This window comes from Lactuca serriola, chromosome 7, assembly GCF_051521515.1.
Source record: "Lactuca serriola cultivar US96UC23 chromosome 7, Lser_US96UC23_V15, whole genome shotgun sequence".
Taxonomy (NCBI): Eukaryota; Viridiplantae; Streptophyta; class Magnoliopsida; order Asterales; family Asteraceae; genus Lactuca; species Lactuca serriola.
Genome location: NC_136414.1, coordinates 183,863,342 through 183,935,430, shown reverse-complemented (window position 1 = coordinate 183,935,430; position 72,089 = coordinate 183,863,342).

Sequence of the window (72,089 nt, the reverse complement as noted above, 5' to 3'; positions counted from 1 at the left end):
CACATGGATAGACAAAATGGGAAAAAGGACACTTAAGGTTTATTAATATATTATACGTTCTAATATATTAATAATATTATTTAATTAGTATTGGTCAAGAATTAATTTAGATCAAAAGGAGACTAATTAAATATATGTGGTTGATTATGTAAATCATCCATTCTTATATAGTGGGCTAATAATCCATGGTTTATGGAGTTGGGCTAAAACCCATAAGGTGCTCCATGGATAGTCCATGGGGGTTATAAACCCATGGATCATGGGAAATGAAAAGCCATGTCAATTAGGGTTTACATGTAGTAACCCTACTTTTGACACAACTATAAAACCCCATAGGCTTCCAAAATCGGTACATAATATAAGAAGAAGAAGGCAAGTCGGTTTTGTGTCATAGTGAACTTCTCTCAAGTTATTCCAAGTGTTGTGGTGTTATGTGAAGCATTTGAGGCGTCACATTTGGGGTGCTAGGCTCACAAAGTCATCAAGGAATCCAAGCTACTAAAAGGTATGTTATTCTACTTGTTTTTTGTATTACAAGTTCCCCATAACATGCTAGTTAGGATGTAAACCTTGGAAAATCAAATTTGCATGTATATTAGAGAAAACAAAGATCCAAGGTTTCAAGGGTTGCATGTGCACCATAGGAGTGCTAGAATGCTCAAAACCCTTTAGTGGTATCAGAGCCTAGGCTTGTTTTCTGTATACTTGATGCAAACTACTTGAAAAAGTCGAAAACTGTTCATTGTTCGTATGAACTCGCCAAGTCCATGAGTAAATTCATCCTACTTGTCGAGTAGGATCATGCACTCCACGAGTAGAAGGCCTAGTGAGTAGATTTTCGAGTTTTGCTGCTGGAAATGGACTAGAATCATTACCCTAAACTGTTTTGGAGTTATAAAATCTGTTTTGTTTGAAGTGGTAATGATTATGCCAATCCATATTCAATGGTTATTATCAAATTTCAAGTTTTATATGTGTTAATATAAATCTTAAAATTGTTTGATATGAAAGTTTATACTTATGAGTTTTAGAAGATCATAGGAATTATGTGTAAGTTGCTTGTTAGTATGATTCTTGATTTTAATGCCTAGTGATGGAGTCCATAACTTGTCCTCACGTTATGGATAACCAAAAGTCACTTCTTTAAAAGTGTTATTAAATAATAAGAGGTTACATAAATTAAGAGTCTTCATTTTAATGGACTATTAAACTCATAAGTTATGAAATGAAAAGTCTTGAATAGTTTCAATACTTGCCCTCAACTTTTGGAATTTGTAAAGTCTTACACCCTAATACTTTAATTCCAAATTGAACCTTAGGATTTTAAAAGTTTAAAATTCAACCCTTATACTAATATTATATTAAAAGTTTAAATATATAGATATGTATAAGAATAAGTCAGTCTTACCGTTAGATGTTTGTGTACTAGACACCCTAGAAGTAGTGTCTCTAGAGCTTAAGACAAACACTATTGTCACCAAGGTTAATGTTGTGTGTGGTGCAGCTGGCCTTATGAATCTTAGGCTGTCTTGGGAGTTTCTTCCTACGAAATTCTGAGCTGGTGGTATGTCGAACCTTTTGTTACACCCCGAAAACCGAAGGCGGAAACATTTCCGGGGTTGACTCCAAGTTGAGTATCAAATCCAATGTACATAGTATGTAAAGTAGAACAACCATTACATTACATATAAAAAGTTTTACAATTGTTACAAAAGTAAAGTTGTACAGTTTGTGATACATAGTATATATATAGAAACAAAACGAACGGGTCTTGTACGCACTCCAACCTGGATTAAGTGGATCTTCGGGTACCTGTTCTATCAATGACCTGAGAACACAAGCAGTTTGAAAATCAGCATAACGCTGGTGAGTTCATAAGTGGTTTTTGTTTTGTGAAAATGTTCATGTTTCCTTTCTGTTTCTGAAAATGTAACACACGCCAAGAAAATCTCACATTTTCTTAAAAAGGTTGGTTGTTGTTTCACTTTATGTAAAGTAAAGTTGTACACTGAAAACATGTTTACCTTTGTGAAAATGTAAATCTAGGTTATCTGTTTTGTTATTCTGTTCTGGTTATGTACCAATGGATCCCCAGGAAAGTCCCATACTTTCCTGATTGATATTACCAATTGTAAAAGATGTAAGGTTATCCAGTTTGTTACACTTTTCTAGTTATGTAAATGTTTTCCCCAGGAAAACCCCATGCTTTCCTTAATGTTGGTTACCATTTGTAAAAGATGTAAAAGATGTATTCTGGTTAGACCTGGTTATGTACAAGGTTTCCCAGGAAAGTCCCATACTTTCCTGAATGTTGGTTATCAATGTAAAAGATGTATTCCGAAACCTGGTTATCTTGTGAAATGTATAAAGTTATTCATTATTACTATAAGTAAATCTCTGTTATCCTAATTGCGAGTTCCATAACCATACTATAGACTGAACCTGTGGCAATAAGTAGTCCACATCCTTATGACTTTCGTCACCCTTGAACCATTTCGGTTCGGCTGTAGCTAGCAGCCAGGTGTGGGGTAGTCAGCCCCGTATAGATCTATACACTCAAGTCACGCTCTCTAAATCCCAGAGATTCTGGTTACGGGTGTAGTCCTCCACTCGCGTATCTCTGTGGAGTGTTCGCCGAGGACGTGTCTCCAATCATACAGGAATAAAAAATTTACTAGTAATAATATGATAGTCCTCCACTCGCGTATCTCTGTGGAGTGTTACCGAGGACAAACAGTGTACAAGTTTCATGTTCATATGTTCTAAAGTCATGCTTTTAACTGATAAAATGTGGAAAAACCATTTGTGAAATATATAAAATATAACAGTTTATAAAACCCATTTCACAAATAATATGTTACGTGATCTGCATGTTCATACGGTTATCAGTTGTGTATATCAGTGTTAAAAGCATATGAAATGTGAAACACACACACTAAAATAAGTTTTGAGTACAAGAAACCCTTGTACTTTGCTTGTGTTCCCCCCTAAAAACAGTTAAAAACAGTGAAAACGGGTAGGGGTATGAACTCACCTGACTCGGAAATGCGACGGTTTCGGACACTAGACGTTGGTTCGGGGCTTGATTACTCGCGATGTCCCTATGTAAAATGTAATAATGTCCATAAACTCTCCTATGGCCAAGAAAAAATTGATTTGAGGCACTTAGAGCAATCACATGTGATTCTAGTAATTTTTCCAAGCCTTTGGGTGATTTAAGGGCATTATCTAACATACTTTTATGAGTTTACGGCCTAAGAGTATGTGCCAAGGCCGTAAAATCCTATATGTGGCATTTTGATATGTTTAAGGCCCCCAAACTAATTTTAGATGGTTCTATGATTTATTCCAAGGCTATTGGTTAAGTTTCAAAGCAATCTAACATGTAAAAAGGTGTTTACTCCCCATGTTTGAGGAGTTTACGGCCCAAGCACATGCCTTGGCCGTAAACTCTCTTTTTTCCCATAAAATTCATGTTTTAAGTGTTTCAAGTCCCGATTTGTAAGCCTCAAAGTCATATCTAAGTCCCAACAATGATTTGGAAGGGTTAATTGGCTTAAAAACCCCATTTTTAAGTGTTCATGGCCCAAGCTTGATCCTTGGCCGTAAACACATGTTCTAGGTCCTAAAACTCAAATTAAACATCAATTTGAAGGCTAAAGAGGCTAGATAACAAGTTAGGGATGTTACCTCTTTGATTTGGAGCCTTAAATATTTGTTTTTGGACCTTTGATTATGGATGAGGAGAGAGGTTGGAGAGTGATTAAGGAAAGATGGCCAAAAGCTTCAAATGAAAGCTTTGAGTCCTTTATATAGTGCTTGGGAATTGGACACGACGGAATTCTACCCGATACCGGCGTTAGGCGGGGCTTTTGGTTGCACCCGACCAAGTTGCCATAACCCGATATGGTCGATTCTAGAATTATTTCGATAACTATTATGGGGTGTTAGAATGATTTCAAATGGCATTAAGACACCCATTAAGTCATTTTAGATTAATACAAGTTAATGACTTAATGAAATGGCGAAACCGGAAACGGATTTGGAAACGGCGTTTGGTTGATCGAATTGGATTACAATTTGAGTTACAAGAAGTGATATGAAATTTCGGGTTGTTACACCTTTCTAGTTCATTGAATTTAGTCGAATATGTCATTGATTTGGAATAAGGGATACTGATCTTTGACGATGGGTTGGTTTGACTTTTGGGAGTCAATGGTCCCACGGACAATTTGCCCTTCCTCTTTACAAGTCAGAAGGGTGCTCTCTGAGGTTAGAGGCTTGGTATGATAATTTCTTTACTTATTAGGTCGTTCCATTGATCGGACAATATCTGTTTTATTGTTGGTGCTAAGTGGTATTGGGGGTTTGGCTAAAGGGATGGCTCCAAGGGTCGAGTCGATTCCAAAATCAACGTGGCACATGGGTGGTATCTCTAAAAGAACTTATGGGAACCTCGGGGAGGTTATAAACCTATGGGATACCCTTGATGTCTTTTTCTTTTTGTTTCTTATTTCTATTGTGGACTAGGTAAGAGCATGGTACCTCTTACATAGGTACTTATGAGTCTAGATACAAGGGCCGATTTCAGAGGTTCATCATTATAGATTGAAAGGCTTTCGTTAATCGGTTAGAATGATAGTGTATTCTATATGAACGTTTTTAGTGCTTTCAGTTTTTATCCTTTTTATTACTACTACAAATATTTTGTATCGGGATTGGTGGGTTCTAGCAGCACGAGTGCTTGGATAATTAATGATGAGATCTAGTAGTATGTTTCCTACTAGGTCTCTCTATAATAGTTTGGTGTAACCTAGTTGTATATAATTAAGATTGAAAAGACAGTCGACTGAGTGACCCTGCCCTAAGTCCACAACCAGACAAGGAACAGGAAATAAGGCAGAATCACGCACTCTAGGCCTGTAGAATCTTAATTATATATGACCATGCGTTTACACTAAGCCGTCATAGCTCACCTACATGGATCTTTAGTTTTTCTATGAATGATATGATTTGTTCGTATGTGGGAGCAATTTAGTGAAAATTCGATGCTTAATTAATGTCATTTGGAAACGTACCGAAAATCCCAGTAGGGTTCCTTGTTGCTTCTTCATGTCCAATTGTTAAAATCCTTCCGCTCCTCTGTCATTCCTCTCTGTTGGACAATCTCTCTTGAAATGTCTCGTTTCGCCGCATGTGTGGCATAATGGACTTACTCCAACATTGGGGGTTGGAGTGATGTATCGGGTCAGGTTCCTATAATGGTGGGTGGTGTACCCCTTCTTGTTGCACCTATTGTAATGCAACTCCCGGCAGACTCCATTATAATGGAAGCTGCACTTGTTGCATTTTGAGAGGTTTCCGACATATGTTTTTCTCGGTGTTGAGGTAATAGGTTCAGTTGGGGGTATGGACTGCTACAACTTGTTGCCTTTTGGTAGGTCCTTGAGTCGAACTGCCCCCTTTCCCATTCCAGGAGTTTCGTTTCATGTTCTTGGGTTTGTGGTTTAGGGTGTCCTTGTAGGCAACCAGTCGTTGGTGCCCTTGGTTATTACTATGATTAAAATTGTCGACACCGATTCCATTTTCGTTTGTTTTGTTAGCGTTGAGTTGTGCCATGGTGGCTATCACAGCAGCTATGACCGCGACTTGAAAAGTAGTGGAGTCTATCTGTAGGATTGGTGTCTCGCCGGTTGGCTGGCTACGTCATGGTGAAGGCATGATTCTGTTGCATGGAGAGAAACGAGCTTGTAAGTAACTATGGCCATTGCTAATTGTATCTCATCTATATTTATAGATATACATTTATGTGTACACGTGTACAAGTTATATCTTTTTTTTATGCATGATTCCCAAAAGCTTCGACCACATTCTCAAAATGTACTTATGGTGATAAGTAGTAGTAAGTATTGTACGAACGTTAAGTCTATGAAAATAGAATATAGCTATCAATACAATTAGTTGATTTGGATTAGATGGGTTCTTGGAGGGCATACCTCTCTTGATTTACTACTACTAGTTGTGATGAAAGACATAATAAACCTAGGACATAGTGTGAGTAGTGTAGTCACTAGCTCACTTGGCTATCATAGTCTAATATATGACAAAATGGCGCGCAAGGTGTGACAACCCAAAATTTCCATTTTGAAGAAACCACATCAAGCAAATAGAAGTAGAACAGTTACAGTGAAAATCCAGACTTCGAGTATAAGTTTGGCAGTTTTCAGGGTTTACACTTAAGGAGATATCAGGAGAGTGGATGCACTAGGGTTTAGTGCAACACTATTATTCCAATACTCTAGGACATTAGAGTTCATTCCAGGAATAAAATATTTTCTGCCAAAAATCCCAGGACTATATATAGAAAGCTGAACCAAATAATTCATTAGTTACATTTCCATTTAGAGAAAAGCCAAATTCTCTCTCGCGGATCTTCGGGTTTTTATCCCAAATCGTGAGTACTTCGATCTAGTTATATTACATAGCTTAGATTGTGTATTATAACATCAAAATCGGACCAAAACCCCAAGATTTGGGAGTTTACTGCCCAAGAACAATTGGGGAGTAAACTCCATTTTAAGGGCTAAAAGTGTCCCAATGTCCCTCAAAGCCTTGGAACTCGAACTAGAACCCACCATTGCATGTTTAGGACACCAAAATCATTTAAAAACATGGATGAAAGTGAGTTCACGGCCAATGATGTTCCAGGGCCGTGAACTCCATGTTTAAGGGTCAAAATGCCTTGAAAACCTTCCGTAAGCCAAGAGACAAATTAGGACAAGTACCCTAGTGTGTTTGGGGCTAGCAAACACCACTAAAACACCAAGAAAAGGGTGGTTACGGCCCAAGATATTTTAGGGCCGTGAACTCCATTTTTGGTTGCCAAAGTGCCCTAAATGACTTCATTGAACCAAGAGACTAGCATAGCACATTACCTTGATGTGTCTAAGACCCAAAACAATCAAAATACCAACACCTAGGGGTGTTCACGGCCTTAAACTCACGGCCAAATGGTTCATGGGCCGAAAACTCTAATTAGGGGTGTTTTGATGCCACAAACACTTTCTAAGGCTTAGGCTTGAATTTAGACATGTACTCTATAGTTTTTATAGCCTAGAAAACATAAGGAATCACACGTATTAAGGAGTTTACCGCCAAGACAAGCTCTTGGGCCGTAAACCCCTATAAAGGGGTCAAATGACACCGAAACACTTGTTTAACCCTTGAATCAATTCACCAAACTAGTTGTATAATTGATACGCTTCATTTAGAGACCTTGTTGAGAGTTTATGGCCAGGAGTTTACTCCCCTGGGCCGTAAACTCCAAAGAATATGGTCATTAGACCATAAACTCCCATTTGAGGTATTGCACGCCTTTGTTGCAACCCATTAGCCTCCTAGCACTTGGCCAAAAGTGTTTTCCTCGCGTGAAAATGTTAATACTTGTATAATTAGTGTTTTAGTCACTAATTATTCATATACATATATCTTCATATGTAATTACGATCATCGTGTGTGTCTAAAGTCTTCACTTGACACCAAGCACTTGTCCGATCCTTCCTTACGATAACAGTCCGTTCAATTCCAGTCACTTACTACAGGTGAGTTCATACCCCTTAAATAATGTTTTAAACTACTTTTAAATGTTTTAGGGGGGGGATACAAGTAGAATCCTGCTAGTTATTATATCAATCACATGTGATTAATAAGTAGAATTATGCTAGTTATTATATCAATCACATGTGATTAATATGCAGCATTCAAATGATTTACTACACAGTAACCGCTTTACCAAACAGGTTCTTCAAATGATTTTATTAAATGTTTTATATGTTTAAAAATCTTTATTAAAACGTTCATTACACACTGTATGACCCTTTTCAAACCATTTTACTCCGATCCATTTTTACTCCAAGCTCTTACCAAATCATTTTACTTCAAACTGTTTTCACTTCAAACTGTTTTATTGATTGACATCAATTCGATTTTCTCTTAAGATAATAATTATGTTTAAAGGTTTTACAAAACTTATTTATGCTTTTATATTATAAATTGCATGCCTCTATATGTATAGTTATATAAGAAATGTTTAAAAGACTTAGGAAGGCTATCCACCCTATTTCCTTTTCGCGCTTGAGATGTGGTCTGGTGGGATATCGGGTACTCGTCCGAAGGTCGTTTCAATATTAGTTATATAACATATGTACATATATAGTCATAAAGGCCCTTCCAGTTCATCCCATGCCCTTGGGTAGCAAGGGTATACATCCATGTTCATACGTACCAGTTAGATTACTAGTAAACTACCATATGGGTAGTATAGGAAGATACGAGAACTATTACTAGAACGTGATATCATACTATGAGTCAGTTCATTCAGGAGTCAATACTTACTACTAGAAGAACATATACAACTATTCTAGAGAAGAACATATACAACTATACTAGAGAAGAACATATACAACTATACTAGAGAAGAACATATACAACTATACTAGAAAGAGAACATATACAACGATACTAGAACGAGTACATTACTATACTTGCTAGGTAGAGAGCCCGTACATTACAGCTAGAACAGTTCATTACATTACATATATATGAATACGTTAATTATTGTGATATGTATCGGAGCATGCCTTAAATGTCATGGCCCGAGTTGTAGCCAGAGTCTCTTGAAGGGAGAACGTGAGTTTGCGTATAGATCTATACTGGATTGACTATCCTACACCTTGCTGCTAGCTACAGCCGGACCTGCAAGTCTGCGGGTGCCAAACGTCATTCCGTTTTACGACCATTCGTATGTGGTTGTTACCAGTCGATAGTATGGTACAATTAATCACATGATGCCTTAATATAAATCCGGTTAAAGGTAGTTAGTACAGCAGTAGTTCCTATAATACAACACTACAGTACTACATTTATTTTTCCCTTTCCTTATATTTAGTGATCATTTCACTTAAACATATAATGTAAAAACTATATTTTTATAATGATAGTTACACTTGGGAAAATCACACACTTTTACAAGAAACGAACATTTAGAACAGTTAAGTCTTGGTAGAAGACTACATTTAGAACAGTTAGGTCTTGGTAGAAGACACACTTGTTTAATAGTAGGAATCATAGGGATTTCTAGGATTTTTCAAACGTTTACAGTTCATTTACAAACATTTTCATACTTGCAGTTCATTTACAAACATTTTTATACTTACAGTTCATTTACATTTTCCATACTTACAGTTCATAAACTTACAAATTCTTACATACAAATTAAGACACTAAAATACTTATGATCTCACCAGCTTCAAAGCTGATACTCGCTTTCAAAATTACTTGTATACTCTGGTCATCATAGACAGGTACCGATGCAAGGATTAGGGAAGATGGAGCTCGTTGAAGACTCATCTTTCATTTTGATTTATGCTTTAGTGTTTATCAAAATTTGACAGAACACACTCGTATAATAATTCTATTATTAATGCAATGGATGATGTTGTTGCTTGTTTACTACTTTACATTGTTGTGATACTGTACATGACGTCCTCCGCCCCAGAACGTTTCCGCCGTTCTTGGTTTTGGGGTGTGACACAAGGTGCCTGGGCATTTCACTCATTTCATGAGTGGCCTCTTCTACTCTATGATTTGCTAAGGCTTCCCTAGCGTCAACTGCAATGATCTGTTGTCTCATGGTGGCCACTTCCTCCTCTAAGGAGTGTAGATGGTATGTAAGGTCCTCTTGCTCTGATTGCTTGTTCAATATTTCTCCCGAATGGTGTTCTTGTTCTTTGTGGAGGTGTCAGATTCGCATTGTCACATTCCAGGCTTCGCCTCGAAATTCCATTACCTCATGGTGGAGAGCCTGAACCTGAGTGTCTAGATGGGCCACATGTGGTACATTTGGAGGTAGTGCTTGATTCCTGAGGGTGTTGGAGCCAGGAGTATGGTGTAGTGGGTGCATGTCTAATGCGGATCGTCGACCGTCTCCTCTAGTCTAGGCATGTTGTTGGGATGTCCGTTGTGGAAGTGTTTCCTGGACAAGGTAAATGTTAGCAACAAACCTTGTCCTTGCATGGGCAGTACTTTCTTACTAGGTATGTTTATCCAGAGAGGACGTCTATTGGGTGTTTTACATACATGGGAGGAGAGATATTAAAGTCTCTCTTGCATGCTCTTGATAAGGTAAGGGTCGCTAATGATCTCTCCGATGCCTTCATCCTCGTCTGACTCCTCATCAGAATCCTCCCCCTCGTAGTCCACGTCTTGACATTCCTCAGGACCCACTTCTGGGTTCTCCTCATGAACCTCTTCAGGCTCCTCCTCGATCCATCCGTTGGCTACTACGGTAGGGTAGTGAGGGTCTTCGTTGTGAAATCCAGCCATGTTATCTGTGCGAGAATCGAGGTATGAGAATTACATAGAAGGTTTAAGTGTGTGGTTCTATGGTATCCTAAAATACTCCTACAATATTTTAAATGTTGCATTTGGTTCTGTGTATCTTAATGTTGGTAAGTGTTTAGACTTGTCATTTACTATGACAATTTCCCATCATATGCTAGTTATACCATGGATAAATATAGTTGATCAGGCTATATTTATTCAAGGTCTAATTACATATCCCAAGGCCTACCCGTAGTTTTCAACTCATCATACAACATTTATTATGCCCTCGTAATGACATTGTCATAACTTATATGTACTTATACTTTACTTAAAATATTATTATATTTTTAAAAGTATATTTCTAGTCAGAGTGTTTTAGCCCCATTGTATTTATAGTTGTATATCTTGTATGGTTTGATATACTAGTTCATTATAAACAATGCTCTGATACCAATCTATCACACCCCCAAACCAAAACGGAAGAAACGTCTGGGGGCAGATGGAGTGACTTCATGTACGATATCATAACAATTGAATAGTAATGAAACATAGACACCCAAACATTCATACATTGATAATACAAGTTTACATCATCTACAACACTTTGTTCAAAAGTTCAATACAAATAATTGAAAAGTGGAATACATGAAATGATGACACCAACTCTCAAGAAGGGTTGAATACCTGTCTACTGTTTTCCTGAGAATACAAGTGATTTTGAAAAGTATCAACTATAAAGTTGGTGAATTCATAAGCATTTTGTATGAAAAGGTGTTGTAACTGTTTTGTGAAAAATGGTTTCGTATACTTCCAGAAAATCCGGTATTTTCTTTAATATGAACAGTAATTTTATGTAATTCCTTTATATCTTTTCCTTGTAAAGTAATAATGTATGTTTCTAGAAAATCCAATATTTTCTTAAATATGAAATGTAATTGTTTGTAATTCCTTTGTATCTTTTCCGTGTAAAGTAATAATGTATGTTTCCAGAAAATCCAATATTTTCTTCAAGGTGAATTGTAATTGTATGTTATTCCTTTGTATCTTTTCCTTGTAAAGTAATAATGTATGTTTCCAGAAAATCCAATATTTTATTCAAGGTGAATTGTAATTGTATGTAATTCCTTTGTTTCTTTTCCTTGTAAAGTAATAATGTATGTTACTGGAAAATCCAATATTTTCTTAAAGGTGAATTATAGTCTTAAACCCTAAGACCAAGATGTAAGTGAATGTTCTACTGAATGTAGTATGTAGATTTAAATCGTTTTATAAAAATAATGCATTATAAGCTTCCCGTAAACCAAGTAGTTTCGATAATCCCTATGTGAGTTCTTATAACCATGGTTGATATGACGGTTATGCCTGAACGACGTTCTTCAGGCGTAGGAATTGGTAGACTTTTGTCACCCTAAACTTGTCGCTCTAACTGTAGCAAATAGCTGATGTGTGGGGTTGTCAATCCCGTATAGATCTATACACAACGGTCTCGCTCTTCCTCCAGGAGACTCTGGTTATAATGCAAGACTTAAGTTGTACGCTACGTAGGTACAGTGAAGGAAAGTCTCACAAGAGCATTAACAGATTTACGTGAACCATGACTCGCTTTTTCTCGTAATATTAAATATTATACTTTTGAGTAATTATATGTATCTTCTGAAAATGATCGTATGGTTGTGTAGCCGTCAAAATATACTGTTTACAAATTAGCTTATTTTGTTTGAAAATATTCCTATAATCCTTTATATAAATGTGTATGTGTATTCATATCTTATATCAAAGTATGACATTCAAAACGTAATGTTTTTGGGTTGTAACTCACCAAATTTGTAAAAAACTATAATGCAACCATTTTTTCTAGAAAAGCTAACTTTTAGTAAAAGTTTCCAAAAACCATGTAGTTTTACAACCATAAATTTTCTTATGATTTTATAACATAGGTTATGTTTGTTTTAACAATATGTATATCACAAATAGTTATACCAAAACTAGTATAAACCATAACTTGCGCAACTAATATTTTATCTTTAACATAATGATGAAAAACATGTAATTAGTTGTGCGATAAGCAAAGTTTTAATTGTATCCCCCCCCTCCTAAAACGTGGAAAAAGCTTGAAAATATGGGGGTATGAACTCACCTTGGTTTGGTTTGGTGGATGATTTGAAGTGATGAAGTGAAGATTTCAAGCCTAAAACACTTGAAGTGTTTGATGAGCTCTTTGAAGATTATGATACCCTAAGGATGTTAACACATAATATTATGTGTAAATAGGATGAAATGAACATAATAAGGTGTAGGATCACTAGTAAATCTCGAAAATACTTACCAAGATTTAGGGATGATACATGAAGAATGTTGATCTTGAGAGATTCTAGGTTTGTTTTAGAGAGTGTTTGGAATTTATAGCTAAGTGAAATGGGATTTGTGATATGGGAGGGGATCATCTCGTCCTTAATAAAAAAAATGGAGATTGATATGATGTGTTCTTGGTTAACTGGAGGTTAAGGCATTGTTATTTGGTGGTTATTACGTACATGGTTTATTGTGATTGTCTTGGAAATGGGTGAGCTTTCAACTCGTAAAGTCAACCATTTTTGTCAATTCCCTCCTCTAGACCGCAAACCTCATGGAAACACTTAAGTGTGACCAAAATCACCCCATCCCTTTGGGATTTCAGTCCTAATGGTTCTAGGATGGTGTTTACGGTCGAACTATAGTTCACTAAGCGTGTTTACGGCCAAACTATGGCCCATTAAGGTAGTTTTCGGTTCATGTATCACCCATTAGGGTGATTTCGTTCCTCATGGTTTGGATATTAGGTGTGTTTTCAACCTTTTTGTCTTCTAGAATGGTGATTTCGGCCTGGGCAAACCAAAATCACTTGGTGAGTGGGGTCCTTGGCCTAAAACTATAAAGTAGTGTCCTTAGTTCTATAATTGGTACCAATTAATTTGTTGGCTAGTCTCTTATGTTTTTACTACTAGCATTGATTTTTTAAGTATGCATAACACGCCTATATGTATATAAAATCATCTCATGGAGCCTTATTGGTTTCCAAAAAACCTATTGCATCAAGTTACATAGGTATACATTGTGGGTACACTTATACACAAGACCCCTTGGACTTGGTTTTACCCAAAATTTTCTAGTTGTCATATGACAAGCTCAAATCCGAGAATGACTCCATTTTTCACCAAAAATGACCATATACTTCCATAAGAGGAGATCTAAGGAACAAGAGATTAAGGTATCAACTTTATACCTCAAGATGGTTGCCAAAACAGAGTAGATGTCAGATCTAAAGCCTCCTCCTCACTCCAATCTCTCCAATCTTCGAGTTTCCTTCGAAAATAGCACCAAAAGTCACCTTCCAAGCTTTCAAATAGTCAAGAACATAATAAAGCACATCTAGGGTGTCTCTCCGGACAATAAGATGATAAGGGAGGCCGGTGAGGGACTTAATGTCCTTTAAATAGGGTGCAAACCCTAAAAACTAGGGTTTTCATGCACATCCTTAATTCGTCGAGTTGGGGTCCTCTAACTCGACGAATAGATTCCATAAACCACACGGCCTCAATAGTTTCTACACGACGAGTTGGGGCCTTCAACTCGTCGAGTAGGTCTTAAGTGATGTATAAAAATTCTTGAAATTCTTACTTGCCAGTCGGGATGTTACACAAGGGAAGGTATTTATAGCTAGGGGACCTCCAGGATAAACCCTGATTTGAATAATAAAATATCCATCTTTTATCTATTCAAATCATCTATCCTTACAGCTCTAGGAGGTTTCCAGAAACCCAAAAAGCTCCATAAAAGTCATCCACCCTATAGAAACATTTCAAATTGCCTTCCTTGCTCAACAAATACAATTCAACCCTTGCATCTTTAATTAATTCCAATTAAACCACAAATTAATTCTAAATAATTATGATTAATAATTAAGTCTTATTGATTTCATATTAATTTATTGACCACATAAATTAACAAATCATTTCCTTTCTCCCCTATAATCATTTTTTGCTAATTATAAGAATATACTAGTTTAGTTATGAGCTTGGACACCTTCATCCAATAGTCTCACACTTAGATAAATCTATAACTACAATTGCAAGTATAACCATGAACCAAACAACAAAGTGTGTTTTCCAAAGCCACTATAGAACTCTGCTTCTAATCAAACGTTGGACCTAAGATAAGTAGTCAACTATTCATTTGTTCTACAAGATAGCGAATGAACAAAGTCATGGATTAAATGATCAACCTCATGTTTATTTGTTTTTTCTCTCAGTTTCCGCTTTTATGATCAAATTCATACTATAAAATCAAATGCATCAATTTAGTCCAGACCAAGCCTGGTTCTTATAGATCAACTCAAATCACCGATGGGCCCAAAGATATCACTTTTCTTGTTAGGGAAAAAGGAACGAATAAACTTTGACTACATAATTATAACATTTACTTGTCAAATAGGACATGACACTACATTTTATAACATCAAGTTACTAATGCGTTTACGTAATACCAATGTACAACCAACTCACAAATTACAACTTATGTATATCTGTTTGAAGAATAGTAGATATTATCATCTTAGAATTACTTATGGTTGAACCCATAAAGTAATCTTTAAGTGTGAGTTTATTCAATACTTAAATTCCTATTTCCATGTACTCGTGAATATTACAGTAATCCTTATGCAGTGTCCAATCCCTATGGACAATCCACAAAGAATTCATGATAGTCTTAATTCAATACTTACTTCCAAAAGCATGAATGCTTTTGGAATTTTAAATATTATTTAAATTACTCTGGGAAGTAAACATGAAAAGTGAAACATAACAATAAAGTATTCAATTATAGTATCATACCCCTTGAATATAAGAAAATCCTAATCATCTACTCACCGTGAAAATTACAAATTATTCATTGTATATTGTTTCATGTAAACAACTAACCACTTGAATTAAACAACATCAATCATGCCATGTTATAAACAGGCATACTATGCCTTTCTATGGTCCTTCATTTGTGAAATATAGAATGGAAATTACTCCAATAATGATCATTTCACAATTCCTAATTCTTATCGTTATCTAAGATATATTGTAATTCCAACTTTACATGCATTAACCTTCTGTGATGTCGACGTTCTAAACTCACGGAGACTGGACCTTCAATATTGCAGAATGTTCCACTAGAACTTGCTACGTGTAATAATTCCATGGTTATGAAGTCTCAATTTCAAGGTACACTCCTTGAACACATCTCTTAAATTAAAGTTCCCAACTCACATTTAGACTTTATAATCATCTCCTATTATGGAAACATTTACATATTCCTATATGACCATCAATTCTTACTAAGAATCATCTCAATCCAAAACGTGTCACCATAGTCCAATCTAATAATATCATACTTCCAATTGTCCACAAGAAACTAGTCTTTGGTTAAATCTCATGATGTTATTTATAGTTGTTTAACAACTTTAGTCACATAAAATTTTAATCCTTTTCCCACAATGGTTAAGGCACTTGAAAAATCAGCATATGAAAATGTTATAGCATATATGATCGATCCTATATCTGAAGCATATGGAACTCGATTCATTATTACATGTTAAGGATTTAGTATTTGTTCATTTTATTACTATAATGCTTCTATATATCAGATATCCTATGTTAAAACATTTAAACAAGATACTTGTATATATATATATATATATATATATATATATATATATATATATCTATTTCTTTGACGAAGTTCTATTAAACTATATAATCTAAACCTTTAGATTCAAAATGAAGTATGAGTTTCCTCTTCCTTAAGTCCACTATAGCTACATAGTTTTGAACTTTCCAATTTGCCATTTGGAGAGATTGTTTCCAATGAAAAATATTATCATCCTGCAATTCCAGCAAAAGACTTTTGCTCCCACTAGCTATGACATTTTCCCAGAAATCAAGTAGACTTCCAAAAATCAATACCCTTTGACTTTCTTACAGAAGTGCATATTTCTGTTACGAAATGTTTCGTTAAATCTCTAATTATACTTCACAACCTTATACACCTTAGTTGGATAATGTATGTGTGTGTTAGAACTATTCATGAGTTGATAAATATATCTCATGAAAGTTTAAAGAATTCCTTTCCATTCCTCACAATTCGAAATATCAAGAGGGATGTCATAATCATATTATGAATTTGGTAATGCAACTAACACAACCAATCTCCATAGATCTTTATCAGATCATAAGAATCTATCAGCGAAAGTATTTCCTCATAAGCATATTCATGAATTAGAGCGAAATCTTTTGTCACTTAGATTTGAAGGTGCATAGGTTTCCCTCCTTATGAATCTATCTTTTAACCTACATTCATAACACAAGGTTTAGGACAAACCAAGTTCAAACTTAGTTTTCCTTCAAGGACTGAACTTCGCTATACTTAATTTCTTTCCATCTGGCAGCACAAGGGCCTACTAGTTCTTCTATGTCGTTTGCAACTTACCCATATTTATCAAAGAACCTTAACTAACTAACAAGCTTTATTTTGAATTAAAATGAAAAAACATAGAAATCAAAAGCATTGACAACTTAACTGAAGGTTGATAGAAATAACAATATGTCAATTAAACACAATAGGTTATCAACCTTAGGCCCCATGCTAGTGATAACTAAGAGGATTATTGTCGGTTGTCACTTACAACTTACAAGATCAATACAATTCCCACTGACTTCTTGTTATATGAGTTTTCTCTCAAGGAACATTCCTTGATGAGCTAAAACAAATATTCGAAAGTCTATGCGGATTCCCGACATGAAAACACTTCATAGAATTGATCTCAATTTATCTTTTGTTTTTTTCTATCAATGAAAATCATCACAACACCAATTATAAATGTGCTAGAGTAAGGATAACATTAATCCTCCACATATTATGAGGTGTTATCAACCTTATTAGTTTGAAATAAGTTTCAAGATATGATTTAGAGTTACTAGAGAATAGCTCTAAAACTTGATTGGAACAAAGTATGACTCATCTATGATCGGACCATTTCCAACAATGTTTGATTCCTCTTCTTATTCATACAATTGCACTAAGATGTTCTTGAAGTAATTGATTATGATACAAGTCCATAATTACTATGATGATCATAAAGCATGATATTACAGTACTCTCATTTCCTTTCAGATTGGAGAATCTTTTATCTTTTTGCCTAATAGATTCTTCTCTTCGTTCTTCTACTCTTTGAACCCATTCAAAAGTATCAGAATTCTGCTTCGTCTTATAAACACAATCATATTTTCTGAAGCATCAGTAAATCATGACGAATAGATTTATCGTCCCTTGTGGTGGATTGATGAGTCTATATCAACATGTACTACATCCATCAATCCTTCACTTGTCTCACATAAACAGGTGAACATTGATTTAGTCATAAGTTTCCAATGAACAAGATTTTCATGCATCATGCAATTCGAATTGTGTGACTCCAAGTATCTATCCAAATAGTGATGAAATTCCTTTTCACTTGGTCAATTACGACAATACCACAAGCACGATATCATAAGAATCAAAACCAAAATTAATATTTCTATTATTAGAAACATGATCATCAGATTCATTTATGCCATTTCAAGGAAATATAAAATTAAGGCAACCAAAACTTCACTTTGATTGATTAAAGAGAAAATTGGAACTTGTCCTTACAATTCATAAAGGAAACTATGCTTCTAGACATTCCCGAAGGGTAATAGAAAACTTTTAAAATTATCCTAACTCCTTAGTAGTAGCTCCAACTTCTGACCATTGAACCATGCAACTAAAACCCACTTCTCACGATCATATTTAGCTCATTTTGCTCAAGCTTCCTTCTTTATTTTAGATCATACAATACCATCAAAATGTGATCATCACATTATGTATTAAGAATCTATGAATTGGAACTTATTAAGGTAATGGAGTTAGAAAATGGATGTACCTGAAGTAGAGTCACATGATTTGAATTTTCCATCTTTAAGATCCTTCAGATATTCTGGGTAGCTTCGCTTCCAATATCCCTTAAATTGGTAGTCGAAACAAATGAACTCGTTGGGGTCAACATAGGGAACACTCTTAGAATTATCTTTCTCTTTACCATAGGATCAAATTCTTTGACCTTGGTCGATCCCTTTCAATTGGGATGAGAAACATTTTCTAGGTCACCAATGTTACCATTGTCAATGTCGATGGAACTCTTGGGATCAGATCCTTTAAGCATTTCTGCTTTAGCTGTGTTCTTAAGCATTTCTGCTTTCACAACTACCAATATTTGCGTCATATCAATTAGGGTCGCATAAAGATTCCGCATATGAAAGTTCTCAATGAACTGACCATACGACTTTGGAATCGACAGAAAACTAAATTATTGGCTTGCTCCTTCGGGAATACGACACCCATTCTTCCCAACTTGTCAATGTACAATTTCATTTTTTGACCATGGGCACACACATAATTTCCATTTTGTGTTTGCATGTTAATAGGGTTTGAGTAGTGTAAATCTTTAAACTTGAGGAAAACATGACCATGGGAGAGTCATGGGAGGAGGAGGTGGAAGACTTGTAGAAGGACGATGTGTAGTTTCACAATTACCTAAGGAAAATAAGACAATTTTACCTTGACTCGAATGTGGAAGACCATCTCTAAATAATTGAGGAAAAGTATTTTCATAAGAACAAGGAAGTCCATTTCTATATTGATTAGACATCTAGAATTGGGAGAAGAGAGAATTCTAGTTAGTTGATTTTAGTCCTTAATTATTAACCTAAATTTAAATTAAGGATAGGATGCATATTTTCACTTCATAATATGAAGAGGGATTACATATCCATATCACGAAACTATTTTAGGTAAGTAGAAACATTTCACCAATTTAAATCACATGAAACTCCTAGATCTTTTGAGATTTTCATTGAAACATCAATGGCACGTTTAATATCAAATTATGCTCTTATTAACTGGGACTGGGATGTTGAGGATCACAATTAAGATGTGAATAGCATGCAAAATCACTCAAACAAACCCAATCGATTTATAATCTTCGGTTGATGTGTCGGTTAACCACTCACACTCCATCAACAATTATAAACATGAGTTCTTTCATTATTTCATATTTATAGTCCCAAATTAGTATGTTGATTAACCGCACATTCTCCACTAACGACTCATAAAGAAATCATGTGGATTTTCATGGATTAGCATACCTCTTCATATTTTTCCTAAAGTAAATACAGTATGATTTCAGAAGGTTCTAGTACTTTATAACATTATTCTTTTAACGCAATTATGTCTTATCGAACCCGTTCGGTTAACGACACTCCACCACACAACGAAGTCGTGGTAGATAAAGACACTCATTTAGTGGTCATTTTATTGGCTATTTCCCTATACATGTCTTATAGTATGGCTTCTTGAATGAGACGTACAAGATATTCGACTGACTTTTCTTATACATATAGTATTAAATGTTTAATATATATATATATATATATATATATATATATATATATATATATATATATATATATAAGGTGTATTTTTAAACTTTTTAAAACACAAGGTTTAAATATTAACTATATAAATTAATCATATAATTAATTAATCAATTTAAATCTAACCTAGATTTTATAATTATCCTTTAATTAATCTTATAATTAAACGTATTATTAAATCCATAAGGATGATTCAACTTAATTAATCTTATAATTAAAAATTATCTATTCCATGGTTATCTCCTAATTTCCGGGTTTTATATTTAATCATATAAGGCACTAAAAATTCGGATATCACCAAAATCAAAACCAGATGATCACTAAAAATAACCCTACTAATTAGATTAGGCAAAAAGATCTCGAAAACGGGATTCAGACTTGTGTCACGTTGTGACAGACCAAAATTTTGAAATTTTGTTTGCTTATTTCATCTCATGTACAATCAACATTAGACACACCAAGGCTCTGATACCATTAACTGAATTTTAAAGTTTATAAAATGCAGGTACATGCGGAAAATCTGTTAACTTTTAAGGGCACATGCAACCTATAAGGATCTATGTCATAACACTTTGAATTGTTGTACTAAACTATTCTTTGAATCCCTTCCTTTGTAGATCTTGGAAATCAAGCACCAAAAGTTTGACATCTCTAATGGCTCACACCCAAAATCCTAAAAACCCTAGAATGAAGAGAGAGAGAGAGAGAGAGAGAGAGAGAGAGGGAGGGAGGAGGAGGAATTTCGTGTTTAAACCTTTAGGAGGTGAGAACCTCGAAATTTTATGTCTAAGGGAAGGTATTTATAGCTAAGGGGTCTCCATGATAAATCCTGGTTTAAATAATAAAATATTCAGATTTTATCTAATTAAAGTAGTTATCCTTATCGGCTCTAAGAGGCTTTTGGAAACCCTAAATGCTCCATAAAAACCGTCCGCCATATAGAACCATCTATAATTGCCTTTCTTGCTTAACAATGAAAAGCTAGAATTCAGCCCTTACACATTTAATTAATTCCAATTAATCTCAAATTAATTCTAGACTAATTTTGATTAATAATTACCTAATTCTTATTAATTTCATATTAATTTATTAACCATATAAATTAACAAATCAACTATTTAACTATTGATCTCATATTAATTCATTAATCGCTGAATAAATTAACAAATCAATTTTATATTTCTAATTAACGTATTGATCATATAGTATATTTACAAATCATTTCCTTTCTCTCCTGATATCATTTTTAGCTATTCCTGGTTATGAGGGCAACCCCAATAGGACTTTGCTTCTAATTATAAGAACATACCAATTAGTTATGATCTTAGACACCTTAATCCAACACATCTTAGAAGCTGTGGAATAGTTTCACAACTGGCTACGCCAAGAACACCATAGTGCAACGGTGTGTCTAAGAGGATAAATTGAACTTTGTTAGACATGGTCTGATCTATGATGACTTGTGCTACTATTCCAATAAGTGTTTAAGGTTATTCCCTATAAACAATCGCTTACATTCTAAACCTTGTACCAACTAATAAGGTATCTAAAACACCATTCAAGATATGGAAAGGGACTCGTCCATATCTTGCATGAATTAAGGTACGATGTTGTGAAGTTTTTGTTTGTCACAAAGCACTCGACAAACTTGAACACATATCTGAAAGGTGTTACTTCATTGGCTATCCCAAAGACTCATTCTGATACTTGTTTTACAAGCTTAATGAGAAAAAAACTATTTGTTGCTCGAAGGGGAGTCTTTCGAGAGAGGGAGCTAATATCTCAAGGAGCTAGCAGGAGAAATATTAATCTTGATGATATTCAAGAGTCAACCATTGAGGAACCCGAAGTTGGCACTAACTGTAACCAAGAGGTAGAAGAACCTGTTGAGGAATCTAACATCCTTCCACCTCCACCTCGTAGATCTAATAGTGAGTGTGCCAGCCTGAGTTTAATAGTTTCCATATTATTGAGGATGATAACAATATGTTAGGTGATAATGATCCGCACATCTATAAGGAAGCCATGACGATCCAAGGGGATTCAAAGTGGAAAGAGGCAATAAAGAGCGAGATTCAATCCATGTACGATAACCAAGTTTGGAATTTTTTTATCTTACGCGTAGCCTTAGAACCGCTAGGTGAAAATTAGGTCTTTAAGAAAAAGATTGGCATAAATGGGAATATACATACATTCAAAGCTCGACCGGTTGTGATAGGTTAAGTAACACCCCGACTCTCAGGTATAAAATTTTAAAGCTTTTTATATTCTTAAATATAGACCTACTCACCAAGTTGGTGCCCCAACTCGTCATGTAGAGACTGATCAGGTCGCGTGGTTTATGGAACCTACTCGACGAGTTGGAGGACCCAACTCGATGAGTAGAGGTTGTGGATGAAAACCCTAATTTTTAGGGTTTGCACCCTATTTAAAGGACCTTAAGTCCTCCTTCCATCCTCCTTACCACCTTTTCATGTCGAGAAGCAAACCCTAATCGAGCTAACCCCTATTTTGAGTGTGTGTGAGGCTAAAAGTTTTTGTTTGGTGCATTTCTTGAAGAGACTTGAAGATTTAGAAGGTTGGAACGAGAAGGGGTTTGTAGATCCAACATCTACATCGTTTTAGCATTGATTTGAAGGTAAAAAGTCATTATCTTGATCATTTTCGTGTTAGATCTCTTTATTCAAGACTTTAGGGTCATTTCTGACTTATTCTTAAAGCAATTACGGTTTTGAGAATGATTTGAAGTTGTTACTTCAAATCTGGACTCCTCTAGGCCCTCTTGGATATAAAGCCTCAAGCTTTATGAAGCTTTGGCCCTTCTCCATGCCCTAAACGTCTTTCTAAAGCTAGTTTTGAGTGTTTTAGCTTCTTAAAGCCTTGCATGCATGTAAAGTTAGCAACTTTACGTGGTAACTACACCCTAGGAGTCTAGATCTACAATTTAGAGCCTTGGTTTGGCTTAAAAGTGTCTGAATGAGACAAGGACTAAAGGAACTCGACGAGTTACATAGTCCACTTGACACGTTGGATGAGGGTTTCCCGCTTTTTGGATTCTGCATGAACTCAGTAATTTTGCGAGATGACTAGACGAGTTGGTTAGGGGTTTACCTGATATTCTGGATGTTGCAAGGAATCGACGAGTTACTTGGTAACTCGGCGAGTTGACGAGGGTTTTCACGACTTTTTGGGTTTTGAAGGAACTCGACGAGTCTATAAGTTGAACTCAACGAGTTGGGTCAATATGTACTCTTGACCTTGACTGTTGACTTTGACTTTGACCAAGGGTTGACCAAGTTTGATTTCTGAGGGTATTTTGGTAATTTGGGAATTTATGGAAATGGATAAATGGTGTTTGTAGGTATTAGTGTTTGGAGTTGTGTTTTGGGAGTTTGATCTTTTCAGTTCCGTTCGACATTGTGAGGTGAGTTGTCATCAATATATTAACAAGGTCGAAGGCACCAATGCCAGCCCTTTTTAGATTGTTATCCTGGTTATTGCATGATGATATGCTTAGTGACCTGTTAGGTTGGTATCCTGGTATATAGTACGATGTTATGTCGGTGACCTGTTAGTTCGGTATCTTGGTATATAAGATGATGCTATGATTAGTGATCTGTTAGATCGATTTGACTGTTTGTACATGCTAGCGAGCGTTTGATATATATATATATATATATATATATATATATATATATATATATATATATATAATATGTTTGGGGATGGGTTGAGGCGGACCTGCTTTGTGATGAAGGCTAACATACCCCAGGTGGCCTACTAAACTACAGGCCCAATGGGGTATATCAGTTAGGCCAAAGGCCCAAAGAATGGTCCAGACATGATGAAGGCCCGGTAGGGCGGACCATACATGCTGAAGGTTCTGAGAGTGGGCCAAATAGACTGAAGGCCCGTGAGGGCGGTCCAGTCATACTGCAGACTCTATATGCATGTTGTTTGTTATGATATTGTTATGGTTTGTATGGCGTTGGTATTCTGGGGGACTCACTAAGCTTCGGGCTTACAGTTTTGGAATTTGATCAGGTACTTCGGATGATCGCGGGAAGGCGAATGCGTGATTGTGCACCTCCTCACATTTTTATAATTTGATTTCTAGGATACTCTTATATGAAACTATTTTGAAAACATTTTGTAATAAATAATTTTTTTTGAATGCTTAAAAATATTTTAAATTATTATGAATTTTATGGATGTTACAAATTGGTATCAGATCCTTAGTTTGAATGAATTGGAGGAACACACGTTTGAATTGAGTCACAAATTAAGTAAAAAGGATTTCAAAATGATTTTGAAATGGTTTTCAAAATACTAAAGGAGGATGCAGAGTGTACGATCAGTCGGAGCCATTAAGTAGACCCTAAAATACCATACAGATATTTGATATTACGATATGTTAGAACTACATGCTAGTTATAGGCTAGAGATCTTCAGGAATTGCAAGATAGAATTGTCGGATTATATGATGCTTGATAGCCTAGGATTTCCTTATATGAGATTGACATCGTTACTGTAATTGCTTAGTGTACGCATCATAGTTGTACATCATTAAGATCTTATAGCCTGAGAATGTTTGGTTTGGCCTTATTTCCTATTCTTGTTTGATGAAGGCATAGGGTATGATCGGATATTCAAAAGTCTATAGGGTCCAGCGTTATGTATGACTAGCATACACGAGTGTTGCAGGGTTGGTGGAAGTTTCATGGGTGAGTTGTGTGGGGTGAGTCAGTCGGTTATGAGATATTTAGCCTACCTTTAGGACTGAGGATTGACTGCTCGCAATGCTTATGTATATTGTTAGGGCGTTGTGATGATACTTGGGACAAATATGGGTAGGTGTGGAAGGTAGTATGGGCTCGTACTACTGAAAGCGCAGGACCCATATGCGTAGCAAAGAAGTCACAACCCCTAGGGCTTTATTGGGAGTTGGTTCCCCATTATTATATGTAACGTCTGATGTCTTCCTAGTATATTCTCAGCATGGTGGTTACGAGGTAATTTGTGACTGGATCCGAATCAGGATCAAGAGATGGCGGTCAAGATGGACCAACAATGCCCGAGGCTATTGGTCAGATGAGGTCGGATGAGGTGGACACCAAGATTCGGGAGATCCTGCATGATGAGGTTGCTACTCTGTTCCACTTATAGTTGATGGAGATGTTAGGGTCTATCAAGACTGCTATGGTGGAGTATTATGATGAGTGATATGCAGCTCTTGCTGAGACAGTTTCTGCTGCAGCCTACGCAGTTGTAGCAGCTGTTGGTAGTGGGACCAGTCAGGCTTTTCAGTATCGGGACATTGATAACACGAAGCCTCTGACTTTTTATAGGATTTAGGACCTGATCATTGCCATGAGTTGGCTATCTGAAATGGAGGGATGTTTCTTCACATACTCATGTCCTGCTGACCAGAAGGTCAGGTGTGCTCTGAACCTGCTGAGGTCCGGAGCCAAGGACTGGTGGAAGTTGATGACAGGGTCGTATACTAATGACCAGAGACCTATGGTTACTTGGAATTAGTTTAGGGAGATGTTTCGCGCTTGCTACATTGCACGAGTTAAGCGCAAGCGGCTGGCACAGGAGTTCTTGGATTTGAAACAGGGTGTGGAGTCGGTGACATAGATCACCCACATTTTAATGAGAGGGCAATGTTTTGCTAGAGGTTGCTTCTGAGCTGGCTTAGACGACACGCTATCTGAGAATGCTCAAGACTGACATCCGTCAATTTGTTCTAACCCAGCATTGAGATCCATTGCTGGAGTTACAAGAGGCTACTAGGTGGCGTGAGGTTGAGATTGAGTTACAGCTGCGGGAGCAGAGGCAGGCTCCAGCGCAATCGCAAACTGCGCCGAAGCGGTCCAATACTGCTGATTCTAGGTATGGGGGCTAGTGCGGCCGCACTTTTGGGAAGTGCAGGAAGGGTCATTCAGGAGTGTGTCGATCTGGTAGTGCGTGCCGCAAATGCGGAAAGGAGGGGCACTTTGCGAGGGATTGCTGCCAGCCAGTCCCAGTTTAGGATATGACGATCTGCAATCACTTTGATCAGGTTGGTCACATGAAGACCATGTATCTATTACTCACTGCCAGGCCGGTGCAGGCTCCAATGCCGGCTACACTGAGGATTATTAACAGGAGTCAGGGTAGAGCAAAGCCTCCGAAGACTCGGGGACGCGCCTTTCAGCTTACAACCGAGGAGGCCAGAACAACACCAGATGTGGTTGGTGGTATTTTTTTATCGCTTATCTTGTTGATTATATTTTTATGCTTATATGTGTTTGTAATTCTGATTAGGTACATTTTTAGCGAACTCCTTACCTGCTTTGGTATTATTCGACTCGGGAGTGAGTCGGTCGTTTATCTCGAAAGTGTTTAGTAGGGAGTTCAGTTTGCCTGTAGGAGAGCTAGAGTGTCCGTTGTGAGTCTCTATCGCCAACGAACACAAGATTTCTGCTTCTTCAGTCTATCGGGGTTGCGTTCTGGAGATCTTTGGGGTATCCTTCCCGATAGACTTGATTCTGATTCCCATGGTGGATGTATGTGTGATTGTGGGTATGGACTGGTTGAGTCGCTTCGGTGCCATGATTGACTGCGAGGGTCAGCGGGTGGTAGTTCGAACCCCAAGTGGGGGAGATCTGGTTATCTACGACGAGGGCACCAGATAGGGTTTAGGGTTTTGCTCAGCTGCCAGGGCTCAACAATATATTCAACATGGGTGTGCGGGTTAGTTAGCGTATATGGTGGATACGCGGGTTAGGGATCAGGCTTCGGTTTCGGATGTTCCGGTTCTCAAAGAGTTCGTTGATGTGTTTCCGGAGGATTTACGTGGAGTTCCTCCGGAGAGGCATGTCAAGTTTAGGATCGACCTAGTGCCAGGTGCGGGCGCTATCGCGAAGGAGCCGTACTGATTGGCACCACTCGAGATGCAGGAGTTGTCATCTCAGCTGTAGGAACTGTTGGGCAAGCAGTTCATCCACCCGAGTAGTTCTCCGTGGGGAGCACCGATACTCTTTGTCAGGAAGAAGGATGGTTCACACCAGATGTGCATTGATTACCGGGAGTTGAACAAGTTAACGGTGAAGAATCATAATCCACTCCCGAGGATACATGATCTTTTCGATCAGTTACAGGGATCATCTTGGTTCTCCAAGTTAGACCTGAGGTCCGGATACCATCATGTCAGGGTTAGGGAGGAGGACATGGAGAAGACTGCGTTCCAGACTCGTTATGGATATTATGAGTTCATGGTGATGCCGTTTAGGCTCACCAACGCACCAATAGTGTTTATGGACCTGATGAATCGGATGTGCGGACCGATGCTCGACCGTTCAGTCATTGTGTTTATAGACGACATTTTGGTGTACTCCAAAACTAGGGAGCAGCACGAGGAGCATCTTCGTGAGCTATTGGGAGTTTTGAGGCGAGAAAGGCTGTATGACAAGTTCTCGAAGTGCAAGTTTTGGTTACGAGAGTTCCAGTTGCTTGGACACCTTATTAACCAGGATGGGATCTTGGTCGTCCCGGACAAGATTGAGGCGGTTATGCAGTGGGAGGTTCCGAAATCTCCATTGGGATTGGCAGGGTTCTACCTGAGATTCATACAGGATTTCACCAAGATCACGGTACCCCTCACTCGTCTGATGAGGAAGGGGTGGATTTCCGATGGGTCCCTGAGCATCAGACTGCATTCGAGACTCTAAGACGACGACTCTGTGAGGTGCCAGTGTTGAAACTGATGGGTTTTGGTCATAAGACATCCTATGTGCTCATACAAACCCTAATGCTTGGATCTAGGTTTCTCTATTGAACATGCAAGTTATCCAAGACTATAAACCCTAATTCTAGCATTCAAGTAATCATGTTAACATGAGAATAGGTTTAAGATGTTACCTTGATTGTTATGTAGTAATAACAATCCCAAATCTCCTTGTATTGACTTTAGAAAGTTTAGAGTCACAATTGTCAGTCCTCTAATGGTTCATAAACACCATAATCAAGAGGATGAAGAAGAGAGAGGATGGAGGCTGCCCAAAAACGTCTACAAACCCTAGAGGAGTTTTAGCCACGTTTTTGGTCCTTTAGGGATCTAGATATAGTGAGGCTATTAGGGTTATCTAACAAGGAAACCCTAATTTGGATGCTTAAGCCCTAAGCAACCCATAAACTCCTTTAATTAAGGCCTTGGACGATTTCCTTATAGGTTTCCCCATAGAATTCGTCCACCCCTTAATACAAGGCAATCCATGGCCCAAATTGCAATTATCTTATAATTACAATTCCAGTCCCTTAAGTTTAATTAATCTCTTTTAGTCACAAAACTAATTACCAATTAATTCTTGACTAATATTAATTAAACAATATGATTTCTCCTTTAATATATTATTCTCATAATATATTAATAAATCATATTTAATCCTTTCTCTCCATAATTCATCCTATCAAGTTGCTTTGGTGAAGGCAACCCAAAAGGACCATGCACCATCGGGTCAAGTACATACCAAAATAGTTATGGACTTAGACGCTAATCCAACAGTCTCCCACTTGGATAAGTCTAATAACTATTATGCGTATGACTTCAGATCCTGATCTGCAATCATAGCTTTCCAAAGCCGCTGTCAACTCTGATCATATCAGATACGCGTGTCCTTAGATAAGGGATCATATATTCCTCCATTCTAGATATCGTATGAGACATGATTTCAAATCATTCTCTTTGTACTATATCTCGATTTCCGATTTATGACGACTGACTAATTGAACAAATCAAATTAGCCCTAGCCCGGCTGAGCATTTACGTTTGTCATCACTAAATCATCGAGGGGCCCAAAGATATCGCTTTTATCCTACCTTGGATAAAAGGAACGGATAAAATTTGATACAATGCTTGCTTGCACTTACTCACCGAATCACACACAACAATATGTTTTATAACACTAAGTTACTAGTGCGTTTACATATTATCAATGTGCAACCGATTTGCAAGATACAACTCACACATCTCGGTTTCAAGAATATAAGATGTTATCGTCTCACCAATCACTCGTGATCCAATTCATGGAGTGATCCAAGTGAGCGTGGGTTTAATCCAATGCTCAAATTCATATTCATAAGCACTCATGAACGTTGCAGCAAACATTTGCTTATGTCTAATACTCTTTTAGACATTCCACACACCAAATCATGACAGTCTTCATTCATACTTACTTCCAACATATGAATAACTGTGGCTCGTTCGAATAATTCAATTATTCTTAATAAACTCAATTATTCTGGAAGTCAAAACATGCAAAGTGAAACACAAGAATAATCTAATCCCATATGGCCTCAAACCTTTGAGTATAAATAAAACTCCTTTTATTTATCACCAGATCGATTACTCATTATTTGTCGTTTCGGGTAATCAACTTCTTACTTGAATTATTACACTTGTCCCATGCTCCTAGCATGCACACAATGTTTACCTATAGTTCTTACTTTGTGAAATAGTTCACATTGAACACATTTCCAATCATTCTCATTTCACAACTCCAAATCCTATTTCATAAGTGAAAGAATATCAAATTCTTGCTACTTATAGAATATGATAGATTCTAACATTTTATGCAATAACCCTTTCATAATATCACTGCACCAAAGTCACAAAGAATATTGCCAATGATATTACAAAGTCCTCTATCGGAGATTGTTACAAGACAATTCCTTAGATACGATGTCTCTCACTCAAAGTACATTCCTTTGAATATCCTTTTGCATAAAAGTTTCTAATCTAGTCATAGATTTTTCAATATTCAATTCCCAATATGGACACGTTTCCATAATTTCCATATGACAACTCATTCTTAATAGAATCTTATCTATTCGTAATGATGTCGATATGGTCCATCCAATATGGAAACATTTCCATAATTTCCATATGACAACTCATTCTTAATAGAATCTTTTCTATTCATAATAATGTCGATATGGTCCATTCAATACCATGCTTCCAACTACTCATAAGCAACCAATCCTCGTCGAACTTTGGATTGTCCTTTGATAGTTGTTTAATTATTTTAGTCAAAACCGATTCTAGTCCCTTTTCCCTCTAAATGTGCTAGACATTTTGAAAATCTTAGAATGGTCAAACATTAAAGCATTTGCAATCGATCCTATACCCGAAGCGTATGGGACACGACGCATAATGTTTTATTTGCTATGTTCTCAAAATTCGAATTTTAAAAAGGAATGTTGTAATCATAATCGAAATTTTAAGAACACACTATGTACCTTTGTCTAAATTTATTGACATTTCTCAACCTAAGCCTTTAGATTTGAAAAGAAACATAATATTATCTCCCTTAATTATAGCAAAACAACTATTCCATCCTTACGACTTTGTAAAGAATGACTCTTGTTTTCTATAATTAATATTGCCAACTTGCAATACTTTCCATAATAATCATACAATCATAACTTTTATGCTCCCACTATCATGATGATTACTATAAAACATAACACTTATGCTCTCACTAGCTTCGACATGTATTCATAAACATCTTAACTTTCAGAAAAACAATACCTATTGAATTTCTTAAGTCCATGTTTCTAATACTTAATATGTATGTCTAAACAATTAAGACTAATTTCCAAACCTCACAATTCAAATCATGGAAAGGGATACCGTAACCATAATCGAATTCGAGAATACAATTTTACAATCACTATCTTCTTAAAATCTTTCTTAGTGAAAGCATTTCTTCATAATCATTTTCATGAAGGAGGAAATCTTATGACACTTAGATTTAAACGGTGTATGTGTTCCTATCCATGTGAATTTGTTAAAACCAAAGTTTACGACAAATTCAAACTCATATGGACCGAACTTTCTAAATATTGATTTCTTGCCTTATAGTAGCACAACTGCCCACCATGTCTTCCAAGTAGTTAAGCAACTCACCTTTTCCTATCAATGTACTTTTCATTGATTAAGGTCCTTGCCTTTTATACATTCAAATGAGAACTCATAGGGCTCACACGCATAATTAACTCAATTGGAACAGCACAAAAACAAAATAGTGTCAACACGATAGGTTGTAAACCTCAACTTGTGTGCTAGTGATGATCAATAAGGTCTATTTTGATTTGTTCTTGAAACTTTTCAAGACCATTAAGACTCCCACTGACTCCTTGACATATAAGATTCTCTTGTCAATAACCATTTCTTGACAAAAAAATATTCAAGAGTAAGTGTAGTTTTTTATCAAAACACTTCATAAATTGGTCCTAGTTGGTCTTTGTCTTATCTAAGACATCACAACTTTCTACATTTGATGAATGTTATAAACCTTCTTAATACTTTTCACTTAATGTCACAATCTTAACTTTAAGACTTGTTGTGGAACGAAGTATGATTGACTTCTTGATTTAACAATTTCTTCAATTCTTGATTCCTCTTCTTAAACATACAATTGTACTAAGACTCGCTTAGAGGATCAATTGAGATATGGTTCTTAATCATTAAGACCTATCATAAAGTATAAAAGCTACTCTCCCTTCTTCTTAGAATGGAGAAACTTTTATCTTTCTGCCTACTTGATTCTTCTTATTTGTTTTGCTATTGATTTAAACCTTTTTAACCAATTCCGAATTACACTTAATCTTATAAGTATAATCATATTTACTAAACTTTTAGTAAACCATGACGAATATCTTTGTTACTCTTATGGTGGACTTTGACCAACACACAACTTTGTGTACTCGATCTCCTAGTCCTTCACTTGACACTTTGTCAACAAATTAGTCTAATTTCCAAATATGAAATTTCTCATTCATCGTGCAACCAAGTTGCATGATTCCAAATTTCTGTCCAATTCAAACTTGGGCGATGAGAAACTCTCCCAATTTGGTAAATTCTCGACATTTCCATAATTAACATAAATAAGAACTAAATCCATTATTGCTAATAATAGAAACATTCAAACATCAATTTTTCATATATGCCATTGCAAGGATAAATAAATAAATCAAAATTTATTTTATTGCGGAAAAATTTGTCCTTACAATGCAATTCAGTGAAAAATATGCAAATACATCTTTCTTAGCAATCTAATTCTAACTCTAAGTAGTAGCTCAAGAATCTAATCTTCGAGAAATGCAATCGAAATCCATTCTTTCATGGTTAGATTCTGCTCACTTCTTCCCTTAAGCTTCCTTTCTTTTCTTCGATCCTACAAAACATCCATTGTAATCTTATCACATTATGTATTAAGAATCTATAATAGAAGCTTAGAAGAGTTAGTTAATGGATTTTACCTATATTAGAGCCATACGTTTCGACTCTCCCATCTCTTAGATCTCTTAGGTAAATGGGGCAGCTTCGTCTCCAATGCCCTTTCTCTTGGCAATAAAAGCAAATTGACTCTTTTGGAACATGACATGGAACTACTTCAGACATTGCCTTTCTCTTATGATCAAACTTTTCGATCATAGCATGTCTTTCGTTGCCATTGGCTATATCCATAGAGATCTTGAAGGCAGATTCACCAATCAACTTTGCTTTTCTATTGCACCAAACCATTGCTGATTCAGCAGCAATAAACATATAGGTGAGATCTATAAGGGTCACGTCGCGGTTCATCATATAGTACTCTCTTACGAACTCACTATATGAGTTAGGAAGTGACTGAAGAACCCAATCAACAACCATTTCCTCACAGACAACGGATCCTAGCATTCTTGACCTATCAATGTGTGACTTCATCCCTAGGACGTGTGCACACACCGACTTTCCTTCTTTATGTTTACTTGCCAAAAGGGCTTGAGTGATTTTGAACTTTTCAAGCCTTTGAACTTGTGGGTTAGGGAGAATAATTGGAGGAGGTGGAGGAAGTGAAGCATGATTTCTTGTTCCTCGATCGAATCGTGGAATATCATCTTCATGTGGAATGCTTGTTCCACGGGATTTGGGAAGACCATAGTTGTCGAACTTTGACATCCACAAAACGGGAGAAAACGAATTCAAGCTAGTTGATTGATTGATTGAGTCCTTAGTAAATCACTCAAATGAGATACTAAGGCTAGGATCCAACATAATATGCTACAACCTAGAAAAGGGATGTCGTAATCTAGTTGCAGAATATTTGAAGGTAAGTGAATGACGATTTACTAATTTCCACCATGAAAAACGAAAAAGAAATTTAAGTTTTAAATCTATGAAAACTCCCAGACCCTTTTAGATTCATTGAACATATCAATGGCATGTTTAAATCTCGATATGCCCCTCTTGTTTGTGACTGGGATGCCGAGGATGACAAAGCGGGTGTGAATAACCATGCAAACTTACATGGTGCCCTCACATGTTACAGTCACCTATTCGATGTGCCGGTAAACCACACACGCTCCATCGAACTATGACAAACATTGAGTCACCCTTTGCTACCTTTTCTTAGAACCATTTAGTGTGCCGGTAAACCACACACGCTCCACTAACGTCTACGCAAGGGCACAAAGTGTAATTTCATGGAATTGCATCAATTCACTTTTGCCTAAGTAACTAAGATTGGGAATTTGAAAAACATTTAGTTACTTTGTATTTCATTATACTTATAATGGAAGGTTTCGTCCCATCCTACCCGTTCGGCTAACGACCCTCCACTAGTCAAGAGTGCGGTGGGTAAGAGTGGATACCCATTCAATCGCTATTTTATAGGCAATTTCCTTAAACACCCCTTATAGACCAGCTTCGTGAATGAGGCCTACTAACGGTAAGATTTACTTTTACTTATACATATATATAATGTTAGACTTTTAATGTTATATGTAGTATAGTTTGTATTTTACACTTTTAAAATACTAGGTGGTTAAATTTAACAATTATACTTTTAATTCAATTAAATTGTAAACCAAAACTTTTATGGATTTATTAAACCTCTTTTAATTATACACCTTAATTAATTAATAAAACCATAAGAGTGTGATTTGAACTTTTCAAAACAATACTAGGGTTTTAGAATTTAACATTCCTAATTAAACTTTTAATCACCTTTTAAATTCCAAAACTTGAGGGCAAGTTTTGAAACATTTCAATACATTAGGGTTTAGAATTTAAATATACATCAAAATTAAACTATTAATTAAAATTTAAATTCTAAAACTTGAGGGCAAGTTTTGAAACCTTTTTCAAAACATTAGGGTTTCAACTATTTAAATTTCAAAACAACAAAAATTTTGAGTTCAAATTTAAACTATAAAACCTAAAGGGGAAAATATGAAACTTTTCATAACAACGAGGATCAAATAACAAATAATCTAAATTAACATTTAATCACATAATTATCCATATTTGATTTATTTAATGATTTCTTGCAAAACAATTTACCAATTTTAATCAAAATAATCAATCAATTATCACATAAGGAAACAAATATTTTATTAATTGATAAATATCTTCAATTAGATCAAGAATATAGTCAAATATATCATAAAATCGGATTTATATTGATCTAATATGATAAGGAAACTATCCTTAAGCAAAAACAGCAAGAAATCCCGAAGTTTGCTCCATCTGACGAGTTGACTCGTTAAGTCAAGCACGGACTCGTCGAGTCAGCATGGACTCGGCGAGTTCAGCTATGGACTCGGCGAGTCCAGCCTCCAGAACCACAAAAAAATGAATTTTTCAATCATATAATGCATTAATACAATACAAACCAATCTAGGCTCTGATACCACTGATGGGTTTTGGTCATAAGACATCCTATGTGCTCATATAAACCCTAATGCTTGGATCTAGGTTTCTCTATTGAACATGCAAGTTATCCAAGACTATAAACCCTAATTCTATCATTCAAGTAATCATATTAACATGAGAATAGGTTTTAGATGTTACCTTGATTGTTATGTAGTAATAACAATCCCAAATCTCCTTGTATTGACTTTAGAAAGTTTAGAGTCACAATTGTCACTCCTCTAATGGTTCACAAACACCATAAGCAAGAGGATGAAGAGGAGAGAGGATGGAGGCTGCCCAAAAACGTCTACAAACCCTAGAGGAGTCTTAGCCACGTTTTTGGTCCTTTAGGGATCTATATATAGTGAGGCTATTAGGGTTATCTAACAAGGAAACCCTAATTTGGATGCTTAAGCCCTAAGCAACCCATAGACTCCTTTAATTATGGCCCTGGACGATTTCCTTATGGGTTTCCTGTTGGGTTTTAGCCATAAGAACTTTCCTATGTGCGCATGCAAAACCCTATTGCTTGGATCTAGGCTTTCTATCAAACATGCTTTTGAATCCAAGACTTCTAATGGCTAATTAGGTTAAACAATAACATTAATACAGATCTAGAATCATACCTTTGAGTTCCTTGTTGATCTTCTTGTCTTGGAGCTTCTAGAGTCACAATTGTCACTCCTCTGATGGTTCACAAACACCAATAGCAAGCAAGATGATTTAGGAGAGAGGAGAGGGGATGGAATTCGGCCAGAGGTTCCTTTCTTTAGGTTCTGAAAGCTTGTCCACGAATTCCACACCCCAAGGGCCTATTTATACCTTTAGACTCCTTAAGGGTTTCACCCTAAACCCTAATTGGATAATCTTCACTTAAGGCTATCCAAATCCACTCCATAGATATCCTTATGGACTATTTTGAGCTATCCTAAAGCTCTTAGAAACCGTCCAAAGTCCATCCTAATGGATTTATAGTCTAAAGTCTAACTATCAAACAATTGACAGTTTATACCCTCTTATTTAATTAATCTCTTTAAGTCACCAAATTAATACCAATTAATCTATGACTTATATTAATCAAATAGCTAAATATTATTCCTTATAATATTTACTCTCTCTTAACAAATCATCCTTCAAGTTGCTATGGTGAAGGCAACCCAAAAGGACCATGCACCACCGAATATAGTTATAGCCTTAGACACTATTCCAACAGTCTCCCACTTGGATAAGTCTAGTAACTATACAAGTATAATACGGTTTGCAATCGTAGCTCTCAAAGACGCTGTCAACTCTGATCTAATCAATCTTGTCCTTTAGATAAGGGATCGTACAATCCTCTGTTAGATATCATGCTGACAATCCTATGGAATGGTTAGTCTAGCATTTAGATTTCTCGATCTTCGATTTATTTGACATAGAACTTAATCGAACACATCAATTCAGTTCTGACCGGGCCCGGCACATAAGTCAAATCAAATCATCGAGTGGCCAAGATATCTCTTCTACCCTCTTAGGATAAAATTTACAGATAAACTTCGACTTATATGCATTTACTTATTCATTAACCAACTATACACAACAATGCGTTTTATAACATCAAGTTACTGATGCGTTTTCGCATTATCAATGCACAATCAAATAACAAATAATAAACCATATATCTAGGTTTTAAGACCATATGATATTATCGTCTTGCGATCACCTTTTATATCGTATTCCATAAAGTGATTCCAGCAAGCGCGGGTTTATTCCAATGCTCAAAACCAGTTCGTAAGCACTCATGAACGTTGCAGCAACTCTTGCTATGTCTAACACTATTTAGACACTCTACACACCAATTCACGACAATCTTCATTCATATCTACTCCCAACATATGAACGATTGTGGACCATTTGAATAATTCGATTATTCCTAATAAACTCAATTATTCTGGAAGTCAAAACATGCAAAGTGAAACAATAGTTAAACAACTAACATGTGATAGTAACTTTACTCATAAATAAAACTTCTTTATTTAATCATCAAATGTTAATTACATTTATCTATTATACGTTTCTAATACAATCTAATCTATGCTAATATCATCCTTCAGCCCAATACTCCTAGCATGCTGTAAGTGCTTAACCCTACTCAGTCCCTTCGTAAGCGGATCTGCTGGGTTATCTTCTGATGATATCCTCTTCACTACGAGTTGTCCTTCTTCTACACGATGTCTAATGAAGTGATATTTTCTGTCGATATGTCGAGATCTACCATGATCCCTCGGTTCCTTGGTCAAGGCAACCGCACCTTCGTTATCACAGAAAATCTCCATGGGCTCCTTTATGGCCGGTACAACTCCAATATCACCGATGAAGTTCTTCAGCCATATCGCCTCCTTCGACGCTTCGCTCGCTGCGATGTACTCTGATTCGCACGTTGAATCAGCTACGGTTTCCTGCTTGGAACTTTTCCATGTCACTGCTCCTCCATTTAGGGTAAAGACCCAGCCCGACTGCGAACGGTAGTTATCCCTGTCGGTTTGAAAGCTGGCGTCACTATACCCTCGCACCTTCAAGTCATCACTCCCTCCAAGGACTAAGAACCATTCTTTCGTTCTCCGAAGGTACTTAAGGATGTTCTTCACCGCAATCCAATGTGCTTTGCCAGGGTTCCCTTGATATCTGCTAACCATGCTCAAAGCGAAGGCTACATCAGGGCGAGTACAAGTCATAGCGTACATGATTGAGCCAACTGCGGAAGCGTATGGTACTTGGCTCATTTCTGCTATCTCGGCTTCGGTACTCGGACTTTGAGTCTTACTCAACTTGGCATTTCCTTGTATCGGTAGTTCTCCCTTCTTTGAGTTTTCCATACTAAAACGTTTTAGTACCTTCTCCAAGTAAGTATTCTGACTAAGTCCAATTAGTCTCTTACTTCTTTCTCTTACTATCCTTATTCCCAATATGTAAGAAGCCTCTCCGAGGTCCTTCATAGCGAAGCACTTCCTGAGCCAGGACTTAACCTCCTACAGAGTCGGGATGTCGTTTCCTATGAGTAATATGTCATCGACATATAGAACGAGGAAGCTTACTATACTCCCACTGGCTTTGACATACACACAAGATTCGTCTTCGCTTCGTACAAATCCAAACTCTTTGACTTTCTCATCGAAGCAAAGATTCCATCTGCGAGACGCTTGCTTAAGTCCATAAATGGACTTCTCAAGCTTACACACTCTATTCGGATGCTTCGGATCCACAAACCCCTCTGGCTGAGCCATGTAAACATCCTCAGCCAACTTTCCGTTAAGGAAAGCGGTCTTGACATCCATTTGCCAAATCTCATAATCATGAAATGCGGCAATTGCTAGCATCACTCTAATAGATTTAATCTTCGCAACTGGCGAGAAGGTCTCATCATAGTCAACTCCGGGAGTTTGAGTAAAGCCCTTCGCAACCAATCGCGCTTTGTATGTGTGTACGTTCCCATCCACGTCGGTCTTCTTCTTGAAGATCCACTTGCACCCTACGGTCTTACGTTCGGGCACGTAATCAACCAAATTCCAAACTTGGTTATCGTACATGGATTGGATCTCGCTATCCATCGCCTCTTTCCATTTCGCAGACTCCGGGCCTGCCATGGCTTCCTTATAGCTATTAGGTTCATCAAGATTTATTAGTGTACCATCACTAATATACGTGTCCCCTTCGGTAGTAATATGAAAACCATAAAACTGGGGTTGAACTCTAAATCTATCGGAACGTCTAAGAGGTAAGGATTCGTCAATCGGTTCAACCAGAGTTTCCTCCTCGGGTTGAACGCCAGCGGTAGAGGTTCCTTCATCTATCGATTCTTGAATCTCTTCAAGTTCGATTTGCCTCCCACTGTCTCCTTGGCTTATGAGTTCTCGCTCTCGGAAAACTCCTCTCCTCGCAACAAAGATAACATTATCTTTCGGTCTATAGAAGAGATATCCAAAGGAAGTTTGCGGGTAGCCGATGAAAATACATCACTCACTTCGAGGTTCAAGCTTGTCGTGAGTATCTCGTCTTACGAAAGCCTCGCAACCCCAAACCTTGATATGTGCCAACGAGGGAACTTTCCCCGTCCACATCTCGTGAGGAGTTTTGGCAACCTTCTTGGTAGGGACTCGGTTAAGGATATGGGCGGCAGTCTCTAAGGCATACCCCCAAAAGAAGATAGGTAGTGAAGCACGACTCATCATAGAGCGAACCATATCCAATAAGGTTCGATTACGCCTTTCTGCCACACCATTCAATTGCGGTGTCCTAGGAGGCGTCAATTGCGAAACTATTCCACACTCCTTGAGATAATCGTAGAATTCAAGACTTAGGTACTCTCCTCCTCGATCGGATCGAAGCATCTTGATTTTCCTGCCCAATTGATTCTCCACTTCATTTTTGAACTCTTTGAACTTTTCAAAGGTTTCTGACTTTTGCTTGATTAAGTAGATATACCCATATCTATTATAATCATCGGTAAAGGTCACATAGAAGCGGTTCCCATCCTTCGTGGTTGATCTAAAAGGTCCACATACATCGGTATGTATTAGGTCTAATAGTCCCTCACCCCTTTCACAAGTGCTCGTGAAGGGTGACTTAGTCATCTTTCCAAGTAAACAAGATTCGCATGTGTCATCTTTCCTAAGGTCGAATGACTCCAACACTCCATCCTTTTGGAGTTGGGCTATGCGTTTCTTGTTGACATGTCCAAGACGACAATGCCACAAAGATGCTTTATCCATACTAGTGGAAGAATCAATATTCAAAACATCATTTCCTAAGTTATCAACAATCATAACAGTTTCATATATTCCATTACATGGTATAGCTTCAAAGTAAAAGACACCATTTAGATAAGCCAAAATAGAACCATTCTCATTATTAAAGGAAAATCTAAAACCTTGTCTATACAAACCATGAAATGAAATGATGTTTCTAGCCATTTCTGGCGAATAGCAACAATTGTTCAAATTTAAAACTAAACTATTCTTAAGCACCAAAGAATACACTCCAATCTTGGTCACAGGCGACGATCTTCTGTTCCCCATGATTAGATTGATCCTTCCTTGCTCCACATCCCTACTTCCTTTTAGTCCCTGCACATTAGAACAAATGTGATAACCACAACCGGTGTCAAGAACCCAAGAAATAGCATGATTAGAATCGTTAGATTTTATTGCATATATACCTGCGAAAGATGGCTTGATCTTTCCTTCCTTGATGGCTTGCAGGTAGTCCGGGCAGCTTCGCTTCCAATGTCCTATCTTGTGGCAGTGGTGGCACTCTGCCTCCTTCGGGTTAGAGCAGGGCTTAGAGGGATCAACTTTTGTTCCACTAGAAGAGGAACCATCTCGGGCTTTCACCTTTCGATAGTTATTTGAAGAAGCTTTCCTCTTCTTTCCCTTCCCTTGACCAATTGCCAAGACAGGAGCAGCAGACGGATTGGGAGTTGGTGCAACAGACTTGTCCTTGAAATTGCTCTCAGCAACCCTCAAGAGACCTTGGAGCTTACTTAGAGTGACCTCCTCTTTGTTCATGTGGTAGGTCATCCTAAATTGATTGTACATCGGAGGCAAAGAGTGAAGCACCATGTCGATCGCCAACTCTTCGCCGAAGTCAACGTTTAACTTGCGAAGGCGGTCGACATACCTTTGCATCTTTTGCAAGTGCACGGTAAGAGATTCTCCATGACCCATCTTGGCGGAAATCATGTTGGTGAAGATCTCGTAACGCTCTTGTCTCGCGTTTTGGTGGTACCTCTCCAGCAAGTCTTGATGCATCTCGTATGGATACATGTCCTCGTAGGACTTTTGGAATTCTGAGTTCATGGTGGCGATCATGATGCAATGTACTTTCGTCGCATCTCGCTCATGGGTTTCAAAGGCGGTGATCTCAGCGGGAGTAGCAATTTCGGGGTTGATTTTCTCGAGCTTCTCGTCGAGGACATACTCTTTATCCTCATAGCGAGCAATGGTGCGAATGTATCTTATCCATTCGCCAAAGTTCGTTCCATCGAAGGTGACCTTTTGGCAAAGGCTCATCAACGTGAAAGAACCAGCAGCAGCGTTGTTTCGTTTGACATCTATAGAAAGGACAAAGATAGATTAGAACAAGAATCCCTAATTATCACCCAATAAGAAAAATTAGGGCTAGGATCCAACAATAACATTTACATACTAGAAAAGGGATGCCGTAATCCAACATGCAAATAAATTGAAGGTAAGTGAATGACGATTCACTAATTCTCCATCACAAAACTTAAACTTTTAGTCCTAAGTGTTTTTGAGAATTCCTAGGTTCGGATGAGATTCATTGAACTATTCAATGGCATGTTTAAATCTCGATATGCCCCTCTTGTTTGTGACTGGGATGCCGAGGATCACAAAGCGGGTGTGAATTACCATGCAAATTTACATGGTGCCTTCATTGTTACGATCACCTATTCGATGTGCCGGTAAACCACACACGCTCCACCGAACTATGATAAACAATGAATCACCCTCCGCCACCTTCGCTTAGAACCAATTAGTGTGCCGGTAAACCACACACGCTCCACTAACATCTTAGCAAGGTGCAAAGTGTAATTTCATGGAATTGCATCAATTCACTTTTCCTAAAGTAACTAAGATTGGGAAATTTGAAAAAGATTTAGTTACTTCGTATTTCTTATTATACTTTTAATGAGAGGATGAGGCTGCCCTATCCTACCCGTTCGGCTAACGACCCTCCACCAATCAAGCAAGCGGTGGGTGTGAGTGTACACCCATTAAGCGCCATTTTATAGGCCGCAACCTTATACCCACCTTATAGATCGGCTTCGTGAATGAGGCCTACTAGCGGTAAGACTAGCATTTAGTTATACATATATATATTATTCTAATAATGTCATATAAGTATAGGGTTGTATTTAAACTTTTCAAAATCTAGGGTTTGAAATTTAAGTTGTCTAAATTAAAGCTTTTAATCACAAATTTAAATTTCAAAACTATAGGGTAGGTTTTAAACATTTAAAAACATGGAGGATCAAATAATAAATAATTTCAATTAACAATTAATATCTTAATTATCTTTATTTGATTTATCTTTGATTTCTTTGAAGATAATTACCAAAAATAATTAAAACAATTAATTAATTATCATATAAAGAAACTAAATATTTAATTAGTTGATAATTACCTTTAACTAGATCAATATAACACTTATATTTATCAAAAAAACGGATTCATATTGATCTAATTAGTTTATGGTAAGTATGGATAAGATAAACACAAAGAAATCCCGAATCTGGCCTTTCCTGACGCTTGGACTCGCCGAGTACACAAATGGACTCGCCGAGTCAGGCCTACTCGCCGAGTCCACTTTGGAACTCGACGAGTCAGTGACTCAAAAACCAAAAAATCGAATTTTGCAGGTTTGTTTCAGTTATACAAGCAACAATATGTAGAAAACCAATCTAGGCTCTGATACCACTGTTGGGTTTTAGCCATAAGAACTTTCCTATGTGCGCATGCAAAACCCTATTGCTTGGATCTAGGCTTTCTATCAAACATGCTTTTGAATCCAAGACTTCTAATGGCTAATTAGGTTAAACAATAACATTAATACAGATCTAGAATCATACCTTTGAGTTCCTTGTTGATCTTCTTGTCTTGGAGCTTCTAGAGTCACAATTGTCACTCCTCTGATGGTTCACAAACACCAATAGCAAGCAAGATGATTTAGGAGAGAGGAGAGGGGATGGAATTCGGCCAGAGGTTCCTTTCTTTAGGTTCTGAAAGCTTGTCCACGAATTCCACACCCCAAGGGCCTATTTATACCTTTAGACTCCTTAAGGGTTTCACCCTAAACCCTAATTGGATAATCTTCACTTAAGGCTATCCAAATCCACTCCATAGATATCCTTATGGACTATTTTGAGCTATCCTAAAGCTCTTAGAAACCGTCCAAAGTCCATCCTAATGGATTTATAGTCTAAAGTCTAACTATCAAACAATTGACAGTTTATACCCTCTTATTTAATTAATCTCTTTAAGTCACCAAATTAATACCAATTAATCTATGACTTATATTAATCAAATAGCTAAATATTATTCCTTATAATATTTACTCTCTCTTAACAAATCATCCTTCAAGTTGCTATGGTGAAGGCAACCCAAAAGGACCATGCACCACCGAATATAGTTATAGCCTTAGACACTATTCCAACATTTCCCCCATAGAATTCGTCCACCCCTTAATACAAGGCAATCCATGGCCTAAATTGCAATTATCTTATAATTACAATTCCAGTCCCTTAAGTTTAGTTAATCCCTTTTAGTCACAAAACTAATTACCAATTAATTCTTGACTAATATTAATTAAACAATATGATTTCTCCTTTAATATATTATTCTCATAATATATTAATAAATCATATTTAACCCTTTCTCTCCATAATTCATCCTATCAAGTTGCTTTGGTGAAGGCAACCCAAAAGGACCATACACCATCGGGTCAAGTACATACCAAAATAGTTATGGACTTAGACACTAATCCAACAGACACTCCCTGAGGAGTTGAGAATTTTTTAGTGCTTTGTGATGCATCGATCACTGGGTTAGGAGGAGTCCTAATGCAAAGGGGACGGGTTATAGCCTATGCATCACGGAAGTTGAAGCCGCATGAGAGGAGATATCGCACACACAATCTTGAATTGGGAGTGGTAGTGTTCGCTCTCAAGATCTGGAGACATTACCTCTATGGGGTCCGTTGTACCATATACATGGACCACAAGAGTCCGAGACACATCATGGATTAGCTGAACCTAAACATGAGACAACGCAAACGACTGACATAGTCAATGATTATGAATGTGAGATCCTTTACCATCCTGGTAAAGCGAATGTGGTTGTGGATGCCCTGAGCTGCAAGGCAGCTGGATCTTCTGTTCCAACTACATGTATGAGGGTATATGTGGATTCTCCACCCGTGAGCTTGACTAAGGAAGCTCTAGCTGAGGGTATACGATAAGAGAATTGGAAGCTTGAGAGGATCAAGGGTGAGAACACCCAATTTGTACAGGTAGTCATGAGTTTTTTGACCCGTTGCGGTCGGGTCTGGGTTCCGATGTATGGAGGGGTCAGATAGATTGTTCTGGAGGAGGCTCATAAGTCTCGCTTCTCTATTCACCCGGGGCCACCTGATGTACTGGGATTTGCGATTGATTTAAGAGGGAGATCGCATGGTACATTGAGATGTGCTAGACCTGTCGGATCGTCAAGGCCGAGCATCAGAGGCCGAATGGCCAGTTGCAGCCTCTAAAGATTCCCATGTGGAAATTGGAGCAGATCACGATGGATTTTATCACCAAGTTACCGAGGATGGAAAGGGGCTTCGACGCTATTTGGTTCATCGTGGATCGATTGACCAAGAGGGCCTATTTTTTTTCCCATTCGAGAAAGCTCATCGGCCGAGAAGCTGGCCGATATTTATATTCATGAGATTGTTGCTCACCACGGGGTACCAGTCTCTATTGTCTCAGACCGTGATGTTCAGTTCATCACCTATTTCTAGTAGAAGTTCCACGAGGAACTGGACACGAAGCTGCATTTCATACAGCCTATCATATGTGCACAGATGGCCAGAGTGAGCGGACCATATAGACTCTCGAGGATATGCTAAGAGCCTGTGTCATCGACTTCGGTAGGAGCTGGGACTCCTACCTACCCCTTGCAGAGTTCTCCTACAGCAATGGCTTTCATTACAGTATTGGTGCTCCACCATTTGAGCTGTTATATGGAAGAAGATGCCGCACCCTAGTATGTTAGGGTGAGGATGGTCACAAGGTGATGGGTCGAACAGAGGTAGTTCTGTAGACTAACGAGAGGATTCAGCAGATCAGACAGCGGCTGCAGACTACTTAGAGTCGACATAAGAGTTACGCCGATTGGTGCCAATCTGAGTTGGAGTTTTAGGTTGGCGACATGGTACTACTAAAGGTATCACCCTGGAAGGGAGTGATTCGCTTCAGAAAGAGGGGGAACTTGGGTCCCTGATACATTGGACCCTTTAGGTTTATTTCTAGGGTTGGTAAGGTGACATATAGACAGGACCTCCCAGAGGAGCTTAGTCAGATTCACAACACTTTCTACGTCTCGCAATTGCGGAAGTGCAAACTAGATGAGGAGGCAGCGGTGTCATTAAATGACATTCAAGTCGATGAGCACCTGAATTACGTAGAGAGGCATGTGACTATTCTGGAGAGGAAAGTGAAGGTTCTACGGAACAAGGAGGTACCTTTGGTAAAGGTACAATGGTATCACCGAAGGCGATCCGAGTGGACATGAGAGCCAGAGGCTGAGATGCAGGAGCATTACCCATACCTGTTTGGTACAGCAGACTTCGAGGAAGAATTCTAGTCCAAGTGGAGGAGAATTATAACACCCCGACACCCAGGTATAAAATTTTAAAGCTTTTATATTCATAATTATAGACCTACTCGACGAGTTGGCTGCCCCAACTCGTCGTGTAGAAACTGATCAGGCCGTGTGGTTTATGGAACCTACTCGACGAGTTGGAGGACCCCAACTCGACGAGTTGAGGTTGTGCATGAAAACCTTATTTTTTAGGGTTTGCACACTATTTAAAGGACCTTAAGTCCTCCTTCCAGCCTCCTTACCACCTTTTCATGTCCAGAAGCAAACCCTAATCGAGCTAACCCCTATTTTGAGTGTGTGTGTGTGTGTGAGGCTAAAAGTGTGTTTGGTGCATTTCTTGAAGACACTTGAAGATTTAGAATCTTAGAACAAGAAGGGGCTTGTAGATCTAGCATCTACATCATTTTGGCATTCATTTGAAGGTAAAAATTCATTACCTTGATCATTTTCTTGTTAGTGTTGGGTTTTGAGCATTCTAACACTCCTAAGTGTACATGCAACCCTAAATACCTTGGATCTATGTTTTCTCTATTATACATGCAATTATGAACTTTCCAAGGTATTACCTTATCTAACATACAATAATTGATACTTGGGTAATCAAATGGATAGAATACATACCTTTGTTTGATGTAGCTTGTCTTCATGAAGCTTGAGTGTTTAGTGCTTCAAGTGTGACACCTCAAATGGTTCACACAACACCATGAACTTTTGGAATAACCTTGAGAATAAGGATACTTTGATTCTCTCTAGTGAAATCGGCTAGCCCTCTTAGTGTACCCACACTAGTGCCAATTTCACCAACCAAGGACCTCTTTATATAGTGTGGAGATTAGGGTTAAACCCTAATACCCATGACCTTTCATTTCTTATGATCCATGGGTTAAACACTCCATGGACTATCCATGAAAGCTTAGCCCAACTTAAATGAACATGGCCCATCACACAAATATATCTAAGAGTCCATATTTAAATAGTTCCTTTTGATCACTTAATTAATTATAAATTAATTCTTAATCAATACTAATTAAATAATATGATTATATATTAATATATTAGAACTTACAATATATTAATATAAAATCACTAGTATCCTTTTTCCTCATCTTGTCTATCCAATTGTCCCGATGCCATGCAACCCAAATGGACCATGCCGGGTCGGGTCTAGTCTTACCAATTATAGTTATGGAATTAGACATTAATCCAACAGTCTCCCACTTGGATAAGTCTAAAACTATTATATGACTTCAAGAACTGACTAGCAATCGTAGCTCTCAAAAGCTTCTGTCGAACTCTGACCTTGTCGATGATCTCTGACCTTTGTCAATGACTTGTCCATTAGATAAGTGATCATATAGACTGAGACATGGATTATGAATCATTCTCTTTGTCTATCTATTGTTTCCTGATTTCCGATTCATGATGACTGACTGATTGAACAGATCAAATCAGTTATGGCTTGGCCAAGCACTCACATGTATCACCATTAAATCATCGAGGGGCCCACATATATCGCTTTTATCCCAAAGGTAAAAGGAATGGATAAACTTTGACTCGTATGGCTTGTTCTACTACTTGTTGAATCATACACAAAGGCACATTTTATAACATCGATTTACCAATGCGTTTTCATGCAATCAATGTACGACCAACTCATAGTAACAACTCATATCTATGGGTTTGAAGAATATAAGATATTATCATCTCATGATCACTCGTGATAAAATCCATGAAGTGATTCAAATGAGCGCGGGTTGAATCCAATACTCAGAACTTATGAGCACTCATGAGTGTTGTATCCCCTTTGTCTAACATCTTAGACCTCTACAAGCCAACTCATGACAGTCTTGATTCATATCTACTTCCACCATATGACCGACTGTGGATGGTTTGAATAACTTAGTCATTCAGGAATAATAACCTAGTTTATTCTGGATGACAAAACATGCAAAATGAAACACAATAATAATTGAATCTAGTATGGTATCAAAACCTATGAATATAAATAAAACACTTTTTATTTATCACCATACTGATTACTCATTATTCATTGTTTCGGTTTTATCAACTTTGTACTTGAATTAAAAACACTAGTTGTCCCATGCTCCAAGCATGTACACTATGTTTTTCGAAAAAATAGCTTTGCCATACACTAAGTATGCACTCTATGTTTGTCTATGATCCTTACTTTGTGAAATAAACCAATTGAACATAATTCCAATGATTCTAATTTCACACTCCCAATTCCTTGCAGCAAATGCAAGAATTCCAAACTCATGCCATTTACTGAAATCTGTTAGATTCTAAACTTATATGCATTGATCCTCTTGTAATGATTATGCACAATGTCACAAAGACTTGACAACAAACATTACAGAGCATTCTAAAGGATATCAACTCCATGGAACCGAAGTCTCATATTCAAAGTTCATTGCCTTTGAACATTCTTCTTGTATTAAGTTTCCTAATCTTACACATATAACTTCCACCTTCCCATATTCCCATTTTGACTATCACTTCTGAACAAGAGTTGCCTCTTTTGAGAATATGTCAATATGGTCCTTCCAAAATTAACACCATACTTCCAACTGTCCCTGAGCAACCAATTGATAAGTTATTAATTAACTTGATGATCGATTAGATCTATGTAACAGGTAAGCAATGAATATATAAACAGTAAATAACCCAAGTATGAATCAAGATGTGTCGAATGATTAGATTACTCAATCCTCAGTAGAGCTCGACTAAGAACTTCCGCCGTAGAGGATTCTAGGGTTACAAAATATAAGAACTTGTACGCTATCAAATCTCTATCAATCTTACGTTAAGAATGAATGCAAGCATCTATATATAATAAACCCTAAACAAAACTCACGGATAGACAGGCCCATACCAGAGATACATATTAGACTAACTAACGAGCCCAATAGACGCAACACAAAATGCAACCCAACAATCTCCCCCTTTGCGTCAAATTGGAGCGAGACTACTTCTTCTTCTTGCTTGGGCCAGTGCCGGGAGCCTTCTTTACGGTATCAAACAGACGTGTGATAAGAGCAAGGATAGTCTGTCTGAACCGAATGTACCATTGAATCATATCATCAAAGTACTTGATATCATCTGCTGTGTTCTGCTTGCATCGATGGATGATCCCTAAAACGTGTTCCAAACATGCAGTGGTATAGAGATGTTTGTCTGCCAAGGCAAAAAGACATTTCTGTCCTTCGTTCCTGGTAAACATGACAGAGTTTCTCATCGGGTCAATCTTCCCCATCTGCATCATGTTGAGATCACTGGCAGAGCCAACATGAGATATGGTAGGCTTCTTCTTAAACACGCTCGCAATCTCCTGATCCATCAAAGCAACTTCCATGATGTAGCATACAAGCATCCTCTTAAAATGGTCGATGATCGGACCATATTCAGCTTCGTTTGTCAGAAGGATGTTGTGCAAGATAATCCAATCATGGGGATTAAGGTTGGGAAGATCTGCAAGTGAGATGGCATGTTCGGTCTTGGCAGATCCCCGAAGTACCTTGAAGCGAACATTGGTGAAGTTACCTTCCCTGTACGGCTTCAGGACCCGAACATTGACGATTTTCTGAGCGCTCCAAGTCTGGTATTGGGGTTGAGCAGCCTTCAGATAAAAATCGATTAAGTCCCGATCAACCTGTGGATGAGGATGAGGGAACTCTGCAATGTTGTCAAAGGCATGAAAAACAAACGCCTTTCGGGTCAGTGGCATGTCGAACTGTGAGTCGTCAGTATTGGAACGATCTAAAGAGATCACAGGTTCTAGCCACAAGATACTTGGTGTGTCAATGGCTTCCTTAATCAGCCTCTCAAGAGTCCAGGAAGGAAAAAGAGTTTTCCTGCTCTCAAGAAGGTCGTGGGCTTCTTTCTGTTTCATTTCGGCTTCTTCAGCCTCTCTAGCCACACGAGCACTGATGTCAGCCTCGTTGTTTCGACTTTGCCGCTTCAGAATGTCGGCAATTGTCTCTTTATCATCATCTTCACTTTCTTCAGCAATGTTTTTGCCTTTGTCTTTCACACCAGAACCGGAGGTTTGGCCTACTGGAGGAGGTTCGGTTGTGTGAGTTGCTGAAGTAGGAGGTGGTTGAGACACTTGTTCTTTTTCCACCCCTTGTTTCGGAATGGACACGAAATCAAGGAGCCCTTCGATTTTGCTGAGTAGAGCGAGGGCGGGAGCGAGCTTTACTGCAAGGGTAAGGCGTACTGAATAATTGATGATAGGGTCATGTGCTTCAAGGATGTTGGAGATAGCAGAGTGGACATCCGAAAAACACGATTTAACCACCTCTCTTTCAGATCGAAGAGAGTCAATCTCTTGTTGACAGTTGGAGAGTTGAGTACTCTTGACCTTCAGAGCGGTAGTCTTCCTTGCGAGAGCATCCATGAGAGAGTTCTCGGCAGCTAAGTCTTCTTGAAGCTTGGAGAGACGCTCCTCAATGGTGGTTCTGAAAGCTGAGTTATCATCCGAAATAGACTGTCTGAGAGAGGCGAATAACTTCAGCTCAGAAGCGACTGATGTAGCCAACCGGTTGATGATGGGTTCCAGCATAGTCTTGGTGGCTTCAGCACTTTCCTGTAAAGATTTCAACTGGGAAGAGGCATCAGTAAATAGTTTATCGACTTTTTCGGTCGCTACCTGACAGGCTTTGGTTGAGGCATCGATGGCGGCAGTGGCGGAATCAAGGGAAACTTGATGAGCTTTGGAAAAAAGCCACAACAATTTTCTGAATTGCACCTTCAGATATGGATGACTGAGAAGTAGAAGAGGAGGTGATGAGCGAGTCGATTTTATCATGTAGCTCCTTGAGATGCCTTCGGGTGACAGGAGCGTCGTCATCGTCATCACTCTGTACTTGAAACAGACTATAATAGACCGAGTCAAAAGTCATATTTTCCCTGCCAAGGAGTGGTTCTTCATCCTCTGATGCGTGAGCAGGAGAAGATGGTGGTGGTGAAGCTGGTGGTTCGGTGGTAAAGGTAGGTTCGGGTTGGGTGGTGTGTTCGGTAGTTGGTGTGGGTTCCGGTGTTGGGGTAGATTTTGGTGCGTCAGTATGAACCCCCATATCAGATACGTTGGTTATAACATCTGCAGTGGTGGTGGTTGTTGTTTCGATAAATATTGGTGGTGGTATTGGGATAGAAGTAGGTGGTATTTGAATGGTGGAAGTTATGGGAGGAATTGAAAAAGGTATTGTGATCGGTGGAGAGGAGACAAGAGAAGGAGAAACATGAACTTCAGAGGTTGGAGATCGTGGTGGAGTGTTGCCACGTTGAGATCCATCCGAATCAGAACCCTCATCCTCAGATTCGCTTGAAGATGAAGCGATAATCAACTTTCGTCGCGGTTGGGTTTTTCTCCTCTTCTGCGGTGGAGATGGAGCAACTCTGGTATTTTTCCTCTTCTTGGGAGATGGGCCTTTTGCCCCCTTTGCCACCTGTTTTCCCTTATCAGCCTTCTTGCTTCTAGCAGCAGGCTTGTCAGCATCATGGATTGATTTCAGCATCTATGGAGTAAGATCCCTCGGACCAGAACGTCTGAACTCCTTATACGTTTGAATGATCCTGCTGTCAGCCGGAACATCACCATACATCGTTTCTGTGATAGACCCATTGAATGGAAACTTAGAAGCATCTAACACAATGATGTTCGTGGTATGGAAAGTACCAATCGAAGACATTGGAGCACCAGCGACAATGGGGATGTGGTACTTGTCCATCACCCATTTCGTGACAATAGTCCAAAACCGGGCATATGAGATCTCTGAGTGCCGGGAGGTCGAATAGAGACTCTGGATAAGTTGTTGCCACAGGACTGACCCGTAGTCCATGTTGATGCCATTGTAGATCCCGTACATGATGGAGAGAAATAAACGACTTGCCCCATCGGATCCAGCACTTCGTTCAGATAAGCCCTTGAAAAGAACAGTGAACATTCCATTCCACTGTGGAGGTAGGCACGACTTCTTGAATTTCGTTACCATAGTAAGCACCTCAGTGTACCCCATGTTGTAGAACATGTTGAACAGATTACCCATGGGAATGGTTTCCGGATTAACCCTCGAAGAATCAGCGTCAAACCCTAACAACGAGCAAAACCTCTGCTTTGAAATCGACGCCTTGTGATCAAAGACATCGAAGAAAATCCTGTCAACGACCTTGTCGTAGTGTGCTGTGGCAAAGATTTGAGACAGGAACTCCATTGTAACAGCTTCAGCCCTGGTAAGAGCAGGAGCGATGGAGGAGTACTTCAAGCATTCAATGATAGGAAACATGAACGCATCGTACACCTGAGGAGTGAGATCGATGATCAAACTCTGCTGTGGGCGAATGGGCAGGATGTGAGACGTTGCGTGAACTGAGGAAGAATCTGCCATTGTTGTGAAGAAAGTGGGAGAGATGATGAAAAGTGAAGGTTGAAGGATTTCTTGCTCTCTGGAAATATAGGCGCAGTAAAGAGGTAAATGGTGGATCACGTTGCCTTTTATAATGTGGGTAAAGGAGAGAGAAAAATCTTCCCAAATCTTTGATTGAAAAACGAAGGGTTTTTCGGAGGTGACTGACGCGTGACAGTTGGCGTAGCCGATGATCACGCATGAGAGAGAATGTCAGGCCCTAATTACACGCCTTCCCATCAGGCGCCGTTTGGATATGAAACAGTTCCTATTCGCACGCGGTTCCCTGTTGCACCGTTTGAAATCAAATCGATTGGACTCCCGCCGTTTGAAATCATTTTGTCATCTTATCCCTTTAGAATGAAACGGCATCTTTAAAATTAAATCGCCACGTGGATCAATATTAACCACAACTTTTGATAACAGCCAACCCAATTAAAATTCCTTAGAATTAATGAAACCAGAATTTTGGAAAATCAAAAAGATTTTTGTGCTGAGTGTGTAAAAGAAAAAGAAATAAAGCAACCTTTTGGAGGGATTATGTGATGTCAATAAAGACACGAAGCAGTGGATTCCGGGCACGAATCTCTTCCTTCAATGTCAAGAGAGACTTTAAAGTGTTTGTGTGGTTTCCCGTTGAATAACGATCAGACACTTATGAAGAAGTGTTGAAAGGCTTCTTTTAATTAGGCTTATGAGGGTGGCTTTCGCTTCGATTCAGAATTCCTAAGCTTGATGTAAGATAGAGATCGAACGAAGTACTTATGAGACCAATGTAGTCTGTTGAACAAGTAGGTTGGAGATAATTAAATTGGCAAGGTAAACTATTGTACATGAAATCTCAAAAAAAATTAAAACTAGATCCCAAGGGAAGAAATGTTATTGGACTTAACAATTTCATAGGAATCACTCAAAAGAAAAAAATAGAGATTTCATGTTGTACCCCCATGGAGAAGTTCGTCAATTCATTAGTGAAAGCTAGAGCAAATTAATTGTTCACCGTCAATGCATAATGGGTATTGAATTTTGGGTTTCACTTAGCACGTAGTGACACGAAGCTAAGATCATGAACACATAAATTGTGCAACCATAAACCTCAGTGGTAATGTCTGAGAGTCTCAAGGGTTACGTTTGTGAAACGAGTGAGATGGAGAAAAATGATGTAGATGGTATAAAGAAACCAAAGTACCTCTGCTATAAAAATAGGGACTAAGCAGACAACTCTTATCTCATGTGAGAAGAGAGTTAGGTAGCTCATGATTAAAATAATTATGAGAGCCTAATTGGGAAGACATGGTTTGTTTGTACCAAGTCAGTAAGGCTATTATTCAGAATCAGATGAGGCTTTGGACACATACAACATCATGCTTCTAGGGACACTTAGCTAGTGAAATAATTTACCCAAAACGAGACATAAAAAAAATAAAAAAAATAAGAGCCAATAAAAAATTGTTTTGGAGTTTTTGAATTTATATAAAAAAATTGAATTAAAAAAAATTGGTTTTTGGATTTTTTGATAAAATAAAAAAATAAGACATAAAAAAATTATACAAAAAAATGTTGGAACCGAACCCGAGCGTTCGGTTCATTTCGGTTGAGAAAACTTTGAAATCGAACCCGAGTGTTCGGTTTATTTCGGGTGAGAAAAATTTTGGAACCGAACCCGACCGTTCGGTCTATTTCGGTTGCCAAAAAAAATATATTGAAAAGGAGAAGAACTTTGACAATAAGATAAATGAATTAAGAAAAATGATACAAAAGATTTACAACCATAGAAAATACCTTTGAGTGATAGGCGAAAATCAGATGATACAACCGAACCCGAGCGTTCGGTCTATTTCGGCACACCAGATCAAGATCCGAACCCGAACGTTCGGTCTATTTCGCTTCTTACTTTTGATCTTGAGAGGTAATTTTTGGTACTGACTCCGATTCCATCATTCCAAGCCCTTGTAGAATTTTGTTAAAAGATGCTTTAGGAAGAGCTTTGGTGAAGATGTCAGCCAGTTGATCAGTGGTTCGAACAAAATGAATTTCGACATTCCCATCTTCCACATGATCCTTAATGAAGTGATACCTCAGTGCGATGTGCTTAGTCTTGGAATGTTGCACTGGGTTATGACAAATCCTAATTGCAGTTTCAGAGTCGCAATATAGTGGGATCTTTTTCATATTGAGTCCATAGTCCCGGAGTTGGCTTTGGATCCAAATCACTTGAGATGTACAGGAGGCAGCTGCGATGTATTCTGCTTCAGCGGTAGACAAAGATACACATGTCTGTTTCTTTGATTGCGAGCTAACCAACTTCCCGTCAAGGAATTGGCAGCCTCCAGTGGTGCTTTTCCTGTCTAGTCCACAACCTCCAAGGTCTGCATCTGAGTAGGCTTAAACGAAAAAACCTGAGTTTGATGGATACCATAAACCGAGAGAGGTAGTTCGTTTGAGATACCGGAGTATGTTCTTCACTGCAAGCATATGAGGTCACAAGGATTTGCCTGAAATCTAGCACAATAACAAACAGAAAACATTATATCTGGCCTGCTAACAGTAAGGTACATTAGAGAACCGATCATCTGGCTATATAGCGTAATATCGACTGCTGGCTTATCCAATGATGGAGTGAGCTTGGTGTCGAACGCCATTGGAACTTTAACCTTTGAGTCTCCCATCATGCCGAATTTAGCAAGGAGAGTTTTGGTGTAAGCTTCCTGGTTAATAAAGATGCCTTCGGGTCCCTGTATGATATTTAAACCAAGGAAAAAGTTAATCGGACCCATTGAGCTCATTTCGAATTTAGTCTCCATCAGCTTTCTGAATTCAGCTGTTAAGCTAGGATTCGTTGAGCCAAAGATGATATCATCGACATAGATTTGAACAATCATAAGGTGGTTACCTTCCTTCTTACGAAAGAAGGTTGGGTCAACCGAACCTTGTTTGAATTTGGACATCTTTAAAAACTTGGTTAGCGTTTCATACCAGGCCCTAGGTGCTTGTTTCAGTCCATAAACTGCTTTGTCCAGAATATAGCAGTGATTGGGATATTTTTCATTGACAAATCCCGGAGGTTGCTCCACGTACACCGTTTCTTCGATTTCTCCATTTAGAAATGCGCACTTTACGTCCATTTGGTAGACCTCAAAGTTCTTGTGTGCAGCGTAGGCAAGAAATATTCGAACAGATTCCAGCCTAGCTACAGGAGCAAAAGTTTCCTCATAGTCAATTCCTTCCTCCTGGCAGTATCCTTTCACCACTAGTCGAGCTTTGTTCCTTATCACATTGCCTTCCTTGTCCATTTTGTTCCTAAAGACCCATTTGAGACCAACAACCGATGCATCTTGAGGAGTTGGAATGAGGCGCCAAACTTTATTTCTTTCGAACTCATTAAGTTCGTCTTGCATAGCTTGAACCCAATCAGAGTGATCAAGAGCAGTGTTAACTGTCTTTGGTTCAACTTTTGAGACGAAAGAATTAAACATGCAAAACTCTACTTTTGAGAATAGAGAAGTTTGCTTTGCCTTTAGTTGAGATCGGGTCAGGACCTTTTCAGAGACATTACCCACAACCTGTGAAACAGGATGATCTCTAGTCCATTTGACAAGAGGAGGGTAATTTGGATCATATGATGGATCTAATTCAGCATTTACCATCTCTTGTAGTTCGGATTGACTGTCATCGTCATAAAACATGTCGACATTCTCCCCCTCGACTGATGAGCTTTCTGGTAAATCTTGACTTTCCGGAGCTACATGAGTTTCGGGTGGTGTCGAGCTTTCGGGTGTTGTAGTACCTTCGGGTGCAGTAGAGCTTTCGGGAGCTACAATACCCTCGGGTGCAGTAGAGCCTTCGGGTGCAGCTAGAGAAGAGTTCTCCCCCTCAACTTGTGAACTTGGCTGTTTTGAAGAAGATGGATTCTCCCCCTCAACTAAAGCACCGGGCTGAGAAGGTTTAGTTGGAACTGATTCTCCTTCACCCAGTCGTTTGGCAGCGTCATCGACGATTTGCTTTAGATGATCAACTTTGTTATCCGCTGCATTAGGTTCTGAGAGAGTAGCCTTCTCCGGTTCATCGAACAACTCCATAAACTGCTCAAACAAATTTGCAATCGAGGCTGTGACTTGGCCTGTTTGAGAGAAGATTTCTCCAACTATTTCTTCCATGGCCTTCAGCTTCTTGACATAGCTTTCATCGAAAGTCACATAATACGTTTCTTAAATCTTCCTCGAAAGCTTGTTTAAAACCCTGTATGCTTTCGAAGTGAGAGAATATCCCAGAAAAATCCCTTCATCGGCTTTTACGTCGAACTTGTTACGATGTTCTTTAGAATTGAAGATAAAGCATCGTGAGCCGAATACGTGGAAGAATTTGACGTTTGGCTTTCTGTTGTTAATGATCTCATAAGGAGTAAGAGTGAAACGCTTATTGAGATAGGACCTGTTCTGCGTAAAACATGTTGCAGCAATAGCATCAGCCCAGAAATATAGAGGTAGAGAAGCAAAACTTAGCATAGTTCGTGCTGCCTCATACAAAGAATGGTTTCGTCTTTCGACAATCCCGTTTTGTTGAAGGGTGTAAGGAGCTGAGAAGTTGTGGCTGGTCCCTTTTTCTGCTAAAAAGTCTTCAAATTCTTTATTCTTGAACTCCAGCCCATTGTCGCTTCTGATGTTGCGAACGACTTTCCTCAGCTGCACTTCAACCTGCTTGATGAACATCTTTACCTTGAGAGTTGCTTCAGATTTGTGCTTCAGAAAGAACACCCATGTAAAACGTGAAAAGTCATCAACAATAACAAGAATATACTTGCTACCACCAATGCTTTCGATAGACGATGGACCACACAAGTCAATGTGAATCAATTCAAGTGGTTCAACGACTTTAGTGTTTATGATGGATGGGTGACTTTGACGACTCTGCTTCCCCATTTCACACGCAGCACACAAATGTTCTCGATCAAACTTGAGCAATGGAAGACCCCGAACATGACCTCCGGTGACAAGTTTGTTGATATCCTTAAAGTTGAGATGGCAGAGCCTTCGGTGCCACAACCAGCTTTCGTCAGAGTGTGCTTTGGATAACAGACAGATAGCTGGATTTCCTTTGATAGGTTTGAGATTAAGAGGAAACATTTCGCCTTTGCGCTCCGATTTGAGAATCACTCTTTTTGTTTTCTTCTCTATTATTTTTGAACCCTCATCATCAAACGAAACTTTAAGACCGGTACCTCCAACAAGCTGAGATACACTAATGAGGTTATGTTGTAGTCCTTCAACATATGCAACTTTTCTAATTGTGAAGTCTCCATTTGTAATCATCCCATAACCTTTTATTGTGCCGTATGAGTTGTTCCCGGATTTGACATTCCCTCCGTTTGGAAGAGATCGAAATTCCCTCAGTTCTTCCTTCCTCCCTGTCATGTGACGTGAGCATCCACTGTCAATATACCATTCTTCATCGAACTGCTCGTCACTGATAACCTGCAAAAATCAAGCAGATTTAGGAACCCAAAGTTTCTTCGGTCCACGTGAGCCTTTCACAGGAACAGGAATAGTAAGAGAGATGTCAACAAGATATGTTCTTTTTATTAAAGTTGTATCATCTTTCTTTTTAATGGTGAAAACTTTAATTGTGTTGGGATTTGTTACAGACGGTTTGGGTTCAGGATTTGACGTTTGGGCCTTGGAATGCTTTTGAACATTCTTGACTGAGCAAACCTTCGATTTTCCTTTCAAATCTGCTGAATGTTTTGGATTTTGAGTTTAAACAGAATTGGATTTAGAATGGGGTTGAGAAGAATTAGAACGAGAGAAGTTAGACTGAGAAGTTTTCTTGACTTGAGGTTCTAGGTGCCCCTTTTGTTTTTGGTCATTAGTGGGACTGAACCTTGAACCTTGATTGCTTTTGCTCTCGGAACCGAACCTATGCTTTCGGTAGCTGGTTTTCTCTGAACCGAACATTTCCCTTCGGTTGTTATTCCTTTCAGAACCGAACCTGTCCTTTCGGTTGTAACTACTTTCTTGCGTCCTGATAGTACTTTTCTCTGACTTGGAATTTTTTCATGATAAGAGAAATGGGCGTTTTGAGATCGCCAAAACTGTTTTCGTTCTGAGAGATTCTTCTTGTATCTCAGATTCCTTTGCTGCTTCTGATTCTTTACTTGCTTCGGCTGTCGGTGGATGTTGGCTTTTTGCTTTTGCTTTTTGTCAGCCGGTTCACTTTGAACTGATGATGTTTCGCTCAAGGGAGTGACTTCTTCTACAGGAACATCTTTTGTATCACTACTACTTGGCACGTCGACGTTATCAGGCTTGTTTAGCGGCTCCGGCACATATCTGCCTTTGGTTTTCCAGGAAGTTCGTTCTGACAGACCAACAGTTTCGTCTGCATTATCTATAGGAGTAGACCAGAAGAACTCATCACAACCATCTGCATTATCTTCGTTTACAATGGCTGTGAGTTCGGTTGTCTGATGTTCGATTACTCCTGTGACCTTATATACCTGATTTTGTGTTGTTCTCACCTTTCATACACAACAACCTTTTCTTCTAGAAACGGGGACTTATTTTGGGACAAACAAGCAAACTCCACAAAATTTTCAGAAATAAGATTTTTTTGGTTTTCGGGTTCGTTCTTGATAAACTCAGCATAGTCAACTTCATCCTCTACAGAAATTTCAGTCATATCATCATCCTTATTAAACTCAGACGCGTTTTCAACATCTATTTTATTTTCTGAGCTCAAGTTGGCATTCAATGAGTCAAATTTTTGTATGGTTTCGGTCCTTAGCTTAAGTTTATCATTTTCATCCAAAAGGTTTTTCAGCATGTCCTTATGGTCCTTGGATTTTATGAAAGATTCAATTTTGTCTAGACCATACATGTAGGTTGGATTCACATCATCAGACGAAACTACACTTTCGCAATTATATGCTTCAGCGTCGATTTCATCCTCCTTGAATTCAAGGAAGGGCAAAATCATGCGATGAATTTTCTGTCCTATTTCACAGTTCAAATGAAGTTGAGTGATGTTAGAATAAAGACGCTTAGCTATTAAACAAAACACATTTCTTTGTTTCAAAAGTTTCAAATTGTCTCTTTGTAAATAAATGTTTTCGTCTTTGGATTTAATCAGCTCCGACTCCTTCAGCTCTATCCACATCCTCCGTTCCTCACTCTTTGATGATACCCTGCTTATTTGGTCAGTTAGGTTAGAATTGGTGACCCGTGTTTGAGTTAAACTACTATCTAGATTTGATATTCTTGAGTTTAAGCTTTTCAATTCTTTTTCATATGAGTTTTGTGGGACTTTATATGAAATAAAAATGGATAGTATCTTCTTGATTAATTTATCAAACTCATTGAATTGCACGCTGAGAGGTTTTGTTGTGAAGCATAGGTCCTCTCGCTCCTTCGTTTCTTCATTCCCACCGTCTGTATTGTATCCCCTCATTTGAGATATATCCGTCACCATCAAGCACTTCCCACTACTTTCTTCACCTCTAGCAACATACGCCTTTCCATGAGATGGCTTCCTGACCTCATCATCCTCTGAGTCGGTTGACCAGACCTGCACACCACCGAACTCATCATCTGCTGCCAAACCCTGCACAATTAAAGCATTCATTGAAGGGTTAGCAGTAGCTTTCTTTCTCTTGATATCTTCCAGCTTTTTCATCAGCACAGCCTCTTCATCATTTTCCTCGTCCTTATCTGCCATTTTCTTCAAGACACAGTCTTTGGCATAGTGGTTCTTTCCTCCACAGTAGTAGCAGTTCACACCAGAATCTCCTTCAGCTTTCGGCTCTTTCTTTGGTTCTTCTGCCTTCGGTTCCTCCCTCACCTTTTCAGAACTATAGCTTCCCTGCCAATTCCGATTCTTATTTGTAGGGAATCTTTTCTTAATGAACCTCTTTGGATTTGAAACCATCATTGCATAATCTTAAGATGTAAGATCATAATCTTCTAAGTTGAGATCTTCATCCTCTACTACACTTTTGCTTTTGGACAGAAGAGCCAAGGATCCCAAGCTTGAAACCACACTTTTCTCTTGTAAGACTATCTTTTCTTGGGATTTCAGAATCCCTACTAGCTTTGCCAAAGAATAAGATTTGAATTGCTCATGAGCTTTAACAGTGGACACAACTTCTCTCCACTCAGATCTAAGACCATTCAAAAAGGTAACCTTTTGTTCAATCAACTTCCTTTCTATATCGTGTTTGATCATCTTACTAAGAAGATGATTGAAGCGATCGAATGTCTGAGTAACAGTTTCATCGGGATTCTGCTTAAATTCGCCAAACTCGGATAAGAGTAAAGACTGAATGGAATGCTCCAGATCTTCATCTATGGAATATAGCTCTCGCAGCCTATCCCAGATGACTTTAGCAGTGCTGCATGAACTCACTAGCCTGAACGTATCGGATTGAAGAGCGAATCGAATCAGTCTCAATGCTTTAATGTTGCACTGAAACTTTTCCTTTTCGTCTTGAGCAACATCATTTACGTCTTTTAACAGATCATTGTACTCTTTCTGAGTTTTAATGATTTTTGACGTTGCAAAATGAGCAAATGGTCCAGAAACTATTGCATCCCAAATAAGGTATCCATTGTCTTCCAATCCAATGAGATAATCTTCGAAGTGATGTGCCCAGACTTCATAATCCTGGGTGTAAATAATAGGAATCTTCGTCGTTGATCCGATGCTGTTTGAGATATTGATGGGATTTGATTGTGACTCGTCCATGCTTGATCGTTTAACCTGTTTGAAAGATCAGACTTGTAATGAATAATATTAGGACAAAACAAATAAATGTTGAGTTACGTCAATTATTGAATGACGGCTCAATAAATATTAGTTAATGCGGAATAACCCTAATCGCAAACTCTTTCACAGAAAAGATGTGTATGAATTACACAGCCTCCTGCTCTGATACCAATTGATAAGTTATTAGTTGACTTGATGATCGATTAAATGTATGTAACAGGTAAGCGATGAATATATAAACAGTAAATAACCCAAGTATGAATCAAGATGTGTCGAATGATTAGATTACTCAATCCTCAGCAGAGCTCGACTAAGAACTTCCGCTGTAGAGGATTCTAGGGTTACAAAAGATAAGAACTTGTACGCTATCAAATCTCTATCAATCTTACGTTAAGAATGCATGCAAGCATCTATATATAATAAACCCTAAACAAAACTCATGGATGGACAGGCCCATACCAGAGATACATATTAGACTAACTAACGAGCCCAATAGATGCAACACAAAATGCGACCCAACACCAATCTTTGATAAACCTTAGATTGTCCTCAACAATTGCTTAATCCTTTTAGTCATATCCAATTCTAGACCTTTTCCCATCTTAATTCCCCAGGCATTTGGAAAATTTTAGAAAGGATGAATATTACACATGTAATCGATCCTATATCCGAAGCATATGGGGCACGATTCACAATGTCTCACATAAAGACTAAACCAGTCTTTTACTATAATATTTCCGTTTCAATTTGCCAAGTTCTCATATGTCAGATTATGAAAAGGAATGCCGTAATCATAATCGAATTTTAGAACGCAAATAATGGACCCATATATAGAATTTCTTTATGTTAAGCCATTATATATATATATATATATATATATATATATATATATATATATATATATATATATATATATATATATATATATCCTTGACTAAATACGATTAAAACCTCAATCTAAGCTTTTAGATTTTAGATGAAGTATACTTTCTCTCCCTTAATTATAGCCAAACAACTTTTTCCTAAATGAAACATTTTTTTTCTATAATTAACATTGCTAACTTGCAACCTTTATCATAATTATCATGCTCCCACTAACATGATGATTATTAGCATAACACTTATGCTTCCATTAGCTTTGACATGTTCTCAGAAATCAGATTTCTGATACTTGATTGCTTTTATAAAACTTTATCAATGTCATACACCTTATCTTAGATAGCTCATAAGTTTGTCAAAACAATTTAAGAACTATGAAAAGGGATGTTGTAATCATAGTCTCAATTGTTTAGACCTTTGCCACTTCTCACAAGTCCATGTTAGTGTGCCGGTTAACCACACACGCTCCACTAACGACTTTGAGAATGCAAATATCACAATTGCTATCTAGTTAAAATCTACTTAGTGAAAGTGTTTCCTCACCATTATTCTCATGAATCGGGGAGAAACCTTCTGACACTTAGATTTAATGGTGCATGTGTTCTTATCCATGTGAATTGTCAAAACCATAATCACAATACAAGGTTAGTGACAAATCCAAACTCTTATGGATTGAACTTGTGCAATCTTAACTTCTTGCCACCTAGCAGCACAAGGGCCTGGCATTGCTTCTAAGTTGTTATGCAACCAATTGAGAACTCTAAGAAGTCATATGCAAAGTCAACTTTAACCGGAATGGGCACAGAAATAGAAATATGTCAACACGATATGTTATAAACCTCACGTTGTGTGCAAGCGATAAACTTACAGGTTTTTATTCTTGATTATCCTTTCACAATCTTTAAGACTCCTACTATTCTCTTGACACATAAGACTCACTTGCCAAATATTCAAGAGATAGTTTGGATTCTTTATCAAGACAAACACTTTACACAATTGCCCTTAGTTGGTCTTTGTTTTATCCAAAACATCACAACTTACCAATTTCAAATGTACAAGAGTAGGACACTTTTACTCTTACATTTGACAAGTGTTTTAAACCTTTCTTTAAGACATGTCCGTCAACTTACAGTCTTGGAGTATGAGTCTAGGACTTGTTTTGGAACGAAGTATGACTCATCTTCTTTATTTGACTACTTCAACCATTCATATCTCCTCTTCTTAGCTATCAGAATGTACTTAGAGGATGAATTGTGATATGGTCTCTTAATCATTAAGATGATCATATAACATAATACTAAAGTACTCTCCCATATTTTCAGATTTGAGAAACTTTTATCCTTCTGCCTAATTTGATTCTTCTCATTCGCTCTGCCATACATCAAAATTTTTCCAATGTATCAGAATTACACTTAAACTTGTAAGTGTAACCATATTTAGTAAAATTTAGTAAATCATGAAGAATAGTCTTATAGATATTTTGTGGTGGACTTGATCAGTGCAGAAGAATGTGTACTTGATCTCTTAGTCCTTCACTTGATTCACATATACATCTGAACAAGGAACTAGTCTTAATTTTCCAAAGCTGAAAGTTCTCATTCATCATACTATACAACTTGTATGATTCCAAGTTTCTATCCAACTGAAAAATTGGGTAATGAGATACTTTCCTTATTTGGTAAATTTAGACACTGCCACAAATTTAAACTTTTCAAAACCCATCCAGGTAAATAAAATTATTCAACATCAACATAGTTCACAAATTGTTTTCAAAACGATGTCATATCAGAGTTCCTAGAAATCCCAAATCATAAAATGTGAATATGTGTACGTCACGCCTTCTCCTTGTCATGGTCACTTGAAGTACCTGAAATAAAAATCAATAAATGTAAGCTCGTAGGCTTAGTGAGTTACCCCCAAAATACCAACATATACAACCCTGCATAATCATAACAAACAACATGTATAATGAGCCTTCAATATGACTGGACCGCCTTGCAGGGCCTACAGCCTATCTGGACCGCTCCCGAGCCTTCGACATGACTGGACTGCCTCACAGGGCCTACAACCTATCCGAACCACTCGTCGGGCCTTCGGCATGACAGGACTACCTCGCAGGGCCTACAGCCTATCAGGACCACCCCAGGTATGTTGGCCTATAGCACAAAGCAATACCGTCTCAACCCAACCACCAAACAAACAATCATGTGAACATAAATAGCATATGCTAGCATATAAATATCTCAAACAACCGTTCTAATAAATCAATTAGCTTAACAACATCCTATAACCAGGATACCAAAATAATAGACCACTAAGCATACCATCAACCTAACTACTAGAGTGCTAATCAATAAGCATAGCACGCAATAAACCCAAATACAATCTGAAGGGCCGACATTGGTGCCTTAGACCCTGTTGATATGGTGAGAATAACTCACCTAGCAAGTAGTGCAGAGCTGAACTAAGAGTCTCCAACAGCTATCTCACCGACCACCTCGACTGCCTAAAATGATGAATACTAAATTAATAAGTGGGATCTCAAAATTGCCAAAGGGTCCATATTTTCCATTTCCCTAATTTGGGCCTAAGGCCTAATATCAATCGACTACCCCAGGTCCATAACGCACAAGCCCAACAATGGCCCAATTTTCCCAATTGGGCCTTACCATAGGACCCTTTATCAGAACTGAACCAACTTCAAATATTCAGGGCCCAACGATGCCCAAGTTCACATAGTCTAACAACGGCCCAACCCGAAGCCAAAATGTCAAAAGCCTAATCTAAGTACATATGCGGGGCGTACCCCTCCGATACGCTGAGCGTACTCCTTCCCTGTGCTGACCGCCATCGGGGTGGTTGACCCCGTACGCTGGGCGTACAGGAATTACGTTGGGCTTACGCGGGGTTTCACCAAAACCCTAATAAGTGCTTAATGGCTTAAGCACTTAAGCCCAAATTCCAGATCCATCAACAAAATGTGCCATAGAACCACAAAGTTTCGAACTTTATCACTTTGGATGTCCAGAAATTTCTTAACACATGGTCTTAATCTATTAAGACATTCCTACTTAATGCATGAGACAAATCTAGCTATTGGGACCTCATTTTTATCACTTAGGACCTCTTCTAAGGTCTGAAAGGACAACCCATTTCTTCCAAATCTTAACATGCACCATTTTGGGACTTTTGGGACAAGAATTCTTCCATAAAGATAAACTGACTAGATCTATATCACACAAGTATAAAGTTCCAAGCTTTTTACCTTCTGGAGCTTCTAGGGCAGAACACAACTTCAAATATGTACCCTTGTTCTCCTTCTCCAACTTCTCGGTGCCATGACTTCACCTTCAAAGGTTCAGAATGCACACCAACCCACACTCACACACAAAACTAGGGTTTGGAACGCTTTCTGGGATATGGAGGCTGAGGATAATTAGAGGAAATGAGCTATAAGGGTGTTTATATAGTCCCTAACCCTAAATATTAGGGTTTTCACCTGGCGTGAGTACGCCCAGCGTACATGAGTGTACTCCCAGCATACTAGGGGCGCCTAGTACACTCGACGTACCCTTATGTATGCTTAGCGTACTCCTTCCTGACTCAAAGTTGCAACTTTAGCCCTTATACTTCTCATGGACCAATACAACAAACTCTAGGGACTACAAATGGTGACTAATAAAAAGAAGAGGGATTCAAAATATACCTGCAAAGTTAGGGATGTTACAACTCTCCCCCACTTGACCTAGACTTCGTCCCCGAAATCTGCTGCAGCGAATAGACCTGGGTAGTGCTCCCGTATTTCAGACTCTATCTCCCAAGTCCACTCGGACCCCTTCCGATGTCGCCACTGCACCTTTAACAGAGGTATTTCCTTGTTACGCATAATTTTTCTCTTCCTTTCCAAAATATCCATCAGCTGCTCCACGTAGTTCAGGCGCTCATCAACTTGAACATCATACAGCGACACTACCGCATCCTAATCCAATATGCACTTCTACAACTGGGAAACATGAAAAGTGTTGTGTATCTGACTGAGCTCCTCCGGAAGATCTAGTCCATAAGCAACCTTGCCGAGCCTGGAAATAACTCGAAATGGTCCAATAAATCGGGGAACCAATTTTCCCCTCTTCCTGAAGTGGATCACACCCTTCCAGGGTGAGACCTTCAGGAGCACCATATCACCAACCTGAAACTCCAACTCAGATCGGAGCCAGTCAACATAGCTCTTCTACCAATTCTGAGTGGTCTGCAGTCGTTGTCTAATCTGCTAAATCCTCTCGATAGTTTGCAGAACTACCTCGGCCCGACCCATCACTATGTGCTCCACCTCACCCCAACAGACTGGGGTGCGACATCTCCTCCCCTACAACAGCTCATAAGGTGTGATGCCAATGCTAGAATGAAAGTTATTATTGTATGATAACTCAACGAGAGGTAGGTAAGAGTCCCAGCTCCAAAGTTAATAACACAGGCTCTCAGCATGTCCTCAAGAGTCTGTATGGTCCACTCACTCTGGCCGTCCGTCTGTGGATGAAAAGTTGTACTGAAGTGCAATCGTGTGCCCAGTTCCTCGTGGAACTTCTGCTAGAATCAGGAGGTGAACCGAACATCAAGGTTTGAGACGATAGAGACCAGAACCCCATGTCGCGCGACAATCTCACGGATGTACAACTCGGCCAACTTCTCGACCAATGAGCCCTCCTGAATGGCCAGAAAGTGGGCACTCTTGGTCAGTCGATCCACGATGACCCATATGGCTTCGAAACCCCTTGCTGTATTTGGCGGCTTGGTGATAAAATCCATCGTGATCTGCTCCCATTTCCACATGGGAACCTCAAGAGGCTGCAACTTGCCATGTGGCCTCTGGTGCTCAGCCTAGACCATCCTGCAGGTCAGGCACCTCCCCATGTACCAAGCAATCTCTCGCTTCCTGCACGACCACCAGTAACTCAAACACAAATCCCGGTACATCTTGGTGGCCCCCAGGTGAATAGAAAAGCAAGACTTATGAGCCTCATCCAGAATAATCTTTTTGACCCCACCAGACATCGGAACCCAAACCCGACCACAACGGGTCAACAATCCCCTGCTATCCTACACAAACCATGTGTTCTCACCCTTAATCCACTCCAGTTTCTAGTTCTCCCGATGCATACCCTCTGCCTGAGCTTCCCTGACCAAGCTCACAAGTGGGGAATCCACAAATATCCTCATTCATGACACTGAAATAGAAGGTCCGGCTGCCTTGCGACTCAGAGCGTCCGCAACCACTTTCGCTTTACTAGGGTGGTAAAGGCTCTCACAATCGTCGTCCTTGACTACATCCAGCCACCTACGCTGCCTCATATTCAGGTTCGGCTAATCCATAATATACCTCAAGCTCTTGTGGTCCGTGTAGATAGTAAAGAGGACTCCATAGAGGTAATGTCTCCAAATCTTCAGACAGAATACTACCGCTCCCAACTCCAGATCATGTGTGGGGTATCTCGTCTCGTGTGGCTTCAGCTGCCGCGATGCGTAGGCTATCACTCGTCCTTTCTGCATGAGGACCCCTGCCAAACCTGTGATGGATGCATCACGGTATACCACAAAATCCTCCACTGCCTTGGGGAGGGTCAAGACTAAGGTCTCCCATAATCGTTGTCTGAGGATCTCAAACGCCCTCTGCTATTCAGGGCCCCACCGTAAATCCACCCCTTCCTCGTCAGACGAGTGAGGGGTACTGCAATCTTGGATAAATCTTGTATGAACCTCCAGTAGTACCCTGCCAAACCCAAAAATCTCCTGATGTCTGAGGGAGATCTTGGAACCTCTCACCGAATAACTATCTCAATTTTGGCCGGATCGACCAAAATCCCATCCTAGTTAAATAGATGCCCCAGCAACTGGACCTCTCGTAACCAAAACTCGCACTTCGAGAACTTAGCATAAAGCTGTTCTAGCCTCAAAACCTCCAATAGCTTCCGCAGATGCTCCTCGTGCAACTCCCGAGTCTTGGAATACACTAAGATATCGTAAGTGAACACTATGACCGAGCGGTCGAGCATCAGTCTGTAGAACCGATTCACAAGGTCCATAAATATCGTCGGCGCATTGGTGAGCCTAAACGGTATCACCACAAATTCGTAATGTCTGTACCGAGTCTTGAATGTGGTCTTCTCCACATCCTCCTCCCTCACCTTGACCTGATGGTCCCCGGACCTTAAATCAATCTTGGAGAACCACGATGCCCCCTGCAACATATCAAATAGGTCGTCTATCCTTGGGAGTGCGTAACGGTTCTTCACCGTTAACTTGTACAGCTCCCTGTAGTCTATGCACATCCGGTGCGATCCATCCTTCTTCTTCACGAAGAGTATCAGTGATCCCCATGGAGAACTGATCGGACGAATGAACTGCTTGCCCAGTAGTTCCTGCAGCTGTGACGACAACTCCTGCATCTCCGGTTGTGCGAACCGGTACAACGCCTTGGCCACAGGGGCCGCATCAGGCACTAGGTCGGTCCTAAACTCAACCTGTCTCTCCGGAGGCACTGCGGGTAACTCCTCTGGAAACACGTCAGCAAACTCCCTGACTACTGGGACCTCTACAACTAAAGGCTAATCCCTGACACGCGTATCCACCACGTACGCTAGATAACCCGCACACCCGTGCTAAATGTATTTACGAGCCCAGGCAGTTGAACAAAACCCAGAACCCGATCTGGTGCCCTCACCATAAATCACCAGTTCTCCCCCACTTGGGGTTCGAACTACAACCCATTGACCCTTGCAGTGGATCATGGCACCGAACCGACTCAGCCAATCCATACCTACTATCACGCTGACATCCCCTATGGGGATAGGAATCAGGTCAATCGGGAAGGGTACCCCAAATATCTCTAATGTGCAACCTCGGTAGACTGAAGAAGCAGAAACCCCGAGTTCGTTGGCGATAGAAACTAGCAACGGACACTCAAGCTCCCCGACCAGCAAACCAAACTCTCTACAGTTGGTCTTCACATGACCAACCTGATGACAGTGAAAGCAAATCCTCATATTCGAGGTAGGGGCGGGCTGGTGGCACTCTCGCACGTAGTGCCCCTCCTTGCCACATTTGTGGCATCCAGTACTCGATCGACATGCTCCGGTATGAACCTTCCCACACTTCCCATAAGTGCGGGCACGTTGCCCTCTCGTCCTAGAATCAGCAGCCTTCAACCGCTTCGGCGCCGGCTGCGCTTGCCCTGGGGCCTGTCTCAACACTCATAACTATAACTCAATCTCCAGCTAACACCGCCTTGCGGTCTCCTAAAGCTCCAACAAATTATCACATCTCTATGTCGCAACAAAATGTCTTATATCCATGTTGAGCCTGCTCAGATAACGAGTGATCTGAGCCTGCTCAGAAGCAAACTCCGGGCTGAACATCGCTCTCTTAGTAAACAACCTGGTGATCTCCGTCACCGAATTCGTGCCCTGACGTAGATCTAAGTGTTGGAATAGTGTCTAAGGCAGCAACTATATTAGGCAAGTATTTGACCCGATTGTGCATGGTCCTTTTGGGTTGCCTTTACCACAGCAACTTGACAGGATGATTTATAATGAGAGAAGAAATATTATTAATATATTATGAGAATAATATAAGGAATAACAATATTGTTATTTGATTAATATAAGTCATAAATTAATTAGGAATTAATTTGGTGACTTAAAGAGATTAATTAAATAAAAAGGCATAAACTGTCAATTGTATGATAGATGTACTTTGGGCTATAATCCCTTAAGGATAAGGGGTGGACAGTTTTAGGGCTTTGGATAGACCTAGAAAGCATCCAAGGCTTATCATAAGGGGGATTGGATTGCTTAGGGCCTAAGTTATCCAATTAGGGTTTAAGGGTGAAACCCTAGGAGCCTTACAAGTATAAATAGACCCAAGGGGTCAAGGAAATCGGCACTCTTGCCTTTGGAAGAACCCTGGCCGACTTCTTGCCCTCTCCTCTCTCTCTCTCTCTAATCATCCTCTTGCTAAGTTGGTGTTTGTAAGCCTTTAGAGGAGTGACAATTGTGACTCTAAGCTCCAAGGACAAGAAGATTCAAGCAAGCAACTTAAGGTAATCTTCTAGATCTGTTTTTCTTACGTTATTACCTAGATCTATTATTCAAAAGTCTTGGATACAATGCATGTTCAATTAGAGAAACCTAAATCCAAGCATTAGGGTTTGTATGTGCACATAGGAATGTTCATATGGCTAAAACCCATCAGTGGTATCAGAGCCTTGATTGGTTTCTATTGAATTGATGCATTGGTTGCTTGTTTGTTGCTTGCAAAATTCGAATTTTGTCATTCTGCCTGATGAACTCAACGAGTTCCATAGTGGACTCGGTGAGTAGGCCTCAACTCGGCGAGTTTGAGCGTCAGAAAGAGCTAATTTCGGGATTTCTTGTTGTTTATCTTTTGGATACTTACCTTAATCTTAATGGGTCAATATAAATCCGATTTTAATATATATTTGAGTATATTCTTGACCTAATTGAAGATATTTATCAATTAATTGAATAATAATTTCCTTATGTGATAATTGAGTAATTATTTTAATTAAATTGGTAAATTGTTTTGCAATAAATATTTAAATAAATCAAATATGGATAATTATGTGATTAAATGTTAATTTGGATTATTTGTTATTTGATCCCGTATGTTTTGAAAAGTTTAAAACTTGCCCTGAAGTTTTAAAATTTATGTTTTGTGATTAAAAGTTTAATTTAAACAATTTAAATTTCAAACCCTAGAATTTTACAAGTTTAAAATTCAACCCTATACTAATATAATATTACAAGATTAATATATATATATATATATATATATATATATATGTATGTATAATTAAAATGCTAGTCTTACCGTTAGTAGGCCTCATTCACAAAGCCGGTCTATAAGGTGGGTATAAGGTTGCGACCTATAAAATGGCGCTTAATGGGTGTACACTCACACCCACCGCTTGCTTGATCGGTGGAGCGTCGTTAGCCGAACGGGTAGGATAGGGCAACCTCATCTCCTCATTAAAAGTATAATATGAAATACAAAGTAACTACATGTTTTTCAAAAATTCCCAATCCTAGTTACTTTAGGAAAAGTGAATTGATGCAATCCCATGAAATTACACTTTGCATCCTTGCTAAGAAGTTAGTGGAGCGTGTGTGGTTTACCGGCACACTAATTGGTTCTAAGCAAAGGTGGCAAAGGGTGATTCATTGTTTATCATAGTTCGATGGAGCGTCTGTGGTTTACCAGCACATCAAATAGGTGATTGTTACAATGAAGGCACAGTGTGAATTTGCATGGTAATTCACACCCACTTTGTGATCCTCGGTATCTCAGTCACAAATGAGAGGGACATATCGAGATTTAAACATGCCATTGAAAGGTTCAATGAATCTCATCCAAAACCTAGGAATTCACAATACATTTAGAACTTAAAGTTATGTTTTCATGGTGGAGAATTAGTGAATCGTCATTCACTTACCTTCAAATTGTTTGCATGTTAGATTACGGCATCCCTTTTCTAATATGTAAATATTGTTGTTGGATCCTAGCCCTAATTTTTCTTATTGGGTGATAATTAGGGATTCAAATTCTAATCTATGTTTGTCCTTTCTATTTGTAGATGTCGAACGCAAACAACGATGCTGCTAGTTCATTCACATTGATGAGCCTTTGCCAAAAGGTGACTTTCGATGGAACGAACTTTAGCGATTGGATAAGAAACATTCGCACGATTGCTCGCTACGAGGACAAGGAGTATGTCCTCGATGAGAAGCTCGAGAAGATCAACCCAGAAATCGCTACTCCGGCTGAAATGATTGCTTTTGAGACTCATGAACGTGATGCGACGAAGGTTCACTGCATCATAATAGCCACAATGAACACCGAATTCCAAAAGTCCTACAAGGACATGTATCCGTACGAAATGCACCAAGACTTGTTAGAGAAATACCATCAAAACGCGAGGCAGGAACGTTACGAGATCTTCACTAACATGATTTCCTCTAAAATGGGTCATGGAGAATCTCTAACCGTACACTTGAAAAAGATGCAAAGGTATGTCGATCGTCTTCGCAAGTTGAATGTCGACTTTGGGGAAGACTTGGCTATCGACATGGTGCTTCACTCCTTGCCTCCGTGTTACAATCAATTTAGAATGACCTACCACATGAACAAGGAGGAGGTCACCCTAAGTAAGCTCCAAGGTCTCCTTAGGGTTGCTGAGAGCAACCTCAAGGACAAGTCTGTTGCACCAACTCCCAATCCACCAGCTGCTCCTGTTTTGGCGATTGGTCAAGGTAGGGGTAAGAAGAGGAAGGCTCCGTCTAAGAGCTACTGCAAGGGAAAGTCCTGAGATGGTTCCTCTTCTAGTGGGACCAAAGTTGAACCTGCTAAGCCCAACCCTAACCCAAAGGAGGAAGAGTGCCACCATTGCCACAAAATAGGGCATTGGAATAGAAGCTGCCCAGAATACTTGCAAGCCATCAGGGAAGGAAAGATCAAGCCGTCTTTCACAGGTATATACACAATTAAATCTAATGATTCATCTCATGTTATTTCTTGGATCCTAGATACCGGGTGTGGTTACCACATTTGTTCTGAATTGCAGGGACTAAGAAGAAATAGGGATGTAGAGCATGGAAGAATAAATCTAATCACGGAGAACAGAAGATCGTTGCCTGTGACCAAGATTGGAGTGTATTCTTTAGTGCTTAGTAATGGTTTATGTTTAGATTTGAATAATTGTTGCTACTCGCCAGAAATGGCAAGAAAAATCATTTCGTTTCATGGTTTGTTTAGACAAGGATTTAGATTTTCTTTTAATAATGAGAATGGTTCAATTTATGCTTATCTAAATGGTGTCTTATATTTTGAAGCAATGCCATGTAATGGAATTTATGAAACCGTTATGATTGTAGATAACCTAGGAAATGATGTTTTG